The sequence below is a fragment of the Symphalangus syndactylus genome, chromosome 22 (assembly GCF_028878055.3).
Source record: "Symphalangus syndactylus isolate Jambi chromosome 22, NHGRI_mSymSyn1-v2.1_pri, whole genome shotgun sequence".
NCBI classification, from domain to species: domain Eukaryota; kingdom Metazoa; phylum Chordata; class Mammalia; order Primates; family Hylobatidae; genus Symphalangus; species Symphalangus syndactylus.
This window is the reverse complement of record NC_072444.2, coordinates 3,552,319-3,624,407: the sequence shown is the minus strand read 5'-3', so window position 1 is coordinate 3,624,407 and position 72,089 is coordinate 3,552,319.

Genomic DNA, 72,089 nt, shown 5'->3' with positions numbered 1-72,089 from the left:
AAAAATTACACAGAAGCATTGTGTGAAACTTATTTCTGACATGTTCATTAAGCTAACAGAGTTAAACCATACTTTTGATTGCGCAGTTCTGAACACTCTTTCTGTAGAAAATACAAGTGGACATTCGGAGCGCTAAGTGGGTAATAGTGGAAAAAGGAATATATTCAAATATAAACTACACAGTAGCATTCTGTGAAAATTCTTTCTGTTCTGTGCATTCAACTAACAGTGTTGAACCTTACTTTTGATTGAGCCTTTCTGAAACACTGTTTCTGTAGAAACTGCAATTGGACATGCTAAGCGCTAAGAGGCCTACATTGGGAAAAAGAATGTCTTCCAATAAAAACTACACAGATGCATTCTGTGAAACTTATTTCTGATCTGTAAATTCAGTTAACAGAGATAAAACATATTTTTGATTGAGCAGTTTTGAAACACTCTTTTTGTAGAAAATGCAAGTGGAGCTTCGGAGCGCTAAGGGGGTAATAGTTGAAAAAGAATGTCTTCAAATATAAACTACACAGAATCATTCGGTGAAACTTCTTTCTGATCTCTGCATTCAGCTAACAGAGTTAAACCATACATTTGATTGACCAGATCTGAACACTCTTTCTGTTGAAAATGCAACTGGACATTTGGAGCGCTAAGAGCGTAGTAGTGGAAAAAGGAATATATTCAAATATAAACTACACAGAAGCATTCTGTGAAACTTCTTTCTGATCTGAGCATACAGCTAACAGAGTTAAACCATACTTTTGATTGAGCAGTTTTGAAACACTCTGTCTGTAGAAAATGCAACTGGACATTCGTAGCGCTAAGTGGGTAATAGTGGAAAAGAGAATATGTTCAAATATAAACTACACAGAAGCATTGTATGAAACTTCTTTCTGTTCTGTGCATTCTACTAACAGAGTTGAACCTTACTTTTGATTGAGTCGTTCTGAAACACTCTTTCTGTAGAAACTGCAATTGGACATTCTGAGCGCTAAGAGGCCTATATTGGGAAAAAGAATATCTACAAATAAAAACTACACAGAAGAATTGTGTGAAACTACTTTCTGTTCTGTTTGTTCAACAAAAGGAGTTGAACCTTAGTTTTGATTGAGTCGTTCTGAAACACTCTTTCTGTAGAAAATGCAAGTGGAGATTCGGAGCGCTAAGAGGGTAATAGTGGAAGAAGGAATGTCTACAATTATAAACTACACAGAATCATTCTGTGAAACTTCTTTCTGATCTGTGCATTCAGCTAACAGAGTTAAACCATACTTTTGATTGAGCAGATCTGAACACTCTTTCTGTAGAAAATTCAACTGGACATTTGGAGCGCTAAGAGAGTAGTAGTGGAAAAAGGAATATATTCAAATATAAACTACACAGAAGCATTCTGTGAAACTTCTTTCTGAACTGAGCATTCAGCTAACAGAGTTAAATCATACTTTTGATTGAGCAGTTTTGAAACACTCTGTCTGTGGAAAATGCAACTGGACATTCGTAGCGCTAAGGGGGTAATAGTGGAAAAAAGAATATGTTCAAATATAAACTACACAGAAGCATTGTATGAAACTTCTTTCTGTTCTGTGCATTCAACTAACAGAGTTGAACCTTACTTTTGATTGAGCCTTTCTGAAACACTCTTTCTGTAGAAACTGCAATTGGACATTCTGAGCGCTAAGAGGCCTCTATTGGGAAAAATAATATCTTCAAATAAAAATTACACAGAAGCATTTTGTGAAACTTATTTCTGATATGTTCATTAAGCTAACAGAGTTAAACCATACTTTTGATTGCGCAGTTCTGAACACTCTTTCTGTAGAAAATGCAAGTGGACATTCGGAGCGCTAAGAGGGTAATAGTGGAAAAAGGAATATATTCAAATATAAACTACACAGTAGCATTCTGTGAAAATTCTTTGTGTTCTGTGCATTCAACTAACAGTGTTGAACCTTACTTTTGATTGAGCCGTTCTGAAACTCTCTTTCTGTAGAAACTGCAATTGGACATGCTAAGCGCTAAGAGGCCTACATTGGGAAAAAGAATATCTTCAAATAAAAACTACACAGATGCATTCTGTGAAACTTATTTCTGATCTGTAAATTCAGTTAACAGAGATAAAACATATTTTTGATTCAGCAGTTATGAAACACTCTTTTTGTAGAAAATGCAAGTGGAGATTCGGAGCGCTAAGAGGGTAATAGTGGAAAAAGGAATGTCTTCAAATATAAACTACACAGAATCATTCGGTGAAACTTCTTTCTGATCTGTGCATTCAGCTAACAGAGTTAAAACATACTTTTGATTGAGCAGATCTGAACACTCTTTCTGTTGAAAATGCAACTGGACATTTGGAGCGCTAAGAGCGTAGTAGTGGAAAAAGGAATATATTCAAATATAAACTACACAGAAGCATTCTGTGAAACTTCTTTCTGATCTGAGCATTCAGCTAACAGAGTTAAACCATACTTTTGATTGAGCAGTTTTCAAACACTCTGTCTGTAGAAAATGCAACTGGACATTCGTAGCGCTAAGTGGGTAATAGTGGAAACAAGAATATGTTCAAATATAAACTACACAGAAGCATTGTATGAAACTTCTTTCTGTTCTGTGCATTCAACTAACAGAGTTGAACCTTACTTTTGATAGAGCCGTTCTGAAACACTCTTTCTGTAGAAACTGCAATTGGACATTCTGAGCGCTAAGAGGCCTATATTGGGAAAAAGAATGTCTACAAATAAAAACTACACAGAAGAATTGTGTGAAACTTCTTTCTGTTCTGTTTGTTCAACTAAAAGAGTTGAACCTTAGTTTTGATTGAGCCGTTCTGAAACACTCTTTCTGTAGAAAATGCAAGTGGAGATTCCGAGCGCTAAGAGGGTAATAGTGGAAAAAGGAATGTCTCCAAATATAAACTACACAGAATCATTCTGTGAAACTTCTTTCTGATCTGTGCATTCAGCTAACAGAGTTAAACCATACTTTTGATTGAGCAGATCTGAATACTCTTTCTGTAGAAAATGCAACTGGACATTTGGAGCGCTAAGAGAGTAGTAGTGGAAAAAGGAATATATTCAAATATAAACTACACAGAAGCATTCTGTGAAACTTCTTTCTGAACTGAGCATTCAGCTAACAGAGTTAAACCATACTTTTGATTGAGCAGTTTTGAAACACTCTGTCTGTGGAAAATGCAACTGGACATTCGTAGCGCTAAGTGGGTAATAGTGGAAAAAAGAATATTTTCAAATATAAACTACACAGAAGCATTGTATGAAACTTCTTTCTGTTCTGTGCATTCAACTAACAGAGTTGAACCTTACTTTTGATTGAGCCTTTCTGAAACACTCTTTCTGTAGAAACTGCAGTTGGACATTCTGAGCGCTAAGAGGCCTCTATTGGGAAAAATAATATCTTCAAATAAAAATTACACAGAAGCATTGTGTGAAACTTATTTCTGATATGTTCATTAAGCTAACAGAGTTAAACCATACTTTTGATTGCGCAGTTCTGAACACTCTTTCTGTAGAAAATGCAAGTGGACATTCGGAGCGCTAAGAGGGTAATAGTGGAAAAAGGAATATATTCAAATATAAACTACACAGTAGCATTCTGTGAAAAGTCTTTCTGTTCTGTGCATTCAACTAACAGTGTTGAACCTTACTTTTGATTGAGCCTTTCTGAAACACTGTTTCTGTAGAAACTGCAATTGGACATGCTAAGCGCTAAGAGGCCTACATTGGGAAAAAGAATGTCTTCCAATAAAAACTACACAGATGCATTCTGTGAAACTTATTTCTGATCTGTAAATTCAGTTAACAGAGATAAAACATATTTTTGATTGAGCAGTTATGAAACACTCTTTTTGTAGAAAATGCAAGTGGAGTTTCGGAGCGCTAAGGGGGTAATAGTTGAAAAAGGAATGTCTTCAAATATAAACTACACAGAATCATTCGGTGAAACTTCTTTCTGATCTGTGCATTCAGCTAACAGAGTTAAACCATACATTTGATTGAGCATATCTGAACACTCTTTCTGTTGAAAATGCAACTGGACATTTGGAGCGCTAAGAGCGTAGTAGTGGAAAAAGGAATATATTCAAATATAAACTACACAGAAGAATTCTGTGAAACTTCTTTCTGATCTGAGCATACAGCTAACAGAGTTAAACCATACTTTTGATTGAGCAGTTTTGAAACACTCTGTCTGTAGAAAATGCAACTGGACATTCGTAGCGCTAAGTGGGTAATAGTGGAAAAGAGAATATGTTCAAATATAAACTACACAGAAGCATTGTATGAAACTTCTTTCTGTTCTGTGCATTCTACTAACAGAGTTGAACCTTACTTTTGATTGAGCCGTTCTGAAACACTCTTTCTGTAGAAACTGCAATTGGACATTCTGAGCGCTAAGAGGCCTATATTGGGAAAAAGAATATCTACAAATAAAAACTACACAGAACAATTGTGTGAAACTTCTTTCTGTTCTGTTTGTTCAACAAAAGGAATTGAACCTTAGTTTTGATTGAGTCGTTCTGAAACACTCTTTCTGTAGAAAATGCAAGTGGAGATTCGGAGCGCTAAGAGGGTAATAGTGGAAGAAGGAATGTCTACAAATATAAACTACACAGAATCATTCTGTGAAACTTCTTTCTGATCTGTGCATTCAGCTAACAGAGTTAAACCATACTTTTGATTGAGCAGATCTGAACACACTTTCTGTAGAAAATGCAACTGGACATTTGGAGCGCTAAGAGAGTAGTAGTGGAAAAAGGAATATATTCAAATATAGACTACACAGAAGCATTCTGTGAAACTTCTTTCTGATCTGAGCATTCAGCTAACAGAGTTAAACCATACTTTTGATTGAGCAGTTTTGAAACACTCTGTCTGTAGAAAATGCAACTGGACATTCGTAGCTCTAAGAGGGTAATAGTGGAAAAAAGAATATGTTCAAATATAAACTACACAGAAGCATTGTATGAAACTTCTTTCTGTTCTGTGCATTCAACTAACAGAGTTGAACCTTACTTTTGATTGAGCCTTTCTGAAACACTCTTTCTGTAGAAACTGCAATTGGACATTCTGAGCGCTAAGAGGCCTCTATTGGGAAAAATAATATCTTCAAATAAAAACTACACAGAAGCATTGTGTGAAACATATTTCTGATATGTTCATTAAGCTAACAGAGTTAAACCATACTTTTGATTGCGCAGTTCTGAACACTCTTTCTGTAGAAAATGCAAGTGGACATTCGGATCGCTAAGAGGGTAATAGTGGAAAAAGGAATATATTCAAATATAAACTACACAGTAGCATTCTGTGAAAACTCTTTCTGTTCTGTGCATTCAGCTAACAGAGTTGAACCTTACTTTTGATTGAGCCGTTCTGAAACTCTCTTTCTGTAGAAACTGCAATTGGACATGCTAAGCGCTAAGAGGCCTACATTGGGAAAAAGAATATCTTCAAATAAAAACTACACAGATGCATTCTGTGAAACTTATTTCTGATCTGTAAATTCAGTTAACAGAGATAAAACATATTTTTGATTGAGCAGTTATGAAACACTCTTTTTGTAGAAAATGCAAGTGGAGATTCGGAGCGCTAAGAGGGTAATAGTCTAAAAAGGAATGTCTTCAAATATAAACTACACAGAATCATTCGGTGAATCTTCTTTCTGATCTGTGCATTCAGCTAACAGAGTTAAACTATACTTTTGATTGAGCAGATCTGAACACTCTTTCTGTTGAAAATGCAACTGGACATTTGGAGCGCTAAGAGCGTAGTAGTGGAAAAAGGAATATATTCAAATAAACTACACAGAAGCATTCTGTGAAACTTCTTTCTGATCTGAGCATTCAGCTAACAGAGTTAAACCATACTTTTGATTGAGCAGTTTTGAAACACTCTGTCTGTAGAAAATGCAACTGGACATTCGTAGCGCTAAGTGGGTAATAGTGGAAAAAAGAATATGTTCAAATATAAACTACACAGAAGCATTGTATGAAACTTCTTTCTGTTCTGTGCATTCAACTAACAGAGTTGAACCTTACTTTTGATAGAGCCGTTCTGAAACACTCTTTCTGTAGAAACTGCAATTGGACATTCTGAGCGCTAAGAGGCCTATATTGGGAAAAAGAATGTCTACAAATAAAAACTACACAGAAGAATTTTGTGAAACTTCTTTCTGTTCTGTTTGTTCAACTAAAAGAGTTGAACCTTAGTTTTGATTGAGCCGTTCTGAAACACTCTTTCTGTAGAAAATGCAAGTGGAGATTCCGAGCGCTAAGAGGGTAATAGTGGAAAAAGGAATGTCTCCAAATATAAACTACACAGAATCATTCTGTGAAACTTCTTTCTGATCTGTGCATTCAGCAAACAGAGTTAAACCATACTTTTGATTGAGCAGATCTGAACACTCTTTCTGTAGAAAATGCAACTGGACATTTGGAGCGCTAAGAGAGTAGTAGTGGAAAAAGGAATATATTCAAATATAAACTACACAGAAGCATTCTGTGAAACTTCTTTCTGAACTGAGCATTCAGCTAACAGTGTTAAACCATACTTTTGATTGAGCAGTTTTGAAACACTCTGTCTGTGGAAAATGCAACTGGACATTCGTAGCGCTAAGTGGGTAATAGTGGAAAAAAGAATATGTTCAAATATAAACTACACAGAAGCATTGTATGAAACTTCTTTCTGTTCTGTGCATTCAACTAACAGAGTTGAACCTTACTTTTGATTGAGCCTTTCTGAAACACTCTTTCTGTAGAAACTGCAGTTGGACATTCTGAGCGCTAAGAGGCCTCTATTGGGAAAAATAATATCTTCAAATAAAAATTACACAGAAGCATTGTGTGAAACTTATTTCTGATATGTTCATTACGCTAACAGAGTTAAACCATACTTTTGATTGCGCAGTTCTGAACACTCTTTCTGTAGAAAATGCAAGTGGACATTCGGAGCGCTAAGAGGGTAATAGTGGAAAAAGGAATATATTCAAATATAAACTACACAGTAGCATTCTGTGAAAATTCTTTCTGTTCTGTGCATTCAACTAACAGTGTTGAACCTTACTTTTGATTGAGCCGTTCTGAAACACTGTTTCTGTAGAAACTGCAATTGGACATGCTAAGCGCTAAGAGGCCTACATTGGGAAAAAGAATGTCTTCCAATAAAAACTACACAGATGCATTCTGTGAAACATATTTCTGATCTGTAAATTCAGTTAACAGAGATAAAACATATTTTTGATTGAGCAGTTATGAAACACTCTTTTTGTAGAAAATGCAAGTGGAGCTTCGGAGCGCTAAGGGGGTAATAGTGGAAAAAGGAATGTCTTCAAATATAAACTACACAGAATCATTCAGTGAAACTTCTTTCTGATCTGTGCATTCAGCTAACAGAGTTAAACCATACATTTGATTGAGCAGATCTGAACACTCTTTCTGTTGAAAATGCAACTGGACATTTGGAGCGCTAAGAGCGTAGTAGTGGAAAAAGGAATATATTCAAATATAAACTACACAGAAGCATTCTGTGAAACTTCTTTCTGATCTGAGCATACAGCTAACAGAGTTAAACCATACTTTTGATTGAGCAGTTTTGAAACACTCTGTCTGTAGAAAATGCAACTGGACATTCGTAGCGCTAAGTGGGTAATAGTGGAAAAGAGAATATGTTCAAATATAAACTACACAGAAGCATTGTATGAAACTTCTTTCTGTTCTGTGCATTCTACTAACAGAGTTGAACCTTACTTTTGATTGAGCCGTTCTGAAACACTCTTTCTGTAGAAACTGCAATTGGACATTCTGAGCGCTAAGAGGCCTATATTGGGAAAAAGAATATCTACAAATAAAAACTACACAGAAGAATTGTGTGAAACTTCTTTCTGTTCTGTTTGTTCAACAAAAGGAGTTGAACCTTAGTTTTGATTGAGTCGTTCTGAAACACTCTTTCTGTAGAAAATGCAAGTGGAGATTCGGAGCGCTAAGAGGGTAATAGTGGAAGAAGGAATGTCTACAAATATAAACTACACAGAATCATTCTGTGAAACTTCTTTCTGATCTGTGCATTCAGCTAACAGAGTTAAACCATACTTTTGATTGAGCAGATCTGAACACTCTTTCTGTAGAAAATGCAACTGGACATTTGGAGCGCTAAGAGAGTAGTAGTGGAAAAAGGAATATATTCAAATATAAACTACACAGAAGCATTCTGTGAAACTTCTTTCTGATCTGAGCATTCAGCTAACAGAGTTAAACCATACTTTTGATTGAGCAGTTTTGAAACACTCTGTCTGTAGAAAATGCAACTGGACATTCGTAGCGCTAAGTGGGTAATAGTGGAAAAAAGAATATGTTCAAATATAAACTACACAGAAGCATTGTATGAAACTTCTTTCTGTTCTGAGCATTCAACTAACAGAGTTGATCCTTACTTTTGATTGAGCCTTTCTGAAACACTCTTTCTGTAGAAACTGCAATTGGACATTCTGAGCGCTAAGAGGCCTCTATTGGGAAAAATAATATCTTCAAATAAAAACTACACAGAAGCATTGTGTGAAACTTATTTCTGATATGTTCATTAAGCTAACAGATTTAAACCATACTTTTGATTGCGCAGTTCTGAACACTCTTTCTGTAGAAAATGCAAGTGGACATTCGGAGCGCTAAGAGGGTAATAGTGGAAAAAGGAATATATTCAAATATAAACTACACAGTAGCATTATGTGAAAACTCTTTCTGTTCTGTGCATTCAGCTAACAGAGTTGAACCTTACTTTTGATTGAGCCGTTCTGAAACTCTCTTTCTGTAGAAACTGCAATTGGACATGCTAAGCGCTAAGAGGCCTACATTGGGAAAAAGAATATCTTCAAATAAAAACTACACAGATGCATTCTGTGAAACTTATTTCTGATCTCTAAATTCAGTTAACAGAAATAAAACATATTTTTGATTGAGCAGTTATGAAACACTCTTTTTGTAGAAAATGCAAGTGGAGATTCGGAGCGCTAAGAGGGTAATAGTGTAAAAAGGAATGTCTTCAAATATAAACTACACAGAATCATTCGGTGAAACTTCTTTCTGATCTGTGCATTCAGCTAACAGAGTTAAACCATACTTTTGATTGAGCAGATCTGAACACTCTTTCTGTAGAAAATGCAACTGGACATTTGGAGCGCTAAGAGCGTAGTAGTGGAAAAAGGAATATATTCAAATATAAAATACACAGAAGCATTCTGTGAAACTTCTTTCTGATCTGAGCATTCAGCTAACAGAGTTAAACCATACTTTGATTGAGGAGTTTTGAAACACTCTGTCTGTAGAAAATGCAACTGGTCATTCGTAGCGCTAAGTGGGTAATAGTGGAAAAAAGAATATGTTCAAATATAAACTACACAGAAGCATTGTATGAAACTACTTTCTGTTCTGTGCATTCAACTAACAGAGTTGAACCTTACTTTTGATTGAGCCGTTCTGAGACACTCTTTCTGTAGAAACTGCTATTGGACATTCTGAGCGCTAAGAGGCCTATATTGGGAAAAAGAATGTCTACAAATAAAAACTACACAAAAGAATTGTGTGAAACTTCTTTCTGTTCTGTTTGTTCAACTAAAAGAGTTGAACCTTAGTTTTGATTGAGCCGTTCTGAAACACTCTTTCTGTAGAAAATGCAAGTGGAGATTCGGAGCGCTAAGAGGGTAATAGTGGAAAAAGGAATGTCTCCAAATATAAACTACACAGAATCATTCTGTGAAACTTCTTTCTGATCTGTGCATTCAGCTAACAGAGTTAAACCATACTTTTGATTCAGCAGATCTGAACACTCTTTCTGTAGAAAATGCAACTGGACATTTGGAGCGCTAAGAGAGTAGTAGTGGAAAAAGGAATATATTCAAATATAAACTACACAGAAGCATTCTGTGAAACTTCTTTCTGATCTGAGCATTCAGCTAACAGAGTTAAACCATACTTTTGATTGAGCAGTTTTGAAACACTCTGTCTGTAGAAAATGCAACTGGACATTCGTAGCGCTAAGTGGGTAATAGTGGAAAAAAGAATATGTTCAAATATAAACTACAAAGAAGCATTGTATGAAACTTCTTTCTGTTCTGTGCATTCAACTAACAGAGTTGAACCTTACTTTTGATTGAGCCTTTCTGAAACACTCTTTCTGTAGAAACTGCAATTGGACATTCTGAGCGCTAAGAGGCCTCTATTGGGAAAAATAATATCTTCAAATAAATACTACACAGAAGCATCGTGTGAAACTTATTTCTGATATGTTCATTAAGCTAACAGAGTTAAACCATACTTTTGATTGCGCAGTTCTGAACACTCTTTCTGTAGAAAATGCAAGTGGACATTCGGAGCGCTAAGAGGGTAATAGTGGAAAAAGGAATATATTCAAATATAAACTACACAGTAGCATTCTGTGAAAATTCTTTCTGTTCTGTGCATTCAACTAACAGAGTTGAACCTTACTTTTGATTGAGCCGTTCTTAAACACTCTTTCTGTAGAAACTGCAATTGGACATGCTAAGCGCTAAGAGGCCTACATTGGGAAAAAGAATATCTTCAAATAAAAACTACACAGATGCATTCTGTGAAACTTATTTCTGATCTGTAAATTCAGTTAGCAGAGATAAAACATATTTTTGATTGAGCAGTTATGAAACACTCTTTTTGTAGAAAATGCAAGTGGAGATTCGGAGCGCTAAGAGGGTAATAGTGGAAAAAGGAATGTCTTCAAATATAAACTACACAGAATCATTCGGTGAAACTTCTTTCTGATCTGTGCATTCAGCTAACAGAGTTAAACCATACTTTTGATTGAGCAGATCTGAACACTCTTTCTGTTGAAAATGCAACTGGACATTTTCAGCGCTAAGAGCGTAGTAGTGGAAAAAGGAATATATTCAAATACAAACTACACAGAAGCATTCTGTGAAACTTCTTTCTTATCTGAGCATTCAGCTAACAGAGTTAAACCATACTTTTGATTGAGCAGTTTTGAAACTCTCTGTCTGTAGAAAATGCAACTGGACATTCGTAGCGCTAAGTGGGTAATAGAGGAAAAAAGAATATGTTCAAATATAAACTATACAGAAGCATTTTATGAAACTTCTTTCTGTTCTGTGCATTCAACTAACAGAGTTGAACCTTACTTTTGATTGAGCCTTTCTGAAACACTCCTTCTGTAGAAACTGCAATTGGACATTCTGAGCGCTAAGAGGCCTATATTGGGAAAAAGAATGTCTACAAATAAAAACTACACAGAAGAATTTTGTGAAACTTCTTTCTGTTCTGTTTGTTCAACTAAAAGAGTTGAACCTTAGTTTTGATTGAGCCGTTCTGAAACACTCTTTCTGTAGAAAATGCAAGTGGAGATTCGGAGCGCTAAGAGGGTAGTAGTGGAAAAAGGAATATATTCAAATATAAGCTACACAGAAGCATTCTGTGAAACTTCTTTCTGATCTGAGCATTCAGCTAACAGAGTTAAACCATACTTTTGATTGAGCAGTTTTGAAACACTCTGTCTGTAGAAAATGCAACTGGACATTCGTAGCACTAAGTGGGTAATAGTGGAAAAAAGAATATGTTCAAATATAAACTACACAGAAGCATTGTATGAAACTTCTTTCTGTTCTGTGCATTCAACTAACAGAGTTGAACCTTACTTTTGATTGAGCCGTTCTGAAACACTCTTTCTGTAGAAACTGCAATTGGACATTCTGAGCGCTAAGAGGCCTATATTGGGAAAATGAATGTCTACAAATAAAAACTACACAGAAGAATTGTGTGAAACTTCTTTCTGTTCTGTTTGTTCAACTAAAAGAGTTGAACCTTAGTTTTGTTTGAGCCGTTCTGACACACTCTTTCTGTAGAAAATGCAAGTGGACATTCGGAGCGCTAAGAGGGTAATAGTGGAAAAAGGAATGTCTCCAAATATAAACTACACAGAATCATTCTGTGAAACTTCTTTCTGGTCTGTGCATTCAGCTAACAGAGTTAAACCATACTTTTGATTGAGCAGATCTGAACACTCTTTCTGTAGAAAATGCAACTGGACATTTGGAGCGCTAAGAGAGTAGTAGTGGAAAAAGGAATATATTCAAATATAAACTACACAGAAGCATTCTGTGAAACATCTTTCTGATCTGAGCATTCAGCTAACAGAGTTAAACCATACTTATGATTGAGCAGTTTTGAAACACTCTGTCTGTAGAAAATGCAACTGGACATTCGTAGCGCTAAGTGGGTAATAGTGGAAAAAAGAATATGTTCAAATATAAACTACACAGAAGCATTGTATGAAACTTCTTTCTGTTCTGTGCATTCAACTAACAGAGTTGAACCTTACTTTTGATTGAGCCTTTCTGAAACACTCTTTCTGTAGAAACTGCAATTGGACATTCTGAGCGCTAAGAGGCCTCTATTGGGAAAAATAATATCTTCAAATAAATACTACACAGAAGCATCGTGTGAAACTTATTTCTGATATGTTCATTAAGCTAACAGAGTTAAACCATACTTTTGATTGCGCAGTTCTGAACACTCTTTCTGTAGAAAATGCAAGTGGACATTCGGAGCGCTAAGAGGGTAATAGTGGAAAAAGGAATATATTCAAATATAAACTACACAGTAGCATTCTGTGAAAATTCTTTCTGTTCTGTGCATTCAACTAACAGAGTTGAACCTTACTTTTGATTGAGCCGTTCTGAAACACTCTTTCTGTAGAAACTGCAATTGGACATGCTAAGCGCTAAGAGGCCTACATTGGGAAAAAGAATATCTTCAAATAAAAACTACACAGATGCATTCTGTGAAACTTATTTCTGATCTGTAAATTCAGTTAACAGATATAAAACATATTTTTGATTGAGCAGTTATGAAACACTCTTTTTGTAGAAAATGCAAGTGGAGATTCGGAGCGCTAAGAGGGTAACAGTGGAAAAAGGAATGTCTTCAAATATAAACTACACAGAATCATTCGGTGAAACATCTTTCTGATCTGAGCATTCAGCTAACAGAGTTAAACCATACTTTTGATTGAGCAGTTTTGAAACACTCTGTCTGTAGAAAATGCAACTGGACATTCGTAGCGCTAAGTGGGTAATAGTGGAAAAAAGAATATGTTCAAATATAAACTACACAGAAGCATTGTATGAAACTTCTTTCTGTTCTGTGCATTCAACTAACAGAGTTGAACCTTACTTTTGATTGAGCCGTTCTGAAACACTCTTTCTGTAGAAACTGCAATTGGACATGCTAAGCGCTAAGAGGCCTACATTGGGAAAAAAATATCTTGAAATAAAAACTACACAGATGCACTCTGTGAAACTTATTTCTGATCTGTAAATTCAGTTAACAGAGATAAAACATATTTTTGATTGAGCAGTTATGAAACACTCTTTTTGTAGAAAATGCAAGTGGAGATTCGGAGCGCTAAGAGGGTAATAGTGGAAAAAGGAATGTCTTCAAATATAAACTACACAGAATCATTCGGTGAAACTTCTTTCTGATCTGCGCATTCAGCTAACAGAGTTAAACCATACTTTTGATTGAGCAGATCTGAACACTCTTTCTGTTGAAAATGCAACTGGACATTTGGAGCGGTAAGAGCGTAGTAGTGGAAAAAGGAATATATTCAAATATAAACTACACAGAAGCATTCTGTGAAACTTCTTTCTGATCTGAGCATTCAGCTAACAGAGTTAAACCATACTTTTGATTGAGCAGTTTTGAAACACTCTGTCTGTAGAAAATGCAACTGGACATTCGTAGCGCTAAGTGGGTAATAGTGGAAAAAAGAATATGTTCAAATATAAACTACACAGAAGCATTGTATGAAACTTCTTTCTGTTCTGTGCATTCAACTAACAGAGTTGAACCTTACGTTTGATTGAGCCGTTCTGAAACACTCTTTCTGTAGAAACTGCAATTGGACATTCTGAGCGCTAAGAGGCCTATACTGGGAAAAAGAATGTCTACAAATAAAAACTACACAGAAGAATTGTGTGAAACTTCTTTCTGTTCTGTTTGTTCAACTAAAAGAGTTGAACCTTAGTTTTGATTGAGCCGTTCTGAAACACTCTTTCTGTAGAAAATGCAAGTGGAGATTCGGAGCGCTAAGAGGGTAATAGTGGAAAAAGGAATGTCTCCAAATATAAACTACACAGAATCATTCTGTGAAACTTCTTTCTGAGCTGTGCATTCAGCTAACAGAGTTAAACCATACTTTTGATTGAGCAGATCTGAACACTCTTTCTGTAGAAAATGCAACTGGACATTTGGAGCGCTAAGAGAGTAGTAGTGGAAAAAGGAATATATTCAAATATAAACTACACAGAAGCATTCTGTGAAACTTATTTCTGATCTGAGCATTCAGCTAACAGAGTTAAACCATACTTTTGATTGAGCAGTTTTGAAACACTCTGTCTGTAGAAAATGCAACTGGACATTCGTAGCGCTAAGTGGGTAATACTGGAAAAAAGAATATGTTCAAATATAAACTACACAGAAGCATTGTATGAAACTTCTTTCTGTTCTGTGCATTCAATTAACAGAGTTGAACCTTACTTTTGATTGAGCCTTTCTGAAACACTCTTTCTGTAGAAACTGCAATTGGACATTCTGAGCGCTAAGAGGCCTCTATTGGGAAAAATAATATCTTCAAATAAAAACTACACAGAAGCATTGTGTGAAACTTATTTCTGATATGTTCATTAAGCTAACAGAGTTAAACCATACTTTTGATTGCGCAGTTCTGAACACTCTTTCTGTAGAAAATGCAAGTGGACATTCGGAGCGCTAAGAGGGTAATAGTGGAAAAAGCAATATATTCAAATATAAACTACACAGTAGCATTCTGTGAAAATTCTTTCTGTTCTGTGCATTCAACTAACAGAGTTGAACCTTACTTTTGATTGAGCCGTTCTGAAACACTCTTTCTGTAGTAACTGCAATTGGACATGCTAAGCGCTAAGAGGCCTACATTGGGAAAAAGAATATCTTCAAATAAAAACTACACAGATGCATTCTGTGAAACTTATTTCTGATCTGTAAATTCAGTTAACAGATATAAAACATATTTTTGATTGAGCAGTTATGAAACACTCTTTTTGTAGAAAATGCAAGTGGAGATTCGGAGCGCTAAGTGGGTAACAGTTTAAAAAGGAATGTCTTCAAATATAAACTAAACAGAATCATTCGGTGAAACTTCTTTCTGATCTGTGCATTCAGCTAACAGAGTTAAACCATACTTTTCTTTGAGCAGATCTGAACACTCTTTCTGTAGAAAATGCAACTGGACATTTTGAGCGCTAAGAGCGTAGTAGTGGAAAAAGGAATATATTCAAATATAAACTACACAGAAGCATTCTGTGAAACTTCTTTCTTATCTGAGCATTCAGCTAACAGAGTTAAACCATATTTTGATTGAGCAGTTTTGAAACTCTCTGTCTGTAGAAAATGCAACTGGACATTCGTAGCGCTAAGTGGGTAATAGTGGAAAAAAGAATATGTTCAAATATAAACTATACAGAAGCATTTTATGAAACTTCTTTCTGTTCTCTGCATTCAACTAACAGAGTTGAACCTTACTTTTGATTGAGCCGTTCTGAAACACTCCTTCTGTAGAAACTGCAATTGGACATTCTGAGCGCTAAGAGGCCTATATTGGGAAAAAGAATGTCTACAAATAAAAACTACACAGAAGAATTGTGTGAAACTTCTTTCTGTTCTGTTTGTTCAACTAAAAGAGTTGAACCTTAGTTTTGATTGAGCCGTTCTGAAACACTCTTTCTGTAGAAAATGCAAGTGGAGATTCGGAGCGCTAAGAGGGTAGTAGTGGAAAAAGGAATATATTCAAATATAAGCTACACAGAAGCATTCTGTGAAACTTCTTTCTGATCTGAGCATTCAGCTAACAGAGTTAAACCATACTTTTGATTGAGCAGTTTTGAAACACTCTGTCTGTAGAAAATGCAACTGGACATTCGTAGCACTCAGTGGGTAATAGTGGAAAAAAGAATATGTTCAAATATAAACTACACAGAAGCATTGTATGAAACTTCTTTCTGTTCTGTGCATTCAACTAACAGAGTTGAACCTTACTTTTGATTGAGCCGTTCTGAAACACTCTTTCTGTAGAAACTGCAATTGGACATTCTGAGCGCTAAGAGGCCTATATTGGGAAAATGAATGTCTACAAATAAAAACTACACAGAAGAATTGTGTGAAACTTCTTTCTGTTCTGTTTGTTCAACTAAAAGAGGTGAACCTTAGTTTTGTTTGAGCCGTTCTGACACACTCTTTCTGTAGAAAATGCAAGTGGACATTCGGAGCGCTAAGAGGGTAATAGTGGAAAAAGGAATGTCTCCAAATATAAACTACACAGAATCATTCTGTGAAACTTCTTTCTGGTCTGTGCATTCAGCTAACAGAGTTAAACCATACTTTTGATTGAGCAGATCTGAACACTCTTTCTGTAGAAAATGCAACTGGACATTTGGAGCGCTAAGAGAGTAGTAGTGGAAAAAGGAATATATTCAAATATAAACTACACAGAAGCATTCTGTGAAACTTCTTTCTGATCTGAGCATTCAGCTAACAGAGTTAAACCATACTTATGATTGAGCAGTTTTGAAACACTCTGTCTGTAGAAAATGCAACTGGACATTCGTAGCGCTAAGTGGGTAATAGTGGAAAAAAGAATATGTTCAAATATAAACTACACAGAAGCATTGTATGAAACTTCTTTCTGTTCTGTGCATTCAACTAACAGAGTTGAACCTTACTTTTGATTGAGCCTTTCTGAAACACTCTTTCTGTAGAAACTGCAATTGGACATTCTGAGCGCTAAGAGGCCTCTATTGGGAAAAATAATATCTTCAAATAAAAACTACACAGAAGCATTTTGTGAAACTTATTTCTGATATGTTCATGAAGCTAACAGAGTTAAACCATACTTTTGATTGCGCAGTTCTGAACACTCTTTCTGTAGAAAATGCAAGTGGATATTCGGAGCGCTAAGAGGGTAATAGTGGAAAAAGGAATATATTCAAATATAAACTACACAGTAGCATTCTGTGAAAATTCTTTCTGTTCTGTGCATTCAACTAACAGAGTTGAACCTTACTTTTGATTGAGCCGTTCTGAAACACTCTTTGTGTAGAAACTGCAATTGGACATGCTAAGCGCTAAGAGGCCTACATTGGGAAAAAGAATATCTTCAAATAAAAACTACACAGATGCATTCTGTGAAACTTATTTCTGATCTGTAAATTCACTTAACAGAGATAAAACATATTTTTGATTGAGCAGTTATGAAACACTCTTTTTGTAGAAAATGCAAGTGGAGATTCGGAGCGCTAAGAGGGTAATAGTGGAAAAAGGAATGTCTTCAAATATAAACTACACAGAATCATTCAGTGAAACTTCTTTCTGATCTGTGCATTCAGCTAACAGAGTTAAACCATACTTTTGATTGAGCAGATCTGAACACTCTTTCTGTTGAAAATGCAACTGGACATTTGGAGCGGTAAGAGCGTAGTAGTGGATAAAGGAATATATTCAAATATAAACTACACAGAAGCATTCTGTGAAACTTCTTTCTGATCTGAGCATTCAGCTAACAGAGTTAAACCATACTTTTGATTGAGCAGTTTTGAAACACTCTGTCTGTAGAAAATGCAAGTGGACATTCGGAGCGCTAAGAGGGTAATAGTGGAAAAAGCAATATATTCAAATATAAACTACACAGTAGCATTCTGTGAAAATTCTTTCTGTTCTGTGCATTCAACTAACAGAGTTGAACCTTACTTTTGATTGAGCCGTTCTGAAACACTCTTTCTGTAGTAACTGCAATTGGACATGCTAAGCGCTAAGAGGCCTACATTGGGAAAAAGAATATCTTCAAATAAAAACTACACAGATGCATTCTGTGAAACTTATTTCTGATCTGTAAATTCAGTTAACAGATATAAAACATATTTTTGATTGAGCAGTTATGAAACACTCTTTTTGTAGAAAATGCAAGTGGAGATTCGGAGCGCTAAGTGGGTAACAGTTTAAAAAGGAATGTCTTCAAATATAAACTAAACAGAATCATTCGGTGAAACTTCTTTCTGATCTGTGCATTCAGCTAACAGAGTTAAACCATACTTTTCTTTGAGCAGATCTGAACACTCTTTCTGTAGAAAATGCAACTGGACATTTTGAGCGCTAAGAGCGTAGTAGTGGAAAAAGGAATATATTCAAATATAAACTACACAGAAGCATTCTGTGAAACTTCTTTCTTATCTGAGCATTCAGCTAACAGAGTTAAACCATATTTTGATTGAGCAGTTTTGAAACTCTCTGTCTGTAGAAAATGCAACTGGACATTCGTAGCGCTAAGTGGGTAATAGTGGAAAAAAGAATATGTTCAAATATAAACTATACAGAAGCATTTTATGAAACTTCTTTCTGTTCTGTGCATTCAACTAACAGAGTTGAACCTTACTTTTGATTGAGCCGTTCTGAAACACTCCTTCTGTAGAAACTGCAATTGGACATTCTGAGCGCTAAGAGGCCTATATTGGGAAAAAGAATGTCTACAAATAAAAACTACACAGAAGAATTGTGTGAAACTTCTTTCTGTTCTGTTTGTTCAACTAAAAGAGTTGAACCTTAGTTTTGATTGAGCCGTTCTGAAACACTCTTTCTGTAGAAAATGCAAGTGGAGATTCGGAGCGCTAAGAGGGTAGTAGTGGAAAAAGGAATATATTCAAATATAAGCTACACAGAAGCATTCTGTGAAACTTCTTTCTGATCTGAGCATTCAGCTAACAGAGTTAAACCATACTTTTGATTGAGCAGTTTTGAAACACTCTGTCTGTAGAAAATGCAACTGGACATTCGTAGCACTCAGTGGGTAATAGTGGAAAAAAGAATATGTTCAAATATAAACTACACAGAAGCATTGTATGAAACTTCTTTCTGTTCTGTGCATTCAACTAACAGAGTTGAACCTTACTTTTGATTGAGCCGTTCTGAAACACTCTTTCTGTAGAAACTGCAATTGGACATTCTGAGCGCTAAGAGGCCTATATTGGGAAAATGAATGTCTACAAATAAAAACTACACAGAAGAATTGTGTGAAACTTCTTTCTGTTCTGTTTGTTCAACTAAAAGAGGTGAACCTTAGTTTTGTTTGAGCCGTTCTGACACACTCTTTCTGTAGAAAATGCAAGTGGACATTCGGAGCGCTAAGAGGGTAATAGTGGAAAAAGGAATGTCTCCAAATATAAACTACACAGAATCATTCTGTGAAACTTCTTTCTGGTCTGTGCATTCAGCTAACAGAGTTAAACCATACTTTTGATTGAGCAGATCTGAACACTCTTTCTGTAGAAAATGCAACTGGACATTTGGAGCGCTAAGAGAGTAGTAGTGGAAAAAGGAATATATTCAAATATAAACTACACAGAAGCATTCTGTGAAACTTCTTTCTGATCTGAGCATTCAGCTAACAGAGTTAAACCATACTTATGATTGAGCAGTTTTGAAACACTCTGTCTGTAGAAAATGCAACTGGACATTCGTAGCGCTAAGTGGGTAATAGTGGAAAAAAGAATATGTTCAAATATAAACTACACAGAAGCATTGTATGAAACTTCTTTCTGTTCTGTGCATTCAACTAACAGAGTTGAACCTTACTTTTGATTGAGCCTTTCTGAAACACTCTTTCTGTAGAAACTGCAATTGGACATTCTGAGCGCTAAGAGGCCTCTATTGGGAAAAATAATATCTTCAAATAAAAACTACACAGAAGCATTTTGTGAAACTTATTTCTGATATGTTCATGAAGCTAACAGAGTTAAACCATACTTTTGATTGCGCAGTTCTGAACACTCTTTCTGTAGAAAATGCAAGTGGATATTCGGAGCGCTAAGAGGGTAATAGTGGAAAAAGGAATATATTCAAATATAAACTACACAGTAGCATTCTGTGAAAATTCTTTCTGTTCTGTGCATTCAACTAACAGAGTTGAACCTTACTTTTGATTGAGCCGTTCTGAAACACTCTTTGTGTAGAAACTGCAATTGGACATGCTAAGCGCTAAGAGGCCTACATTGGGAAAAAGAATATCTTCAAATAAAAACTACACAGATGCATTCTGTGAAACTTATTTCTGATCTGTAAATTCACTTAACAGAGATAAAACATATTTTTGATTGAGCAGTTATGAAACACTCTTTTTGTAGAAAATGCAAGTGGAGATTCGGAGCGCTAAGAGGGTAATAGTGGAAAAAGGAATGTCTTCAAATATAAACTACACAGAATCATTCGGTGAAACTTCTTTCTGATCTGTGCATTCAGCTAACAGAGTTAAACCATACTTTTGATTGAGCAGATCTGAACACTCTTTCTGTTGAAAATGCAACTGGACATTTGGAGCGGTAAGAGCGTAGTAGTGGATAAAGGAATATATTCAAATATAAACTACACAGAAGCATTCTGTGAAACTTCTTTCTGATCTGAGCATTCAGCTAACAGAGTTAAACCATACTTTTGATTGAGCAGTTTTGAAACACTCTGTCTGTAGAAAATGCAACTGGACATTCGTAGAGCTAAGTGGGTAATAGTGGAAAAAAGAATATGTTCAAATATAAACTACACAGAAGCATTGTATGAAACTTCTTTCTGTTCTGTGCATTCAACTAACAGAGTTGAACCTTACTTTTGATTGAGCCGTTCTGAAACACTCTTTCTGTAGAAACTGCAATTGGACATTCTGAGCGCTAAGAGGCCTATATTGGGAAAAAGAATGTCTACAAATAAAAACTACACAGAAGAATTGTGTGAAACTTCTTTCTGTTCTGTTTGTTCAACTAAAATAGTTGAACCTTAGTTTTGATTGAGCCGTTCTGAAACACTCTTTCTGTAGAAAATGCAAGTGGAGATTCGGAGCGCTAAGAGGGTAATAGTGGAAAAAGGAATGTCTCCAAATATAAACTACACAGAATCATTCTGTGAAACTTCTTTCTGATCTGTGCATTCAGCTAACAGAGTTAAACCATACTTTTGATTGAGCAGATCTGAACACTCTTTCTGTAGAAAATGCAACTGGACATTTGGAGCGCTAAGAGAGTAGTAGTGGAAAAAGGAATATATTCAAATATAAACTACACAGAAGCATTCTGTGAAACTTATTTCTGATCTGAGCATTCAGCTAACAGAGTTAAACCATACTTTTGATTGAGCAGTTTTGAAACACTCTGTCTGTAGAAAATGCAACTGGACATTCGTAGCGCTAAGTGGGTAATAGTGGAAAAAAGAATATGTTCAAATATAAACTACACAGAAACATTGTATGAAACTTCTTTCTGTTCTGTGCATTCAACTAACAGAGTTGAACCTTACTTTTGATTGAGCCGTTCTGAAACACTCTTTCTGTAGAAACTGCAATTGGACATTCTGAGCGCTAAGAGGCCTATATTGGGAAAATGAATGTCTACAAATAAAAACTACACAGAAGAATTGTGTGAAACTTCTTTCTGTTCTGTTTGTTCAACTAAAAGAGGTGAACCTTAGTTTTGTTTGAGCCGTTCTGACACACTCTTTCTGTAGAAAATGCAAGTGGACATTCGGAGCGCTAAGAGGGTAATAGTGGAAAAAGGAATGTCTCCAAATATAAACTACACAGAATCATTCTGTGAAACTTCTTTCTGGTCTGTGCATTCAGCTAACAGAGTTAAACCATACTTTTGATTGAGCAGATCTGAACACTCTTTCTGTAGAAAATGCAACTGGACATTTGGAGCGCTAAGAGAGTAGTAGTGGAAAAAGGAATATATTCAAATATAAACTACACAGAAGCATTCTGTGAAACTTCTTTCTGATCTGAGCATTCAGCTAACAGAGTTAAACCATACTTATGATTGAGCAGTTTTGAAACACTCTGTCTGTAGAAAATGCAACTGGACATTCGTAGCGCTAAGTGGGTAATAGTGGAAAAAAGAATATGTTCAAATATAAACTACACAGAAGCATTGTATGAAACTTCTTTCTGTTCTGTGCATTCAACTAACAGAGTTGAACCTTACTTTTGATTGAGCCTTTCTGAAACACTCTTTCTGTAGAAACTGCAATTGGACATTCTGAGCGCTAAGAGGCCTCTATTGGGAAAAATAATATCTTCAAATAAAAACTACACAGAAGCATTTTGTGAAACTTATTTCTGATATGTTCATGAAGCTAACAGAGTTAAACCATACTTTTGATTGCGCAGTTCTGAACACTCTTTCTGTAGAAAATGCAAGTGGATATTCGGAGCGCTAAGAGGGTAATAGTGGAAAAAGGAATATATTCAAATATAAACTACACAGTAGCATTCTGTGAAAATTCTTTCTGTTCTGTGCATTCAACTAACAGAGTTGAACCTTACTTTTGATTGAGCCGTTCTGAAACACTCTTTGTGTAGAAACTGCAATTGGACATGCTAAGCGCTAAGAGGCCTACATTGGGAAAGAGAATATCTTCAAATAAAAACTACACAGATGCATTCTGTGAAACTTATTTCTGATCTGTAAATTCACTTAACAGAGATAAAACATATTTTTGATTGAGCAGTTATGAAACACTCTTTTTGTAGAAAATGCAAGTGGAGATTCGGAGCGCTAAGAGGGTAATAGTGGAAAAAGGAATGTCTTCAAATATAAACTACACAGAATCATTCGGTGAAACTTCTTTCTGATCTGTGCATTCAGCTAACAGAGTTAAACCATACTTTTGATTGAGCAGATCTGAACACTCTTTCTGTTGAAAATGCAACTGGGCATTTGGAGCGGTAAGAGCGTAGTAGTGGAAAAAGGAATATATTCAAATATAAACTACACAGAAGCATTCTGTGAAACTTCTTTCTGATCTGAGCATTCAGCTAACAGAGTTAAACCATACTTTTGATTGAGCAGTTTTGAAACACTCTGTCTGTAGAAAATGCAACTGGACATTCGTAGAGCTAAGTGGGTAATAGTGGAAAAAAGAATATGTTCAAATATAAACTACACAGAAGCATTGTATGAAACTTCTTTCTGTTCTGTGCATTCAACTAACAGAGTTGAACCTTACTTTTGATTGAGCCGTTCTGAAACACTCTTTCTGTAGAAACTGCAATTGGACATTCTGAGCGCTAAGAGGCCTATATTGGGAAAAAGAATGTCTACAAATAAAAACTACACAGAAGAATTGTGTGAAACTTCTTTCTGTTCTGTTTGTTCAACTAAAATAGTTGAACCTTAGTTTTGATTGAGCCGTTCTGAAACACTCTTTCTGTAGAAAATGCAAGTGGAGATTCGGAGCGCTAAGAGGGTAATAGTGGAAAAAGGAATGTCTCCAAATATAAACTACACAGAATCATTCTGTGAAACTTCTTTCTGATCTGTGCATTCAGCTAACAGAGTTAAACCATACTTTTGATTGAGCAGATCTGAACACTCTTTCTGTAGAAAATGCAACTGGACATTTGGAGCGCTAAGAGAGTAGTAGTGGAAAAAGGAATATATTCAAATATAAACTACACAGAAGCATTCTGTGAAACTTATTTCTGATCTGAGCATTCAGCTAACAGAGTTAAACCATACTTTTGATTGAGCAGTTTTGAAACACTCTGTCTGTAGAAAATGCAACTGGACATTCGTAGCGCTAAGTGGGTAATAGTGGAAAAAAGAATATGTTCAAATATAAACTACACAGAAACATTGTATGAAACTTCTTTCTGTTCTGTGCATTCAACTAACAGAGTTGAACCTTACTTTTGATTGAGCCTTTCTGAAACACTCTTTCTGTAGAAACTGCAATTGGACATTCTGAGCGCTAAGAGGCCTCTATTGGGAAAAATAATATCTTCAAATAAAAACTACACAGAAGCATTGTGTGAAACTTATTTCTGATATGTTCATTAAGCTAACAGAGTTAAACCATACTTTTGATTGCGCAGTTCTGAACACTCTTTCTGTAGAAAATGCAAGTGGACATTCGGAGCGCTAAGAGGGTAATAGTGGAAAAAGGAATATATTCAAATATAAACTACACAGTAGCATTCTATGAAAATTCTTTCTGTTCTGTGCATTCAACTAACAGAATTGAACCTTACTTTTGATTGAGCAGTTCTGAAACACTCTTTCTGTAGTAACTGCTATTGGACATGCTAAGCGCTAAGAGGCCTACATTGGGAAAAAGAATATCTTCAAATAAAAACTACACAGATGCATTCTGTGAAACTTATTTCTGATCTGTAAATTCAGTTAACAGATATAAAACATATTTTTGATTGAGCAGTTATGAAACACTCTTTTTGTAGAAAATGCAAGTGGAGATTCGGAGCGCTAAGAGGGTAACAGTGGAAAAAGGAATGTCTTCAAATATAAACTACACAGAATCATTCGGTGAAACTTCTTTCTGATCTGAGCATTCAGCTAACAGAGTTAAACCATACTTTTGATTGAGCAGTTTTGAAACACTCTGTCTGTAGAAAATGCAACTGGACATTCGTAGCGCTAAGTGGGTAATAGTGGAAAAAAGAATATGTTCAAATATGAACTACACAGAAGCATTGTATGAAACTTCTTTCTGTTCTGTGCATTCAACTAACAGAGTTGAACCTTACTTTTGATTGAGCCGTTCTGAAACACTCTTTCTGTAGAAACTGCAATTGGACATTCTGAGCGCTAAGAGGCCTATATTGGGAAAAAGAATGTCTACAAATAAAAACTACACAGAAGAATTGTGTGAAAATTCTTTCTGTTCTGTCTGTTCAACTAAAAGAGTTGAACCTTAGTTTTGATTGAGCCGTTCTGAAACACTCTTTCTGTAGAAAATGCAAGTGGAGATTCGGAGCGCTAAGAGGGTAATAGTGGAAAAAGGAATGTCTCCAAATATAAACTACACAGAATCATTCTGTGAAACTTCTTTCTGATCTGTGCATTCAGCTAACAGAGTTAAACCATACTTTTGATTGCGCAGTTCTGAACACTCTTTCTGTAGAAAATGCAAGTGGACATTCGGAGCGCTAAGAGGGTAATAGTGGAAAAAGGAATATATTCAAATATAAACTACACAGTAGCATTCTGTGAAAATTCTTTCTGTTCTGTGCATTCAACTAACAGAGTTGAACCTTACTTTTGATTGAGCCGTTCTGAAACACTCTTTCTGTAGTAACTGCAATTGGACATGCTAAGCGCTAAGAGGCCTACATTGGGAAAAAGAATATCTTCAAATAAAAACTACACAGATGCATTCTGTGAAACTTATTTCTGATCTGTAAATTCAGTTAACAGATATAAAACATATTTTTGATTGAGCAGTTATGAAACACTCTTTTTGTAGAAAATGCAAGTGGAGATTCGGAGCGCTAAGAGGGTAACAGTGGAAAAAGGAATGTCTTCAAATATAAACTACACAGAATCATTCGGTGAAACTTCTTTCTGATGTGAGCATTCAGCTAACAGAGTTAAACCATACTTTTGATTGAGCAGTTTAGAAACACTCTGTCTGTAGAAAATGCAACTGGACATTCGTAGCGCTAAGTGGGTAATAGTGGAAAAAAGAATATGTTCAAATATGAACTACACAGAAGCATTGTATGAAACTTCTTTCTGTTCTGTGCATTCAACTAACAGAGTTGAACCTTACTTTTGATTGAGCCGTTCTGAAACACTCTTTCTGTAGAAACTGCAATTGGACATTCTGAGCGCTAAGAGGCCTATATTGGGAAAAAGAATGTCTACAAATAAAAACTACACAGAAGAATTGTGTGAAAATTCTTTCTGTTCTGTCTGTTCAACTAAAAGAGTTGAACCTTAGTTTTGATTGAGCCGTTCTGAAACACTCTTTCTGTAGAAAATGCAAGTGGAGATTCGGAGCGCTAAGAGGGTAATAGTGGAAAAAGGAATGTCTCCAAATATAAACTACACAGAATCATTCTGTGAAACTTCTTTCTGATCTGTGCATTCAGCTAACAGAGTTAAACCATACTTTTGATTGAGCAGATCTGAACACTCTTTCTGTAGAAAATGCAACTGGACATTTGGAGCGCTAAGAGAGTAGTAGTGGAAAAAGGAATATATTCAAATATAAACTACACAGAAGCATTCTGTGAAACTTCTTTCTGATCTGAGCATTCAGCTAACAGAGTTAAACCATACTTTTGATTGAGCAGTTTTGAAACACTCTGTCTGTAGAAAATGCAACTGGACATTCGTAGCGCTAAGTGGGTAATAGTGGAAAAAAGAATATGTTCAAATATTAACTACACAGAAGCATTGTATGAAACTTCTTTCTGTTCTGTGCATTCAACTAACAGAGTTGAACCTTACTTTTGATTGAGCCGTTCTGAAACACTCTATCTGTAGAAATTGCAATTGGACATTCTGAGCGCTAAGAGGCCTATATTGGGAAAAAAATGTCTACAAATAAAAACTACACAGAAGAATTGTGTGAAACTTCTTTCTGTTCTGTTTGTTCAACTAAAAGAGTTGAACCTTATTTTTGATTGAGCCGTTCTGAAACACTCTTTCTGTAGAAAATGTAAGTGGAGATTCGGAGCGCTAAGAGGGTAATAGTGGAAAAAGGAATGTCTTCAAATATAAACTACACAGAATCATTCGGTGAAACTTCTTTCTGATCTGTGCATTCAGCTAACAGAGTTAAACCATACTTTTGATTGAGCACATCTGAACACTCTTTCTGTTGAAAATGCAACTGGACATTTGGAGCGCTAAGAGTGTAGTAGTGGAAAAAGGAATATATGCAAATATGAACTACACAGAAGCATTCTGTGAAACTTCTTTCTGATCTGAGCATACAGCTAACAGAGTTAAACCATACTTTTGATTGAGCAGTTTTGAAACTCTCTGTCTGTAGAAAATGCAACTGGACATTCGTAGCGCTAAGTGGGTAATAGTGGAAAAAAGAATATGTTCAAATATAAACTACACAGAAGCATTGTATGAAACTTCTTTCTGTTCTGTGCATTCAACTAACAGAGTTGAACCTTACTTTTGATTGAGCCGTTCTGAAACACTCTTTCTGTAGAAACTGCAATTGGACATTCTGAGCGCTAACAGGCCTATATTGGGAAAAAGAATGTCTACAAATAAAAACTACACAGAAGAATTGTGTGAAACTACTTTCTGTTCTGTTTGTTCAACTAAAAGAGTTGAACCTTAGTTTTGATTGAGCCGTTCTGAAACACTCTTTCTGTAGAAAATGCAAGTGGAGATTCGGAGCGCTAAGAGGGTAATAGTGGAAAAAGGAATGTCTCCAAATATAAACTACACAGAATCATTCTGTCAAACTTCTTTCTGATCTGTGCATTCAGCTAACAGAGTTAAACCATACTTTTGATTGAGCAGATCTGAACACTCTTTCTGTAGAAAATGCAACTGGACATTTGGAGCGCTAAGAGAGTAGTAGTGGAAAAAGGAATATATTCAAATATAAACTACACAGAAGCATTCTGTGAAACTTCTTTCTGATCTGAGCATTCAGCTAACAGAGTTAAACCATACTTATGATTGAGCAGTTTTGAAACACTCTGTCTGTAGAAAATGCAATTGGACATTCGTAGCGCTAAGTGGGTAATAGTGGAAAAAAGAATATGTTCAAATATAAACTACACAGAAGCATTGTATGAAACTTCTTTCTGTTCTGTGCATTCAACTAACAGATTTGAACCTTAATTTTGATTGAGCCTTTCGGAAACACTCTTTCTGTAGAAACTGCAATTGGACATTCTGAGCGCTAAGAGGACTCTATTGGGAAAAATAATATCTTCAAATAAAAACTACACAGAAGCATTGTGTGAAACTTATTTCTGATATGTTCATTAAGCTAACAGAGTTAAACCATACTTTTGATTGCGCAGTTCTCAACACTCTTTCTGTAGAAAATGCAAGTGGACATTCGGAGCGCTAAGAGGGTAATAGTGGAAAAAGGAATATATTCAAATATAAACTACACAGTAGCATTCTGTGAAAATTCTTTCTGTTCTGTGCATTCAACTAACAGAGTTGAACCTTACTTTTGATTGAGCCGTTCTGAAATACTCTTTGTGTAGAAACTGCAATTGGACATGCTAAGCGCTAAGAGGCCTACATTAGGAAAAAGAATATCTTCAAATAAAAACTACACAGATGCATTCTGTGAAACTTATTTCTGATCTGTAAATTCAGTTAACAGAGATAAAACATATTTTTGATTGAGCAGTTATGAAACACTCTTTTTGTAGAAAATGCAAGTGGAGATTCGGAGCGCTAAGTGGGTAATAGTGGAAAAAGGAATGTCTTCAAATATAAACTACACAGAATCATTCGGTGAAACTTCTTTCTGATCTGTGCATTCAGCTAACAGAGATAAACCATACTTTTGATTGAGCACATCTGAACACTCTTTCTGTTGAAAATGCAACTGGACATTTGGAGCGCTAAGAGCGTAGTAGTGGAAAAGGGAATATATGCAAATATAAACTACACAGAAGCATTCTGTGAAACTTCTTTCTGATCTGAGCATACAGCTAACAGAGTTAAACCATACTTTTGATTGAGCAGTTTTGAAACTCTCTGTCTGTAGAAAATGCAACTGGACATTCGTAGCGCTAAGTGGGTAATAGTGGAAAAAAGAATATGTTCAAATATAAACTACACAGAAGCATTGTATGAAACTTCTTTCTGTTCTGTGCATTCAACTAACAGATTTGAACCTTACTTTTGATTGAGCCGTTCTGAAACACTCTTTCTGTTGAAACTGCAATTGGACATTCTGAGCGCTAAGAGGCCTATATTGGGAAAAAGAATGTCTACAAATAAAAACTACACAGAAGAATTGTGTGAAACTACTTTCCGTTCTGTTTGTTCAACTAAAAGAGTTGAACCTTAGTTTTGATTGAGCCGTTCTGAAACACTCTTTCTGTAGAAAATGCAAGTGGAGATTCGGAGCGCTAAGAGGTTAATAGTGGAAAAAGGAATGTCTCCAAATATAAACTACACAGAATCATTCTGTGAAACTTCTTTCTGATCTGTGCATTCAGCTAACAGAGTTAAAACATACTTTTGATTGAGCAGATCTGAACACTCTTTCTGTAGAAAATGCAACTGGACATTTGGAGCGCTAAGAGAGTATTAGTGGAAAAAGGAATATATTCAAATATAAACTACACAGAAGCATTCTGTGAAACTTATTTCTGATCTGAGCATTCAGCTAACAGAGTTAAACCATACTTTTGATTGAGCAGTTTTGAAACACTCTGTCTGTAGAAAATGCAACTGGACATTCGTAGCGCTAAGTGGGTAATAGTGGAAAAAAGAATATGTTCAAATATAAACTACACAGAAACATTGTATGAAACTTCTTTCTGTTCTGTGCATTCAACTAACAGAGTTGAACCTTACTTTTGATTGAGCCGTTCTGAAACACTCTTTCTGTAGAAACTGCAATTGGACATTCTGAGCGCTAAGAGGCCTATATTGGGAAAATGAATGTCTACAAATAAAAACTACACAGAAGAATTGTGTGAAACTTCTTTCTGTTCTGTTTGTTCAACTAAAAGAGGTGAACCTTAGTTTTGTTTGAGCCGTTCTGACACACTCTTTCTGTAGAAAATGCAAGTGGACATTCGGAGCGCTAAGAGGGTAATAGTGGAAAAAGGAATGTCTCCAAATATAAACTACACAGAATCATTCTGTGAAACTTCTTTCTGGTCTGTGCATTCAGCTAACAGAGTTAAACCATACTTTTGATTGAGCAGATCTGAACACTCTTTCTGTAGAAAATGCAACTGGACATTTGGAGCGCTAAGAGAGTAGTAGTGGAAAAAGGAATATATTCAAATATAAACTACACAGAAGCATTCTGTGAAACTTCTTTCTGATCTGAGCATTCAGCTAACAGAGTTAAACCATACTTATGATTGAGCAGTTTTGAAACACTCTGTCTGTAGAAAATGCAACTGGACATTCGTAGCGCTAAGTGGGTAATAGTGGAAAAAAGAATATGTTCAAATATAAACTACACAGAAGCATTGTATGAAACTTCTTTCTGTTCTGTGCATTCAACTAACAGAGTTGAACCTTAGTTTTGATTGAGCCTTTCTGAAACACTCTTTCTGTAGAAACTGCAATTGGACATTCTGAGCGCTAAGAGGCCTCTATTGGGAAAAATAATATCTTCAAATAAAAACTACACAGAAGCATTTTGTGAAACTTATTTCTGATATGTTCATGAAGCTAACAGAGTTAAACCATACTTTTGATTGCGCAGTTCTGAACACTCTTTCTGTAGAAAATGCAAGTGGATATTCGGAGCGCTAAGAGGGTAATAGTGGAAAAAGGAATATATTCAAATATAAACTACACAGTAGCATTCTGTGAAAATTCTTTCTGTTCTGTGCATTCAACTAACAGAGTTGAACCTTACTTTTGATTGAGCCGTTCTGAAACACTCTTTGTGTAGAAACTGCAATTGGACATGCTAAGCGCTAAGAGGCCTACATTGGGAAAGAGAATATCTTCAAATAAAAACTACACAGATGCATTCTGTGAAACTTATTTCTGATCTGTAAATTCACTTAACAGAGATAAAACATATTTTTGATTGAGCAGTTATGAAACACTCTTTTTGTAGAAAATGCAAGTGGAGATTCGGAGCGCTAAGAGGGTAATAGTGGAAAAAGGAATGTCTTCAAATATAAACTACACAGAATCATTCGGTGAAACTTCTTTCTGATCTGTGCATTCAGCTAACAGAGTTAAACCATACTTTTGATTGAGCAGATCTGAACACTCTTTCTGTTGAAAATGCAACTGGGCATTTGGAGCGGTAAGAGCGTAGTAGTGGAAAAAGGAATATATTCAAATATAAACTACACAGAAGCATTCTGTGAAACTTCTTTCTGATCTGAGCATTCAGCTAACAGAGTTAAACCATACTTTTGATTGAGCAGTTTTGAAACACTCTGTCTGTAGAAAATGCAACTGGACATTCGTAGAGCTAAGTGGGTAATAGTGGAAAAAAGAATATGTTCAAATATAAACTACACAGAAGCATTGTATGAAACTTCTTTCTGTTCTGTGCATTCAACTAACAGAGTTGAACCTTACTTTTGATTGAGCCGTTCTGAAACACTCTTTCTGTAGAAACTGCAATTGGACATTCTGAGCGCTAAGAGGCCTATATTGGGAAAAAGAATGTCTACAAATAAAAACTACACAGAAGAATTGTGTGAAACTTCTTTCTGTTCTGTTTGTTCAACTAAAATATTTGAACCTTAGTTTTGATTGAGCCGTTCTGAAACACTCTTTCTGTAGAAAATGCAAGTGGAGATTCGGAGCGCTAAGAGGGTAATAGTGGAAAAAGGAATGTCTCCAAATATAAACTACACAGAATCATTCTGTGAAACTTCTTTCTGATCTGTGCATTCAGCTAACAGAGTTAAACCATACTTTTGATTGAGCAGATCTGAACACTCTTTCTGTAGAAAATGCAACTGGACATTTGGAGCGCTAAGAGAGTAGTAGTGGAAAAAGGAATATATTCAAATATAAACTACACAGAAGCATTCTGTGAAACTTATTTCTGATCTGAGCATTCAGCTAACAGAGTTAAACCATACTTTTGATTGAGCAGTTTTGAAACACTCTGTCTGTAGAAAATGCAACTGGACATTCGTAGCGCTAAGTGGGTAATAGTGGAAAAAAGAATATGTTCAAATATAAACTACACAGAAACATTGTATGAAACTTCTTTCTGTTCTGTGCATTCAACTAACAGAGTTGAACCTTACTTTTGATTGAGCCTTTCTGAAACACTCTTTCTGTAGAAACTGCAATTGGACATTCTGAGCGCTAAGAGGCCTCTATTGGGAAAAATAATATCTTCAAATAAAAACTACACAGAAGCATTGTGTGAAACTTATTTCTGATATGTTCATTAAGCTAACAGAGTTAAACCATACTTTTGATTGCGCAGTTCTGAACACTCTTTCTGTAGAAAATGCAAGTGGACATTCGGAGCGCTAAGAGGGTAATAGTGGAAAAAGGAATATATTCAAATATAAACTACACAGTAGCATTCTATGAAAATTCTTTCTGTTCTGTGCATTCAACTAACAGAATTGAACCTTACTTTTGATTGAGCAGTTCTGAAACACTCTTTCTGTAGTAACTGCTATTGGACATGCTAAGCGCTAAGAGGCCTACATTGGGAAAAAGAATATCTTCAAATAAAAACTACACAGATGCATTCTGTGAAACTTATTTCTGATCTGTAAATTCAGTTAACAGATATAAAACATATTTTTGATTGAGCAGTTATGAAACACTCTTTTTGTAGAAAATGCAAGTGGAGATTCGGAGCGCTAAGAGGGTAACAGTGGAAAAAGGAATGTCTTCAAATATAAACTACACAGAATCATTCGGTGAAACTTCTTTCTGATCTGAGCATTCAGCTAACAGAGTTAAACCATACTTTTGATTGAGCAGTTTTGAAACACTCTGTCTGTAGAAAATGCAACTGGACATTCGTAGCGCTAAGTGGGTAATAGTGGAAAAAAGAATATGTTCAAATATGAACTACACAGAAGCATTGTATGAAACTTCTTTCTGTTCTGTGCATTCAACTAACAGAGTTGAACCTTACTTTTGATTGAGCCGTTCTGAAACACTCTTTCTGTAGAAACTGCAATTGGACATTCTGAGCGCTAAGAGGCCTATATTGGGAAAAAGAATGTCTACAAATAAAAACTACACAGAAGAATTGTGTGAAAATTCTTTCTGTTCTGTCTGTTCAACTAAAAGAGTTGAACCTTAGTTTTGATTGAGCCGTTCTGAAACACTCTTTCTGTAGAAAATGCAAGTGGAGATTCGGAGCGCTAAGAGGGTAATAGTGGAAAAAGGAATGTCTCCAAATATAAACTACACAGAATCATTCTGTGAAACTTCTTTCTGATCTGTGCATTCAGCTAACAGAGTTAAACCATACTTTTGATTGCGCAGTTCTGAACACTCTTTCTGTAGAAAATGCAAGTGGACATTCGGAGCGCTAAGAGGGTAATAGTGGAAAAAGGAATATATTCAAATATAAACTACACAGTAGCATTCTGTGAAAATTCTTTCTGTTCTGTGCATTCAACTAACAGAGTTGAACCTTACTTTTGATTGAGCCGTTCTGAAACACTCTTTCTGTAGTAACTGCAATTGGACATGCTAAGCGCTAAGAGGCCTACATTGGGAAAAAGAATATCTTCAAATAAAAACTACACAGATGCATTCTGTGAAACTTATTTCTGATCTGTAAATTCAGTTAACAGATATAAAACATATTTTTGATTGAGCAGTTATGAAACACTCTTTTTGTAGAAAATGCAAGTGGAGATTCGGAGCGCTAAGAGGGTAACAGTGGAAAAAGGAATGTCTTCAAATATAAACTACACAGAATCATTCGGTGAAACTTCTTTCTGATGTGAGCATTCAGCTAACAGAGTTAAACCATACTTTTGATTGAGCAGTTTAGAAACACTCTGTCTGTAGAAAATGCAACTGGACATTCGTAGCGCTAAGTGGGTAATAGTGGAAAAAAGAATATGTTCAAATATGAACTACACAGAAGCATTGTATGAAACTTCTTTCTGTTCTGTGCATTCAACTAACAGAGTTGAACCTTACTTTTGATTGAGCCGTTCTGAAACACTCTTTCTGTAGAAACTGCAATTGGACATTCTGAGCGCTAAGAGGCCTATATTGGGAAAAAGAATGTCTACAAATAAAAACTACACAGAAGAATTGTGTGAAAATTCTTTCTGTTCTGTCTGTTCAACTAAAAGAGTTGAACCTTAGTTTTGATTGAGCCGTTCTGAAACACTCTTTCTGTAGAAAATGCAAGTGGAGATTCGGAGCGCTAAGAGGGTAATAGTGGAAAAAGGAATGTCTCCAAATATAAACTACACAGAATCATTCTGTGAAACTTCTTTCTGATCTGTGCATTCAGCTAACAGAGTTAAACCATACTTTTGATTGAGCAGATCTGAACACTCTTTCTGTAGAAAATGCAACTGGACATTTGGAGCGCTAAGAGAGTAGTAGTGGAAAAAGGAATATATTCAAATATAAACTACACAGAAGCATTCTGTGAAACTTCTTTCTGATCTGAGCATTCAGCTAACAGAGTTAAACCATACTTTTGATTGAGCAGTTTTGAAACACTCTGTCTGTAGAAAATGCAACTGGACATTCGTAGCGCTAAGTGGGTAATAGTGGAAAAAAGAATATGTTCAAATATTAACTACACAGAAGCATTGTATGAAACTACTTTCTGTTCTGTGCATTCAACTAACAGAGTTGAACCTTACTTTTGATTGAGCCGTTCTGAAACACTCTATCTGTAGAAATTGCAATTGGACATTCTGAGCGCTAAGAGGCCTATATTGGGAAAAAGAATGTCTACAAATAAAAACTACACAGAAGAATTGTGTGAAACTTCTTTCTGTTCTGTTTGTTCAACTAAAAGAGTTGAACCTTATTTTTGATTGAGCCGTTCTGAAACACTCTTTCTGTAGAAAATGTAAGTGGAGATTCGGAGCGCTAAGAGGGTAATAGTGGAAAAAGGAATGTCTTCAAATATAAACTACACAGAATCATTCGGTGAAACTTCTTTCTGATCTGTGCATTCAGCTAACAGAGTTAAACCATACTTTTGATTGAGCACATCTGAACACTCTTTCTGTTGAAAATGCAACTGGACATTTGGAGCGCTAAGAGCGTAGTAGTGGAAAAAGGAATATATGCAAATATGAACTACACAGAAGCATTCTGTGAAACTTCTTTCTGATCTGAGCATACAGCTAACAGAGTTAAACCATACTTTTGATTGAGCAGTTTTGAAACTCTCTGTCTGTAGAAAATGCAACTGGACATTCGTAGCGCTAAGTGGGTAATAGTGGAAAAAAGAATATGTTCAAATATAAACTACACAGAAGCATTGTATGAAACTTCTTTCTGTTCTGTGCATTCAACTAACAGAGTTGAACCTTACTTTTGATTGAGCCGTTCTGAAACACTCTTTCTGTAGAAACTGCAATTGGACATTCTGAGCGCTAACAGGCCTATATTGGGAAAAAGAATGTCTACAAATAAAAACTACACAGAAGAATTGTGTGAAACTACTTTCTGTTCTGTTTGTTCAACTAAAAGAGTTGAACCTTAGTTTTGATTGAGCCGTTCTGAAACACTCTTTCTGTAGAAAATGCAAGTGGAGATTCGGAGCGCTAAGAGGGTAATAGTGGAAAAAGGAATGTCTCCAAATATAAACTACACAGAATCATTCTGTCAAACTTCTTTCTGATCTGTGCATTCAGCTAACAGAGTTAAACCATACTTTTGATTGAGCAGATCTGAACACTCTTTCTGTAGAAAATGCAACTGGACATTTGGAGCGCTAAGAGAGTAGTAGTGGAAAAAGGAATATATTCAAATATAAACTACACAGAAGCATTCTGTGAAACTTCTTTCTGATCTGAGCATTCAGCTAACAGAGTTAAACCATACTTATGATTGAGCAGTTTTGAAACACTCTGTCTGTAGAAAATGCAATTGGACATTCGTAGCGCTAAGTGGGTAATAGTGGAAAAAAGAATATGTTCAAATATAAACTACACAGAAGCATTGTATGAAACTTCTTTCTGTTCTGTGCATTCAACTAACAGATTTGAACCTTAATTTTGATTGAGCCTTTCGGAAACACTCTTTCTGTAGAAACTGCAATTGGACATTCTGAGCGCTAAGAGGACTCTATTGGGAAAAATAATATCTTCAAATAAAAACTACACAGAAGCATTGTGTGAAACTTATTTCTGATATGTTCATTAAGCTAACAGAGTTAAACCATACTTTTGATTGCGCAGTTCTCAACACTCTTTCTGTAGAAAATGCAAGTGGACATTCGGAGCGCTAAGAGGGTAATAGTGGAAAAAGGAATATATTCAAATATAAACTACACAGTAGCATTCTGTGAAAATTCTTTCTGTTCTGTGCATTCAACTAACAGAGTTGAACCTTACTTTTGATTGAGCCGTTCTGAAATACTCTTTGTGTAGAAACTGCAATTGGACATGCTAAGCGCTAAGAGGCCTACATTAGGAAAAAGAATATCTTCAAATAAAAACTACACAGATGCATTCTGTGAAACTTATTTCTGATCTGTAAATTCAGTTAACAGAGATAAAACATATTTTTGATTGAGCAGTTATGAAACACTCTTTTTGTAGAAAATGCAAGTGGAGATTCGGAGCGCTAAGTGGGTAATAGTGGAAAAAGGAATGTCTTCAAATATAAACTACACAGAATCATTCGGTGAAACTTCTTTCTGATCTGTGCATTCAGCTAACAGAGATAAACCATACTTTTGATTGAGCACATCTGAACACTCTTTCTGTTGAAAATGCAACTGGACATTTGGAGCGCTAAGAGCGTAGTAGTGGAAAAGGGAATATATGCAAATATAAACTACACAGAAGCATTCTGTGAAACTTCTTTCTGATCTGAGCATACAGCTAACAGAGTTAAACCATACTTTTGATTGAGCAGTTTTGAAACTCTCTGTCTGTAGAAAATGCAACTGGACATTCGTAGCGCTAAGTGGGTAATAGTGGAAAAAAGAATATGTTCAAATATAAACTACACAGAAGCATTGTATGAAACTTCTTTCTGTTCTGTGCATTCAACTAACAGATTTGAACCTTACTTTTGATTGAGCCGTTCTGAAACACTCTTTCTGTTGAAACTGCAATTGGACATTCTGAGCGCTAAGAGGCCTATATTGGGAAAAAGAATGTCTACAAATAAAAACTACACAGAAGAATTGTGTGAAACTACTTTCCGTTCTGTTTGTTCAACTAAAAGAGTTGAACCTTAGTTTTGATTGAGCCGTTCTGAAACACTCTTTCTGTAGAAAATGCAAGTGGAGATTCGGAGCGCTAAGAGGTTAATAGTGGAAAAAGGAATGTCTCCAAATATAAACTACACAGAATCATTCTGTGAAACTTCTTTCTGATCTGTGCATTCAGCTAACAGAGTTAAAACATACTTTTGATTGAGCAGATCTGAACACTCTTTCTGTAGAAAATGCAACTGGACATTTGGAGCGCTAAGAGAGTATTAGTGGAAAAAGGAATATATTCAAATATAAACTACACAGAAGCATTCTGTGAAACTTCTTTCTGATCTGAGCATTCAGCTAACAGAGTTAAACCATACTTATGATTGAGCAGTTTTGAAACACTCTGTCTGTAGAAAATGCAACTGGACATTCGTAGCGCTAAGTGGGTAATAGTGGAAAAAAGAATATTTTCAAATATAAACTACACAGAAGCATTGTATGAAACTTCTTTCTGTTCTGTGCATTCAACTAACAGAGTTGAACCTTACATTTGATTGAGCCTTTCTGAAACACTCTTTCTGTAGAAACTGCAATTGGACATTCTGAGCGCTAAGAGGCCTATATTGGGAAAATTAATATCTTCAAATAAAAACTACACAGAAGCATTGTGTGAAACTTATTTCTGATATGTTCATTAAGCTAATAGAGTTAAACCATACTTTTGATTGCGCAGTTCTGAACACTCTTTCTGTAGAAAATGCAAGTGGACATTCGGAGCGCTAAGAGGGTAATAGTGGAAAAAGGAATATATTCAAATATAAACTACACAGTAGCATTCTGTGAAAATTCTTTCTGTTCTGTGCATTCAACTAACAGAGTTGAACCTTACTTTTGATTGAGCCGTTCTGAAACACTCTTTCTGTAGAAACTGCAATTGGACATGCTAAGCGCTAAGAGGCCTACATTAGGAAAAAGAATATCTTCAAATAAAAACTACACAGATGCATTCTGTGAAACTTATTTCTGATCTGTAAATTCAGTTAACAGAGGTAAAACATATTTTTGATTGAGCAGTTATGAAACACTCTTTTTGTAGAAAATGCAAGTGGAGATTCGGAGCGCTAAGAGGGTAATAGTGGAAAAAGGAATGTCTTCAAATATAAACTACACAGAATCATTCGGTGAAACTTCTTTCTGATCTGTGCATTCAGCTAACAGAGTTAAACCATACTTTTGATTGAGCACATCTGAACACTCTTTCTGTTGAAAATGCAACTGGACATTTGGAGCGCTAAGAGCGTAGTAGTGGAAAAAGGAATATATGCAAATATAAACTACACAGAAGCATTCTGTGAAACTTCTTTCTGATCTGAGCATACAGCTAACAGAGTTAAACCATACTTTTGATTGAGCAGTTTTGAAACTCTCTGTCTGTAGAAAATGCAACTGGACATTCGTAGCGCTAAGTGGGTAATAGTGGAAAAACGAATATGTTCAAATATAAACTACACAGAAGCATTGTATGAAACTTCTTTCTGTTCTGTGCATTCAACTAACAGAGTTGAACCTTACTTTTGATTGAGCCGTTCTGAAACACTCTTTCTGTAGAAAATGCAATTGGACATTCTGAGCGCTAAGAGGCCTATATTGGGAAAAAGAATGTCTACAAATAAAAACTACACAGAAGAATTGTGTGAAACTACTTTCTGTTCTGTTTGTTCAACTAAAAGAGTTGAACCTTAGTTTTGATAGAGCCGTTCTGAAACACTCTTTCTGTAGAAAAATCAAGTGGAGATTCGGAGCGCTAAGAGGGTAATAGTGGAAAAAGGAATGTCTCCAAATATAAACTACACAGAATCATTCTGTGAAACTTCTTTCTGATCTGTGCATTCAGCTAACAGAGTTAAACCATACTTTTGATTGAGCAGATCTGAACACTCTTTCTGTAGAAAATGCAACTGGACATTTGGAGCGCTATGAGAGTAGTAGTGGAAAAAGGAATATATTCAAATATAAACTACACAGAAGCATTCTGTGAAACTTCTTTCTGATCTGAGCATTCAGCTAACAGAGTTAAACCATACTTATGATTGAGCAGTTTTGAAACACTCTGTCTGTAGAAAATGCAATTGGACATTCGTAGCGCTAAGTTGGTAATAGTGGAAAAAAGAATATGTTCAAATATAAACTACACAGAAGCATTGTATGAAACTACTTTCTGTTCTGTGCATTCAACTAACAGAGTTGAACCTTACTTTTGATTGAGCCTTTCTGAAACACTCTTTCTGTAGAAACTGCAATTGGACATTCTGAGCGCTAAGAGGACTCTATTGGGAAAAATAATATCTTCAAATAAAAACTACACAGAAGCATTGTGTGAAACTTATTTCTGATATGTTCATTAAGCTAACAGAGTTAAACCATACTTTTGATTGCGCAGTTCTGAACACTCTTTCTGTAGAAAATGCAAGTGGACATTCGGAGCGCTAAGAGGGTAATAGTGGAAAAAGGAATATATTCAAATATAAACTACACAGTAGCATTCTGTGAAAATTCTTTCTGTTCTGTGCATTCAACTAACAGAGTTGAACCTTACATTTGATTGAGCCGTTCTGAAACACTCTTTGTGTAGAAACTGCAATTGGACATGCTAAGCGCTAAGAGGCCTACATTAGGAAAAAGAATATCTTCAAATAAAAACTACACAGATGCATTCTGTGAAACTTATTTCTGATCTGTAAATTCAGTTAACAGAGATAAAACATATTTTTGATTGAGCAGTTATGAAACACTCTTTTTGTAGAAAATGCAAGTGGAGATTCGGAGCGCTAAGAGGGTAATAGTGGAAAAAGGAATGTCTTCAAATATAAACTACACAGAATCATTCGGTGAAACTTCTTTCTAATCTGTGCATTCAGCTAACAGAGTTAAACCATACTTTTGATTGAGCACATCTGAACACTCTTTCTGTTGAAAATGCAACTGGACATTTGGAGTGCTAAGAGCGTAGTAGTGGAAAAACGAATATATGCAAATATAAACTACACAGAAGCATTCTGTGAAACTTCTTTCTGATCTGAGCATACAGCTAACAGAGTTAAACCATACTTTTGATTGAGCAGTTTTGAAACTCTCTGTCTGTAGAAAATGCAACTGGACATTCGTAGCGCTAAGTGGGTAATAGTGGAAAAAAGAATATGTTCAAATATAAACTACACAGAAGCATTGTATGAAACTCCTTTCTGTTCTGTGCATTCAACTAACAGAGTTGAACCTTACTTTTGATTGAGCCGTTCTGAAACACTCTTTCTGTAGAAACTGCAATTGGACATTCTGTGCGCTAAGAGGCCTATATTGGGAAAAAGAATGTCTACAAATAAAAACTACACAGAAGAATTGTGTGAAACTACTTTCTGTTCTGTTTGTTCAACAAAAAGAATTGAACCTTAGTTTTGATTGAGCCGTTCTGAAACACTCTTTCTGTAGAAAATGCAAGTGGAGATTCAGAGCGCTAAGAGGGTAATAGTGGAAAAAGGAATGTCTCCAAATATAAACTACACAGAGTCATTCTGTGAAACTTCTTTCTGATCTGTGCATTCAGCTAACAGAGTTAAACCATACTTTTGATTGAGCAGATCTGAACACTCTTTCTGTAGAAAATGCAACTGGACATTTGGAGCGCTAAGAGAGTAGTAGTGGAAAAAGGAATATATTCAAATATAAACTACACAGAAGCATTCTGTGAAACTTCTTTCTGATCTGAGCATTCAGCTAACAGAGTTAAACCATACTTATGATTGAGCAGTTTTGAAACACTCTGTCTGTAGAAAATGCAACTGGACATTCGTAGCGCTAAGTGGGTAATAGTGGAAAAAAGAATATGTTCAAATATAAACTACACAGAAGCATTGTATGAAACTTCTTTCTGTTCTGTGCATTCAACTAACAGAGTTGAACCTTACTTTTGATTGAGACTTTCTGAAACACTCTTTCTGTAGAAACTGCAATTGGACATTCTGAGCGCTAAGAGGCCTATATTGGGAAAAATAATATCTTCAAATAAAAACTACACAGAAGCATTGTGTGAAACTTATTTCTGATATGTTCATTAAGCTAACAGAGTTAAACCATACTTTTGATTGCGCAGTTCTGAACACTCTTTCTGTAGAAAATGCAAGTGGACATTCGGAGCGCTCAGAGGGTAATAGTGGAAAAAGAAATATATTCAAATATAAACTACACAGTAGCATTCTGTGAAAATTCTTTCTGTTCTGTGCATTCAACTAACAGAGTTGAACCTTACTTTTGATTGAGCCGTTCTGACACATTCTTTGTGTAGAAACTGCAATTGGACATGCTAAGCGCTAAAAGGCCTACATTAGGAAAAAGAATATCTTCAAATAAAAACTACACAGATGCATTCTGTGAAACTTATTTCTGATCTGTAAATTCAGTTAACAGAGATAAAACATATTTTTGATTGAGCAGTTATGAAACACTCTTTTTGTAGAAAATGCAATTGGAGATTCGGAGCGCTAAGAGGGTAATAGTGGAAAAAGGAATGTCTTCAAATATAAACTACACAGAATCATTCGGTGAAACTTCTTTCTGATCTGTGCATTCAGCTAACAGAGTTAAACCATACTTTTGATTGAGCACATCTGAACTCTCTTTCTGTAGAAAATGCAACTGGACATTCGTAGCGCTAAGTGGGTAATAGTGGAAAAAAGAATATGTTCAAATATAAACTACACAGAAGCATTGTATGAAACTTCTTTCTGTTCAGTGCATTCAACTAACAGAGTTGAACCTTACTTTTGATTGAGCCGTTCTGAAACACTCTTTCTGTAGAAACTGCAATTGGACATTCTGAGCGCTAAGAGGCCTATATTGGGAAAAAGAATGTCTACAAATAAAAACTACACAGAAGAATTGTGTGAAACTACTTTCTGTTCTGTTTGTTCAACTAAAAGAGTTGAACCTTAGTTTTCATTGAGCCGTTCTGAAACACTCTTTCTGTAGAAAATGCAAGTGGAGATTCGTAGCGCTAAGAGGGTAATAGTGGAAAAAGGAATGTCTCCAAATATAAACTACACAGAATCATTCTGTGAAACTTCTTTCTGATCTGTGCATTCAGCTAACAGAGTTAAACCATACTTTTGATTGAGCAGATCTGAACACTCTTTCTGTAGAAAATGCAACTGGACATTTGGAGCGCTAAGAGAGTAGTAGTGGAAAAAGGAATATATTCAAATATAAACTACACAGAAGCATTCTGTGAAACTTCTTTCTGATCTGAGCATTCAGCTAACAGAGTTAAACCATACTTATGATTGAGCAGTTTTGAAACACTCTGTCTGTAGAAAATGCAATTGGACATTCGTAGCGCTAAGTGGGTAATAGTGGAAAAAAGAATATGTTCAAATATAAACTACACAGAAGCATTGTATGAAACTTCTTTCTGTTCTGTGCATTCAACTAACAGAGTTGAACCTTACTTTTGATTGAGCCTTTCTGAAACACTCTTTCTGTAGAAACTGCAATTGGACATTCTGAGCGCTAAGAGGACTCTATTGGGAAAAATAATATCTTCAAATAAAAACTACACAGAAGCATTGTGTGAAACTTATTTCTGATATGTTCATTAAGCTAACAGAGTTAAACCATACTTTTGATTGCGCAGTTCTGAACACTCTTTCTGTAGAAAAGGCAAGTGGACATTCGGAGCGCTACGAGGGTAATAGTGGAAAAAGGAATATATTCAAATATAAACTACACAGTAGCATTCTGTGAAAATTCTTTCTGTTCTGTGCATTCAACTAACAGAGTTGAACCTTACTTTTGATTGAGCCGTTCTGAAACACTCTTTGTGTAGAAACTGCAATTGGACATGCTAAGCGCTAAGAGGCCTACATTAGGAAAAAGAATATCTTCAAATAAAAACTACACAGATGCATTCTGTGAAACTTATTTCTGATCTGTAAATTCAGTTAACAGAGATAAAACATATTTTTGATTGAGCAGTTATGAAACACACTTTTTGTAGAAAATGCAAGTGGAGATTCGGAGCGCTAAGAGGGTAATAGTGGAAAAAGGAATGTCTTCAAATATAAACTACACAGAATCATTCGGTGAAACTTCTTTCTGATCTGTGCATTCAGCTAACAGAGTTAAACCATACTTTTGATTGAGCACATCTGAACACTCTTTCTGTTGAAAATGCAACTGGACATTTGGAGCGCTAAGAGCGTAGTAGTGGAAAAAGGAATATATGCAAATATAAACTACACAGAAGCATTCTGTGAAACTTCTTTCTGATCTGAGCATACAGCTAACAGATTTAAACCATACTTTTGATTGAGCAGTTTTGAAACTCTCTGTCTGTAGAAAATGCAACTGGACATTCGTAGCGCTAAGTGGGTAATAGTGGAAAAAAGAATATGTTCAAATATAAACTACACAGAAGCATTGTATGAAACTTCTTTCTGTTCTGTGCATTCAACTAACAGAGTTGAACCTTACTTTTGATTGAGCCGTTCTGAAACACTCTTTCTGTAGAAACTGCAATTGGACATTCTGAGCGCTAAGAGGCCTATATTGGGAAAAAGAATGTCTACAAATAAAAACTACACAGAAGAATTTTGTGAAACTACTTTCTGTTCTGTTTGTTCAACTAAAAGAGTTGAACCTTAGTTTTGATTGAGCCGTTCTGAAACACTCTTTCTGTAGAAAATGCAAGTGGAGATTCGGAGCGCTAAGAGGTTAATAGTGGAAAAAGGAATGTCTCCAAATATAAACTACACAGAATCATTCTGTGAAACTTCTTTCTGATCTGTGCATTCAGCTAACAGAGTTAAAACATACTTTTGATTGAGCAGATCTGAACACTCTTTCTGTAGAAAATGCAACTGGACATTTGGAGCGCTAAGAGAGTATTAGTGGAAAAAGGAATATATTCAAATATAAACTACACAGAAGCATTCTGTGAAACTTCTTTCTGATCTGAGCATTCAGCTAACAGAGTTAAACCATACTTATGATTGAGCAGTTTTGAAACACTCTGTCTGTAGAAAATGCAACTGGACATTCGTAGCGCTAAGTGGGTAATAGTGGAAAAAAGAATATTTTCAAATATAAACTACACAGAAGCATTGTATGAAACTTCTTTCTGTTCTGTGCATTCAACTAACAGAGTTGAACCTTACATTTGATTGAGCCTTTCTGAAACACTCTTTCTGTAGAAACTGCAATTGGACATTCTGAGCGCTAAGAGGCCTATATTGGGAAAATTAATATCTTCAAATAAAAACTACACAGAAGCATTGTGTGAAACTTATTTCTGATATGTTCATTAAGCTAACAGAGTTAAACCATACTTTTGATTGCGCAGTTCTGAACACTCTTTCTGTAGAAAAGGCAAGTGGACATTCGGAGCGCTACGAGGGTAATAGTGGAAAAAGGAATATATTCAAATATAAACTACACAGTAGCATTCTGTGAAAATTCTTTCTGTTCTGTGCATTCAACTAACAGAGTTGAACCTTACTTTTGATTGAGCCGTTCTGAAACACTCTTTGTGTAGAAACTGCAATTGGACATGCTAAGCGCTAAGAGGCCTACATTAGGAAAAAGAATATCTTCAAATAAAAACTACACAGATGCATTCTGTGAAACTTATTTCTGATCTGTAAATTCAGTTAACAGAGATAAAACATATTTTTGATTGAGCAGTTATGAAACACACTTTTTGTAGAAAATGCAAGTGGAGATTCGGAGCGCTAAGAGGGTAATAGTGGAAAAAGGAATGTCTTCAAATATAAACTACACAGAATCATTCGGTGAAACTTCTTTCTGATCTGTGCATTCAGCTAACAGAGTTAAACCATACTTTTGATTGAGCACATCTGAACACTCTTTCTGTTGAAAATGCAACTGGACATTTGGAGCGCTAAGAGCGTAGTAGTGGAAAAAGGAATATATGCAAATATAAACTACACAGAAGCATTCTGTGAAACTTCTTTCTGATCTGAGCATACAGCTAACAGAGTTAAACCATACTTTTGATTGAGCAGTTTTGAAACTCTCTGTCTGTAGAAAATGCAACTGGACATTCGTAGCGCTAAGTGGGTAATAGTGGAAAAAAGAATATGTTCAAATATAAACTACACAGAAGCATTGTATGAAACTTCTTTCTGTTCTGTGCATTCAACTAACAGAGTTGAACCTTACTTTTGATTGAGCCTTTCTGAAACACTCTTTCTGTAGAAACTGCAATTGGACATTCTGAGCGCTAAGAGGCCTATATTGGGAAAAAGAATGTCTACAAATAAAAACTACACAGAAGAATTGTGTGAAACTACTTTCTGTTCTGTTTGTTCAACTAAAAGTGTTGAACCTTAGTTTTGATTGAGCCGTTCTGAAACACTCTTTCTGTAGAAAATGCAAGTGGAGATTCGGAGCGCTAAGAGGGTAATAGTGGAAAAATTAATGTCTCCAAATATAAACTACACAGAATCATTCTGTGAAACTTCTTTCTGATCTGTGCATTCAGCTAACAGAGTTAAACCATACTTTTGATTGAGCAGATCTGAACACTGTTTCTGTAGAAAATGCAACTGGACATTTGGAGCGCTAAGAGAGTAGTAGTGGAAAAAGGAATATATTCAAATATAAACTACACAGAAGCATTCTGTGAAACTTCTTTCTGATCTGAGCATTCAGCTAACAGAGTTAAACCATACTTATGATTGAGCAGTTTTGAAACACTCTGTCTGTAGAAAATGCAACTGGACATTCGTAGCGCTAAGTGGGTAATAGTGGAAAAAAGAATATTTTCAAATATAAACTACACAGAAGCATTGTATGAAACTTCTTTCTGTTCTGTGCATTCAACTAACAGCGTTGAACCTTACTTTTGATTGAGCCTTTCTGAAACACTCTTTCTGTAGAAACTGCAATTGGACATTCTGAGCGCTAAGAGGCCTATATTGGGAAAAATAATATCTTCAAATAAAAACTACACAGAAGCATTGTGTGAAACTTATTTCTGATATGTTCATTAAGCTAACAGAGTTAAACCATACTTTTGATTGCGCAGTTCTGAACACTCTTTCTGTAGAAAATGCAAGTGGACATTCGGAGCGCTAAGAGGGTAATAGTGGAAAAAGGAATATATTCAAATATAAACTACACAGTAGCATTCTGTGAAAATTCTTTCTGTTCTGTGCATTCAACTAACAGAGTTGAACCTTACTTTTGATTGAGCCGTTCTGACACATTCTTTGTGTAGAAACTGCAATTGGACATGCTAAGCGCTAAGAGGCCTATATTAGGAAAAAGAATATCTTCAAATAAAAACTACACAGATGCATTCTGTGAAACTTATTTCTGATCAGTAAATTCAGTTAACAGAGATAAAACATATTTTTGATTGAGCAGTTATGAAACACTCTTTTTGTAGAAAATGCAAGTGGAGATTCGGAGCGCTAAGAGGGTAATAGTGGAAAAAGGAATGTCTTCAAATATAAACTACACAGAATCATTCGGTGAAACTTCTTTCTGATCTGTGCATTCAGCTAACAGAGTTAAACCATACTTTTGATTGAGCACATCTGAACACTCTTTCTGTTGAAAATGCAACTGGACATTTGGAGCGCTAAGAGCGTAGTAGTGGAAAAAGGAATATATGCAAATATAAACTACACAGAAGCATTCTGTGAAACTTCTTTCTGATCTGAGCATACAGCTAACAGAGTTAAACCATACTTTTGATTGAGCAGTTTTGAAACTCTCTGTCTGTAGAAAATGCAACTGGACATTCGTAGCGCTAAGTGGGTAATAGTTGAAAAAAGAATATGTTCAAATATAAACTACACAGAAGCATTGTATGAAACTTCTTTCTGTTCTGTGCATTCAACTAACAGAGTTGAACCTTACTTTTGATTGAGCCGTTCTGAAACACTCTTTCTGTAGAAACTGCAATTGGACATTCTGAGCGCTAAGAGGCCTATATTGGGAAAAAGAATGTCTACAAATAAAAACTACACAGAAGAATTGTGTGAAACTACTTTCTGTTGTGTTTGTTCAACTAAAAGAGTTGAACCTTAGTTTTGATTGAGCCGTTCTGAAACACTCTTTCTGTAGAAAATGCAAGTGGAGATTCGGAGCGCTAAGAGGGTAATAGTGGAAAAAGGAATGTCTCCAAATATAAACTACACAGAATCATTCTGTGAAACTTCTTTCTGATCTGTGCATTCAGCTAACAGAGTTAAACCATACTTTTGATTGAGCAGATCTGAACACTCTTTCTGTAGAAAATGCAACTGGACATTTGGAGCGCTAAGAGAGTAGTAGTGGAAAAAGGAATATATTCAAATATAAACTACACAGAAGCATTCTGTGAAACTTCTTTCTGATCTGAGCATTCAGCTAACAGAGTTAAACCATACTTTTGATTGAGCAGTTTTGAAACACTCTGTCTGTAGAAAATGCAACTGGACATTCGTAGCGCTATGTGGGTAATAGTGGAAAAAAGAATATGTTCAAATATAAACTACACAGAAGCATTGTATGAAATTTCTTTCTGTTATGTGCATTCAACTAACAGAGTTGAACCTTACTTTTGATTGACCCGTCCTGAAACACTCTTTCTGTAGAAACTGCAATTGGACATTCTGAGCGCTAGGAGGCCTATATTGGGGAAAAGGAATGTCTACAAATAAAAACTACACAGAAGAATTGTGTGAAACTTCTTTCTGTTCTGTTTGTTCAACTAAAAGAGTTGAACCTTAGTTTTGATTGAGCCGTTCTGAAACACTCTTTCTGTAGAAAATGCAAGTGGAGATTCGGAGCGCTAAGAGGGTAATAGTGGAAAAAGGAATGTCTCCAAATATAAACTACACAGAATCATTCTGTGAAACTATTTTCTGATCTGTGCATTCAGCTAACAGTGTTAAACCATACTTTTGATTGAGCAGATCTGAACACTCTTTCTGTAGAAAATGCAACTGGACATTTGGAGCGCTAAGAGAGTAGTAGTGGAAAAAGGAATATATTCAAATATAAACTACACAGAAGCATTCTGTGAAACTTCTTTCTGATCTGAGCATTCAGCTAACAGAGTTAAACCATTCTTATGATTGAGCAGTTTTGAAACACTCTGTCTGTAGAAAATGCAACTGGACATTCGTAGCGCTAAGTGGGTAATAGTGGAAAAAAGAATATTTTCAAATATAAACTACACAGAAGCATTGTATGAAACTTCTTTCTGTTCTGTGCATTCAACTAACAGAGTTGAATCTTACTTTTGATTGAGCCTTTCTGAAACACTCTTTCTGTAGAAACTGCAATTGGACATTCTGAGCGCTAAGAGGCCTATATTGGGAAAAATAATATCTTCAAATAAAAACTACACAGAAGCATTGTGTGAAACTTATTTCTGATATGTTCATTAAGCTAACAGAGTTAAACCATACTTTTGATTGCGCAGTTCTGAACACTCTTTCTGTAGAAAATGCAAGTGGACATTCGGAGCGCTAAGAGGGTAATAGTGGAAAAAGGAATATATTCAAATATAAACTACACAGTAGCATTCTGTGAAAATTCTTTCTGTTCTGTGCATTCAACTAACAGAGTTGAACCTTACTTTTGATTGAGCCGTTCTGACACATTCTTTGTGTAGAAACTGCAATTGGACATGCTAAGCGCTAAGAGGCCTACATTAGGAAAAAGAATATCTTCAAATAAAAACTACACAGATGCATTCTGTGAAACTTATTTCTGATCTGTAAATTCAGTTAACAGAGATAAAACATATTTTTGATTGAGCAGTTATGAAACACTCTTTTTGTAGAAAATGCAAGTGGAGATTCGGAGCGCTAAGAGGGTAATAGTGGAAAAAGGAATGTCTTCAAATATAAACTACACAGAATCATTCGGTGAAACTTCTTTCTGATCTGTGCATTCAGCTAACAGAGTTAAACCATACTTTTGATTGAGCACATCTGAACTCTCATTCTGTAGAAAATGCAACTGGACATTCGTAGCGCTAAGTGGGTAATAGTGGAAAAAAGAATATGTTAAAATATAAACTACACAGAAGCATTGTATGAAACTTCTTTCTGTTCAGTGCATTCAACTAACAGAGTTGAACCTTACTTTTGATTGAGCCGTTCTGAAACACTCTTTCTGTAGAAACTGCAATTGGACATTCTGAGCGCTAAGAGGCCTATATTGGGAAAAAGAATGTCTACAAATAAAAACTACACAGAAGAATTGTGTGAAACTACTTTCTGTTCTGTTTGTTCAACTAAAAGAGTTGAACCTTAGTTTTGATTGAGCCGTTCTGAAACACTCTTTCTGTAGAAAATGCAAGTGGAGATTCGTAGCGCTAAGAGGGTAATAGTGGAAAAAGGAATGTCTCCAAATATAAACTACACAGAATCATTCTGTGAAACTTCTTTCTGATCTGTGCATTCAGCTAACAGAGTTAAACCATACTTTTGATTGAGCAGATCTGAACACTCTTTCTGTAGAAAATGCAACTGGACATTTGGAGCGCTAAGAGAGTAGTAGTGGAAAAAGGAATATATTCAAATATAAACTACACAGAAGCATTCTGTGAAACTTCTTTCTGATCTGAGCATTCAGCTAACAGAGTTAAACCATACTTATGATTGAGCAGTTTTGAAACACTCTGTCTGTAGAAAATGCAATTGGACATTCGTAGCGCTAAGTGGGTAATAGTGGAAAAAAGAATATGTTCAAATATAAACTACACAGAAGCATTGTATGAAACTTCTTTCTGTTCTGTGCATTCAACTAACAGAGTTGAACCTTACTTTTGATTGAGCCTTTCTGAAACACTCTTTCTGTAGAAACTGCAATTGGACATTCTGAGCGCTAAGAGGACTCTATTGGGAAAAATAATATCTTCAAATAAAAACTACACAGAAGCATTGTGTGAAAATTATTTCTGATATGTTCATTAAGCTAACAGAGTTAAACCATACTTTTGATTGCGCAGTTCTGAACACTCTTTCTGTAGAAAAGGCAAGTGGACATTCGGAGCGCTACGAGGGTAATAGTGGAAAAAGGAATATATTCAAATATAAACTACACAGTAGCATTCTGTGAAAATTCTTTCTGTTCTGTGCATTCAACTAACAGAGTTGAACCTTACTTTTGATTGAGCCGTTCTGAAACACTCTTTGTGTAGAAACTGCAATTGGACATGCTAAGCGCTAAGAGGCCTACATTAGGAAAAAGAATATCTTCAAATAAAAACTACACAGATGCATTCTGTGAAACTTATTTCTGATCTGTAAATTCAGTTAACAGAGATAAAACATATTTTTGATTGAGCAGTTATGAAACACACTTTTTGTAGAAAATGCAAGTGGAGATTCGGAGCGCTAAGAGGGTAATAGTGGAAAAAGGAATGTCTTCAAATATAAACTACACAGAATCATTCGGTGAAACTTCTTTCTGATCTGTGCATTCAGCTAACAGAGTTAAACCATACTTTTGATTGAGCACATCTGAACACTCTTTCTGTTGAAAATGCAACTGGACATTTGGAGCGCTAAGAGCGTAGTAGTGGAAAAAGGAATATATGCAAATATAAACTACACAGAAGCATTCTGTGAAACTTCTTTCTGATCTGAGCATACAGCTAACAGAGTTAAACCATACTTTTGATTGAGCAGTTTTGAAACTCTCTGTCTGTAGAAAATGCAACTGGACATTCGTAGCGCTAAGTGGGTAATAGTGGAAAAAAGAATATGTTCAAATATAAACTACACAGAAGCATTGTATGAAACTTCTTTCTGTTCTCTGCATTCAACTAACAGAGTTGAACCTTACTTTTGATTGAGCCGTTCTGAAACACTCTTTCTGTAGAAACTGCAATTGGACATTCTGAGCGCTAAGAGGCCTATATTGGGAAAAAGAATGTCTACAAATAAAAACTACACAGAAGAATTGTGTGAAACTACTTTCTGTTCTGTTTGTTCAACTAAAAGAGTTGAACCTTGGTTTTGATTGAGCCGTTCTGAAACACTCTTTCTGTAGAAAATGCAAGTGGAGATTCGGAGCGCTAAGAGGGTAATAGTGGAAAAAGGAATGTCTCCAAATATAAACTACACAGTATCATTCTGTGAAACTTCTTTCTGATCTGTGCATTCAGCTAACAGAGTTAAACCATACTTTTGATTGAGCAGATCTGAACACTCTTTCTGTAGAAAATGCAACTGGACATTTGGAGCGCTAAGAGAGTAGTAGTGGAAAAAGGAATATATTCAAATATAAACTACACAGAAGCATTCTGTGAAACTTCTTTCTGATCTGAGCATTCAGCTAACAGAGTTACACCATACTTATGATTGAGCAGTTTTGAAACACTCTGTCTGTAGAAAATGCAATTGGACATTCGTAGCGCTAAGTGGGTAATAGTGGAAAAAAGAATATGTTCAAATATAAACTACACAGAAGCATTGTATGAAACTTCTTTCTGTTCTGTGCATTCAACTAACAGAGTTGAACCTTAATTTTGATTGAGCCTTTCTGAAACACTCTTTCTGTAGAAACTGCAATTGGACATTCTGAGCGCTAAGAGGACTCTATTGGGAAAAATAATATCTTCAAATAAAAACTACACAGAAGCATTGTGTGAAACTTATTTCTGATATGTTCATTAAGCTAACAGAGTTAAACCATACTTTTGATTGCGCAGTTCTGAACACTCTTTCTGTAGAAAAGGCAAGTGGACATTCGGAGCGCTACGAGGGTAATAGTGGAAAAAGGAATATATTCAAATATAAACTACACAGTAGCATTCTGTGAAAATTCTTTCTGTTCTGTGCATTCAACTAACAGAGTTGAACCTTACTTTTGATTGAGCCGTTCTGAAACACTCTTTGTGTAGAAACTGCAATTGGACATGCTAAGCGCTAAGAGGCCTACATTAGGAAAAAGAATATCTTCAAAGAGAAACTACACAGATGCATTCTGTGAAACGTATTTCTGATCTGTAAATTCAGTTAACAGAGATAAAACATATTTTTGATTGAGCAGTTATGAAACACACTTTTTGTAGAAAATGCAAGTGGAGATTCGGAGCGCTAAGAGGGTAATAGTGGAAAAAGGAATGTCTTCAAATATAAACTACACAGAATCATTCGGTGAAACTTCTTTCTGATCTGTGCATTCAGCTAACAGAGTTAAACCATACTTTTGATTGAGCACATCTGAACACTCTTTCTGTTGAAAATGCAACTGGACATTTGGAACGCTAAGAGCGTAGTAGTGGAAAAAGGAATATATGCAAATATAAACTACACAGAAGCATTCTGTGAAACTTCTTTCTGATCTGAGCATACAGCTAACAGAGTTAAACCATACTTTTGATTGAGCAGTTTTGAAACTCTCTGTCTGTAGAAAATGCAACTGGACATTCGTAGCGCTAAGTGGGTAATAGTGGAAAAAAGAATATGTTCAAATATAAACTACACAGAAGCATTGTATGAAACTTCTTTCTGTTCTGTGCATTCAACTAACAGAGTTGAACCTTACTTTTGATTGAGCCTTTCTGAAACACTCTTTCTGTAGAAACTGCAATTGGACATTCTGAGCGCTAAGAGGCCTATATTGGGAAAAAGAATGTCTACAAATAAAAACTACACAGAAGAATTGTGTGAAACTACTTTCTGTTCTGTTTGTTCAACTAAAAGAGTTGAACCTTAGTTTTGATTGAGCCGTTCTGAAACACTCTTTCTGTAGAAAATGCAAGTGGAGATTCGGAGCGCTAAGAGGGTAATAGTGGAAAAATTAATGTCTCCAAATATAAACTACACAGAATCATTCTGTGAAACTTCTTTCTGATCTGTGCATTCAGCTAACAGAGTTAAACCATACTTTTGATTGAGCAGATCTGAACACTGTTTCTGTAGAAAATGCAACTGGACATTTGGAGCGCTAAGAGAGTAGTAGTGGAAAAAGGAATATATTCAAATATAAACTACACAGAAGCATTCTGTGAAACTTCTTTCTGATCTGAGCATTCAGCTAACAGAGTTAAACCATACTTATGATTGAGCAGTTTTGAAACACTCTGTCTGTAGAAAATGCAACTGGACATTCGTAGCGCTAAGTGGGTAATAGTGGAAAAAAGAATATTTTCAAATATAAACAACACAGAAGCATTGTATGAAACTTCTTTCTGTTCTGTGCATTCAACTAACAGAGTTGAACCTTACTTTTGATTGAGCCTTTCTGAAACACTCTTTCTGTAGAAACTGCAATTGGACATTCTGAGCGCTAAGAGGCCTATATTGGGAAAAATAATATCTTCAAATAAAAACTACACAGAAGCATTGTGTGAAACTTATTTCTGATATGTTCATTAAGCTAACAGAGTTAAACCATACTTTTGATTGCGCAGTTCTGAACACTCTTTCTGTAGAAAATGCAAGTGGACATTCGGAGCGCTAAGAGGGTAATAGTGGAAAAAGGAATATATTCAAATATAAACTACACAGTAGCATTCTGTGAAAATTCTTTCCGTTCTGTGCATTCAAGTAACAGAGTTGAACCTTACTTTTGATTGAGCCGTTCTGACACATTCTTTGTGTAGAAACTGCAATTGGACATGCTAAGCGCTAAGAGGCCTATATTAGGAAAAAGAATATCTTCAAATAAAAACTACACAGATGCATTCTGTGAAACTTATTTCTGATCAGTAAATTCAGTTAACAGAGATAAAACATATTTTTGATTGAGCAGTTATGAAACACTCTTTTTGTAGAAAATGCAAGTGGAGATTCGGAGCGCTAAGAGGGTAATAGTGGAAAAAGGAATGTCTTCAAATATAAACTACACAGAATCATTCGGTGAAACTTCTTTCTGATCTGTGCATTCAGCTAACAGAGTTAAACCATACTTTGATTGAGCACATCTGAACACTCTTTCTGTTGAAAATGCAACTGGACATTTGGAGCGCTAAGAGCGTAGTAGTGGAAAAAGGAATATATGCAAATATAAACTACACAGAAGCATTCTGTGAAACTTCTTTATGATCTGAGCATACAGCTAACAGAGTTAAACCATACTTTTGATTGAGCAGTTTTGAAACTCTCTGTCTGTAGAAAATGCAACTGGACATTCGTAGCGCTAAGTGGGTAATAGTGGAAAAAAGAATATGTTCAAATATAAACTACACAGAAGCATTGTATGAAACTTCTTTCTGTTCTGTGCATTCAACTAACAGAGTTGAACCTTACTTTTGATTGAGCCGTTCTGAAACACTCTTTCTGTAGAAACTGCAATTGGACATTCTGAGCGCTAAGAGGCCTATATTGGGAAAAAGAATGTCTACAAATAAAAACTACACAGAAGAATTGTGTGAAACTACTTTCTGTTCTGTTTGTTCAACTAAAAGAGTTGAACCTTAGTTTTGATTGAGCCGTTCTGAAACACTCTTTCTGTAGAAAATGCAAGTGGAGATTCGGAGCGCTAAGAGGGTAATAGTGGAAAAAGGAATGTCTCCAAATATAAACTACACAGAATCATTCTGTGAAACTTCTTTCTGATCTGTGCATTCAGCTAACAGAGTTAAACCATACTTTTGATTGAGCAGATCTGAACACTCTTTCTGTAGAAAATGCAACTGGACATTTGGAGCGCTAAGAGAGTAGTAGTGGAAAAAGGAATATATTCAAATATAAACTACACAGAAGCATTCTGTGAAACTTCTTTCTGATCTGAGCATTCAGCTAACAGAGTTAAACCATACTTATGATTGAGCAGTTTTGAAACACTCTGTCTGTAGAAAATGCAACTGGACATTCGTAGCACTAAGTGGGTAATAGTGGAAAAAAGAATATTTTCAAATATAAACTACACAGAAGCATTGTATGAAACTTCTTTCTGTTCTATGCATTCAACTAACAGAGTTGAACCTTACTTTTGATTGAGCCTTTCTGAAACACTCTTTCTGTAGAAACTGCAATTGGACATTCTGAGCGCTAAGAGGCCTATATTGGGAAAAATAATATCTTCAAATAAAAACTACACAGAAGCATTGTGTGAAACTTATTTCTGATATGTTCTTTAAGCTAACAGAGTTAAACCATACTTTTGATTGCGCAGTTCTGAACACTCTTTCTGTAGAAAATGCAAGTGGACATTCGGAGCGCTAAGAGGGTAATAGTGGAAAAAGGAATATATTCAAATATAAACTACACAGTAGCATTCTGTGAAAATTCTTTCTGTTCTGTGCATTCAACTAACAGAGTTGAACCTTACTTTTGATTGAGCCGTTCTGAAACACTCTTTCTGTAGAAACTGCAATTGGACATGCTAAGCGCTAAGAGGCCTACATTGGGAAAAAGAATATCTTCAAATAAAAACTACACAGATGCATTCTGTGAAACTTATTTCTGATCTGTAAATTCAGTTAACAGAGATAAAACATATTTTTGATTGAGCAGTTATGAAACACTCTTTTTGTAGAAAATGCAAGTGGAGATTCGGAGCGCTAAGAGGGTAATAGTGGAAAAAGGAATGTCTTCAAATATAAACTACACAGAATCATTCGGTGAAACTTCTTTCTGATCTGTGCATTTAGCTAACAGAGTTAAACCATACTTTTGATTGAGCAGATCTGAACACTCTTTCTGTAGAAAATGCAACTGGACATTTGGAGCGCTAAGAGCATAGTAGTGGAAAAAGGAATATATTCAAATATAAACTACACAGAAGCATTCTGTGAAACTTCTTTCTGATCTGAGCATTCAGCTAACAGAGTTAAACCATACTTTTGATTGAGCAGTTTTGAAACACTCTGTCTGTAGAAAATGCAACTGGACATTCGTAGCGCTAAGTGGGTAATAGTGGAAAAAAGAATATGTTCAAATATAAACTACACAGAAGCATTGTATGAAACTTCTTTCTGTTCTGTGCATTCAACTAACAGAGTTGAACCTTACTTTTGATTGAGCCTTTCTGAAACACTCTTTCTGTAGAAACTGCAATTGGACATTCTGAGCGCTAAGAGGCCTATAATGGGAAAAATAATATCTTCAAATAAAAACTACACAGAAGCATTGTGTGAAACTTATTTCTGATATGTTCATTAAGCTAACAGAGTTAAACCATACTTTTGATTGCGCAGTTCTGAACACTCTTTCTGTAGAAAATGCAAGTGGACATTCGGAGCGCTAAGAGGGTAATAGTGGAAAAAGGAATATATTCAAATATAAACTACACAGTAGCATTCTGTGAAAATTCTTTCTGTTCCGTGCATTCAACTAACAGAGTTGAACCTTACTTTTGATTGAGCCGTTCTGAAACACTCTTTCTGTAGAAACTGCAATTGGACATTCTGAGTGCTAAGAGGCCTATATTGGGAAAAAGAATATCTACAAATAAAAACTACACAGAAGAATTGTGTGAAACTTCTTTCTGTTCTGTTTGTTCAACTAAAAGAGTTGAACCTTAGTTTTGATTGAGCCGTTCTGAAACACTCTTTCTTTAGAAAATGCAATGGAGATTCGGAGCGCTAAGAGGGTAATAGTGGAAAAAGGAATATATTCAAATATAAACTACACAGTAGCATTCCGTGAAAATTCTTTCTGTTCTGTGCATTCAACTAACAGATTTGAACCTTACTTTTGATTGAGCCGTTCTGAAACACTCTTTCTGTAGAAACTGCAATTGGACATGCTAAGCGCTAAGAGGCCTACATTGGGAAAAAGAATATCTTCAAATAAAAACTACAAAGATGCATTCTGTGAAACTTATTTCTGATCTGTAAATTCAGTTAACAGAGATAAAACATATTTTTGATTGAGCAGTTATGAAACACTCTTTTTGTTGAAAATGCAAGTGGAGATTCGGAGCGCTAAGGGGGTAATAGTGGAAAAAGGAATGTCTTCAAATATAAACTACACAAAATCATTCGGTGAAACTTCTTTCTGATCTGTGCATTCAGCTAACAGAGTTAAACCATACTTTTGATTGAGCAGATCTGAACACTCTTTCTGTAGAAAATGCAACTGGACATTTGGAGCGCTAAGAGTGTAGTAGTGGAAAAAGGAATATATTCAAATATAAACTACACAGAAGCATTCTGTGAAACTTCTTTCTGATCTGAGCATTCAGCTAACAGAGTTAAACCATACTTTGATTGAGCAGTTTTGAAACACTCTGTCTGTAGAAAATGCAACTGGACATTCGTAGCGCTAAGTGGGTAATAGTGGAAAAAAGAATATGTTCAAATATAAACTACACAGAAGCATTGTATGAAACTTCTTTCTGTTCTGTGCATTCAACTAACAGAGTTGAACCTTACTTTTGATTGAGCCGTTCTGAAACACTCTTTCTGTAGAAACTGCAATTGGACATTCTGAGCGCTAAGAGGCCTATATTGGGAAAAAGAATGTCTACAAATAAAAACGACACAGAAGAATTGTGTGAAAATTCTTTCTGTTCTGCTTGTTCAACTAAAAGATTTGAACCTTCGTTTTGATTGAGCCGTTCTGAAACACTCTTTCTGTAGAAAATGCAATGGAGATTCGGAGCGCTAAGAGGGTAATAGTGGAAAAAGGAATATATTCAAATATAAACTACACAGTAGCATTCTGTGAAAATTCTTTCTGTTCTGTGCATTCAAGTAACAGAGTTGAACCTTAGTTTTGATTGAGCCGTTCTGAAACACTCTTTCTGTAGAAACTGCAATTGGACATGCTAAGCGCTAAGAGGCCTACATTGGGAAAAAGAATATCTTCAAATAAAAACTACACAGATGGATTCTGTGAAACTTATTTCTGATCTGTAAATTCAGTTAACAGAGATAAACATATTTTTGATTGAGCAGTTATGAAACACTCTTTTTGTAGAAAATGCAAGTGGAGATTCGGAGCGCTAAGAGGGTAATAGTGGAAAAAGGAATGTCTTCAAATATAAACTACACAGAATCATTCGGTGAAACTTCTTTCTGATCTGTGCATTCAGCTAACAGAGTTAAACCATACTTTTGATTGAGCAGATCTGAACACTCTTTCTGTAGAAAATGCAACTGGACATATGGAGCGCTAAGAGCGTAGTAGTGGAAAAAGAATATATTCAAATATAAACTACACAGAAGCATTCTGTGAAACTTCTTTCTGATCTGAGCATTCAGCTAACAGAGTTAAACCATACTTTTGCTTGAGCAGTTTTGAAACTCTCTGTCTGTAGTAAATGCAACTGGACATTCGTAGCGCTAAGTGGGTAATAGTGGAAAAAAGAATATGTTCAAATATAAACTACACAGAAGCATTGTATGAAACTTCTTTCTGTTCTGTGCATTGAACTAACAGAGTTGAACCTTACTTTTGATTGAGCCGTTCTGAAACACTCTTTCTGTAGAAACTGCAATTGGACATTCTGAGTGCTAAAAGGCCTATATTGGGAAAAAGAATATCTACAAATAAAAACTACACAGAAGAATTGTGTGAAACTTCTTTCTGTTCTGTTTGTTCAACTAAAAGAGTTGAACCTTAGTTTTGATTGAGCCGTTCTGAAACACTCTTTCTTTAGAAAATGCAATGGAGATTCGGAGCGCTAAGAGGGTAATAGTGGAAAAAGGAATATATTCAAATATAAACTACACAGTAGCATTCCGTGAAAATTCTTTCTGTTCTGTGCATTCAACTAACAGAGTTGAACCTTACTTTTGATTGAGCCGTTCTGAAACACTCTTTCTGTAGAAACTGCAATTGGACATGCTAAGCGCTAAGAGGCCTACATTGGGAAAAAGAATATCTTCAAATAAAAACTACACAGATGCATTCTGTGAAACTTATTTCTGATCTGTAAATTCAGTTAACAGAGATAAAACATATTTTTGATTGAGCAGTTATGAAACACTCTTTTTGTTGAAAATGCAAGTGGAGATTCGGAGCGCTAAGGGGGTAATAGTGGAAAAAGGAATGTCTTCAAATATAAACTACACAGAATCATTCGGTGAAACTTCTTTCTGATCTGTGCATTCAGCTAACAGAGTTAAACCATACTTTTGATTGAGCAGATCTGAACACTCTTTCTGTAGAAAATGCAACTGGACATTTGGAGCGCTAAGAGTGTAGTAGTGGAAAAAGGAATATATTCAAATATAAACTACACAGAAGCATTCTGTGAAACTTCTTTCTGATCTGAGCATTCAGCTAACAGAGTTAAACCATATTTTTGATTGAGCAGTTTTGAAACACTCTGTCTGTAGAAAATGCAACTGGACATTCGTAGCGCTAAGTGGGTAATAGTGGAAAAAAGAATATGTTCAAATATAAACTACACAGAAGCATTGTATGAAACTTCTTTCTGTTCTGTGCATTCAACTAACAGAGTTGAACCTTACTTTTGATTGAGCCGTTCTGAAACACTCTTTCTGTAGAAACTGCAATTGGACATTCTGAGCGCTAAGAGGCCTATATTGGGAAAAATAATATCTTCAAATAAAAACTACACAGAAGAATTGTGTGAAACTTCTTTCTGTTCTGTTTGTTCAACTAAAAGAGTTGAACCTTAGTTTTGATTGAGCCGTTCTGAAACACACTTTCTGTAGAAAATGCAAGTGGAGATTCGGAGCGCTAAGAGGGTAATAGTGGAAAAAGGAATGTCTCCAAATATAAACTACACAGAATCATTCTGTGAAACTTCTTTCTGATCTGTGCATTCAGCTAACAGAGTTAAACCATACTTTTGATTGAGCAGTACTGAACACTCTTTCTGTAGAAAATGCAACTGGACATTTGGAGCGCTAAGAGAGTAGTAGTGGAAAAAGGAATATATTCAAATATAAACTACACAGAATCATTCTGTGAAACTTCTTTCTGATCTGAGCATTCAGCTAACAGAGTTAAACCATGCTTTTGATTGAGCAGTTTTGAAACACTCTGTCTGTAGAAAATGCAACTGGACATTCGTAGCGCTAAGTGGGTAATAGTGGAAAAAAGAATATGTTCAAATATAAACTACACAGAAGCATTGTATGAAACTTCTTTCTGTTCTCTGCATTCAACTAACAGAGTTGAACCTTACTTTTGATTGAGCCGTTCTGAAACACTCTTTCTGTAGAAACTGCAATTGGACATGCTAAGCGCTAAGAGGCCTACATTGGGAAAAAGAATATCTTCAAATAAAAACTACACAGATGCATTCTGTGAAACTTATTTCTGATCTGTAAATTCAGTTAACAGAGATAAAACATATTTTTGATTGAGCAGTTATGAAACACTCTTTTTGTAGAAAATGCAAGTGGAGATTCGGAGCGCTAAGAGGGTAATAGTGGAAAAAGGAATGTCTTCAAATATAAACTACACAGAATCATTCGGTGAAACTTCTTTCTGATCTGTGCATTCAGCTAACAGAGTTAAACCATACTTTTGATTGAGCAGATCTGAACACTCTTTCTGTAGAAAATGCAACTGGACATTTGGAGCGCTAAGAGCATAGTAGTGGAAAAAGGAATATATTCAAATATAAACTACACAGAAGCATTCTGTGAAACTTCTTTCTGATCTGAGCATTCAGCTAACAGAGTTAAACCATACTTTTGATTGAGCAGTTTTGAAACTCTCTGTCTGTAGAAAATGCAACTGGACATTCGTAGCGCTAAGTGGGTAATAGTGGAAAAAATAATATGTTCAAATATAAACTACACAGAAGCATTGTATGAAACTTCTTCCTTTTCTGTGCATTCAACTAACAGAGTTGAACCTTACTTTTGATTGAGCCTTTCTGAAACACTCTTTCTGTAGAAACTGCAATTGGACATTCTGAGCGCTAAGAGGCCTATAATGGGAAAAATAATATCTTCAAATAAAAACTACACAGAAGCATTGTGTGAAACTTATTTCTGATATGTTCATTAAGCTAACAGAGTTAAACCATACTTTTGATTGCGCAGTTCTGAACACTCTTTCTGTAGAAAATGCAAGTGGACATTCGGAGCGCTAAGAGGGTAATAGTGGAAAAAGGAATATATTCAAATATAAACTACACAGTAGCATTCTGTGAAAATTCTTTCTGTTCCGTGCATTCAACTAACAGAGTTGAACCTTACTTTTGATTGAGCCGTTCTGAAACACTCTTTCTGTAGAAACTGCAATTGGACATTCTGAGCGCTAAGAGGCCTATATTGGGAAAAAGAATGTCTACAAATAAAAACGACACAGAAGAATTTTGTGAAAATTCTTTCTGTTCTGCTTGTTCAACTAAAAGATTTGAACCTTCGTTTTGATTGAGCCGTTCTGAAACACTCTTTCTGTAGAAAATGCAATGGAGATTCGGAGCGCTAAGAGGGTAATAGTGGAAAAAGGAATATATTCAAATATAAACTACACAGTAGCATTCTGTGAAAATTCTTTCTGTTCTGTGCATTCAACTAACAGAGTTGAACCTTAGTTTTGATTGAGCCGTTCTGAAACACTCTTTCTGTAGAAACTGCAATTGGACATGCTAAGCGCTAAGAGGCCTACATTGGGAAAAAGAATATCTTCAAATAAAAACTACACAGATGGATTCTGTGAAACTTATTTCTGATCTGTAAATTCAGTTAACAGAGATAAACATATTTTTGATTGAGCAGTTATGAAACACTCTTTTTGTAGAAAATGCAAGTGGAGATTCGGAGCGCTAAGAGGGTAAGAGTGGAAAAAGGAATGTCTTCAAATATAAACTACACAGAATCATTCGGTGAAACTTCTTTCTGATCTGTGCATTCAGCTAACAGAGTTAAACCATACTTTTGATTGAGCAGATCTGAACACTCTTTCTGTAGAAAATGCAACTGGACATATGGAGCGCTAAGAGCGTAGTAGTGGAAAAAGGAATATATTCAAATATAAACTACACAGAAGCATTCTGTGAAACTTCTTTCTGATCTGAGCATTCAGCTAACAGAGTTAAACCATACTTTTGCTTGAGCAGTTTTGAAACTCTCTGTCTGTAGTAAATGCAACTGGACATTCGTAGCGCTAAGTGGGTAATAGTGGAAAAAAGAATATGTTCAAATATAAACTACACAGAAGCATTGTATGAAACTTCTTTCTGTTCTGTGCATTGAACTAACAGAGTTGAACCTTACTTTTGATTGAGCCGTTCTGAAACACTCTTTCTGTAGAAACTGCAATTGGACATTCTGAGTGCTAAGAGGCCTATATTGGGAAAAAGAATATCTACAAATAAAAACTACACAGAAGAATTGTGTGAAACTTCTTTCTGTTCTGTTTGTTCAACTAAAAGAGTTGAACCTTAGTTTTGATTGAGCCGTTCTGAAACACTCTTTCTTTAGAAAATGCAATGGAGATTCGGAGCGCTAAGAGGGTAATAGTGGAAAAAGGAATATATTCAAATATAAACTACACAGTAGCATTCCGTGAAAATTCTTTCTGTTCTGTGCATTCAACTAACAGAGTTGAACCTTACTTTTGATTGAGCCGTTCTGAAACACGCTTTCTGTAGAAACTGCAATTGGACATGCTAAGCGCTGAGAGGCCTACATTGGGAAAAAGAATATCTTCAAATGAAAACTACACAGATGCATTCTGTGAAACTTATTTCTGATCTGTAAATTCAGTTAACAGAGATAAAACATATTTTTGATTGAGCAGTTATGAAACACTCTTTTTGTTGAAAATGCAAGTGGAGATTCGGAGCGCTGAGGGGGTAATAGTGGAAAAAGGAATGTCTTCAAATATAAACTACACAGAATCATTCGGTGAAACTTCTTTCTGATCTGTGCATTCAGCTAACAGAGTTAAACCATACTTTTGATTGAGCAGATCTGAACACTCTTTCTGTAGAAAATGCAACTGGACATTTGGAGCGCTAAGAGTGTAGTAGTGGAAAAAGGAATATATTCAAATATAAACTACACAGAAGCATTCTGTGAAACTTCTTTCTGATCTGAGCATTCAGCTAACAGAGTTAAACCATACTTTTGATTGAGCAGTTTTGAAACACTCTGTCTGTAGAAAATGCAACTGGACATTCGTAGCGCTAAGTGGGTAATAGTGGAAAAAAGAATATGTTCAAATATAAACTACACAGAAGCATTGTATGAAACTTCTTTCTGTTCTGTGCATTCAACTAACAGAGTTGAACCTTACTTTTGATTGAGCCGTTCTGAAACACTCTTTCTGTAGAAACTGCAATTGGACATTCTGAGCGCTAAGAGGCCTATATTGGGAAAAATAATATCTTCAAATAAAAACTACACAGAAGAATTGTGTGAAACATCTTTCTGTTCTGTTTGTTCAACTAAAAGAGTTGAACCTTAGTTTTGATTGAGCCGTTCTGAAACACACTTTCTGTAGAAAATGCAAGTGGAGATTCGGAGCGCTAAGAGGGTAATAGTGGAAAAAGGAATGTCTCCAAATATAAACTACACAGAATCATTCTGTGAAACTTCTTTCTGATCTGTGCATTCAGCTAACAGAGTTAAAGCATACTTTTGATTGAGCAGATCTGAACACTCTTTCTGTAGAAAATGCAACTGGACATTTGGAGCGCTAAGAGAGTAATACTGGAAAAAGGAATATATTCAAATATAAACTACACAGAAGCATTCTGTGAAACTTCTTTCTGATCTGTGCATTCAGCTAACAGAGTTAAACCATACTTTTGATTGAGCAGTTTTGAAACACTCTGTCTGTAGAAAATGCAACTGGACATTCTTAGCGCTAAGTGGGTAATAGTGGAAAAAAGAATATGTTCAAATATAAACTACACAGAAGCATTGTATGAAACTTCTTTCTGTTCTCTGCATTCAACTAACAGAGTTGAACCTTACTTTTGATTGAGCCTTTCTGAAACACTCTTTCTGTAGAAAATGCAATTGGACATTCTGAGCGCTAAGAGGCATATATTGGGAAAAATAATATCTTCAAATAAAAACTACACAGAAGCATTGTGTGAAACTTATTTCTGATATGTTCATTAAGCTAACAGAGTTAAACCATACTTTTGATTGCGCAGTTCTGAACACTCTTTCTGTAGAAAATGCAAGTGGACATTCGGAGCGCTAAGAGGGTAATAGTGGAAAAAGGAATATATTCAAATATAAACTACACAGTAGCATTCTGTGAAAATTCTTTCTGTTCTTTGCATTCAACTAACAGAGTTGAACCTTACTTTTGATTGAGCCGTTCTGAAACACTCTTTCTGTAGAAACTGCAATTGGACATGCTAAGCGCTAAGAGGCCTACATTGGGAAAAATGAATATCTTCAAATAAAAACTACACAGATGCATTCTGTGAAACTTATTCCTGATCTGTAAATTCAGTTAACAGAGATAAAACATATTTTTGATTGAGCAGTTATGAAACACTCTTGTTGTAGAAAATGCAAGTGGAGATTCGGAGCGCTAAGTGGGTAATAGTGGAAAAAGTAATGTCTTCAAATATAAACTACACAGAATCATTCGGTGAAACTTCTTTCTGATCTGTGCATTCAGCTAACAGAGTTAAACCATACTTTTGATTGAGCAGATCTGAACACTCTTTCTGTAGAAAATGCAACTGGACATTTGGAGCGCTAAGAGCGTAGTAGTGGAAAAAGGAATATATTCAAATATAAACTACACAGAAGCATTCTGTGAAACTTCTTTCTGATCTGAGCATTCAGCTAACAGAGTTAAACCATACTTTTGATTGAGCAGTTTTGAAACACTCTGTCTGTAGAAAATGCAACTGGACATTCGTAGCGCTAAGTGGGTAATAGTGGAAAAAAGAATATGTTCAAATATAAAGTACACAGAAGCATTGTATGAAACTTCTTTCTGTTCTGTGCATTCAAATAACAGAGTTGAACCTTACTTTTGATTGAGCCGTTCTGAAACACTCTTTCTGTAGAAACTGCAATTGGACATTCTGAGCGCTAAGAGGCCTATATTGGGAAAAAGAATGTCTACAAATAAAAGCTACACAGAAGAATTGTGTGAAACTTCTTACTGTTCTGTTTGTTCAACTAAAAGAGTTGAACCTTAGTTTTGATTGAGCCGTTCTGAAACACACTTTCTGTAGAAAATGGAAGTGGAGATTCGGAGCGCTAAGAGGGTAATAGTGGAAAAAGGAATGTCTCCAAATATAAACTACACAGAATCATTCTGTGAAACTTCTTTCTGATCTGTGCATTCAGCTAACAGAGTTAAAGCATACTTCTGATTGAGCAGATCTGAACACTCTTTCTGTAGAAAATGCAACTGGACATTTGGAGCGCTAAGAGAGTAATACTGGAAAAAGGAATATATTCAAATATAAACTACACAGAAGCATTCTGTGAAACTTCTTTCTGATCTGTGCATTCAGCTAACAGAGTTAAACCATACTTTTGATTGAGCAGTTTTGAAACACTCTGTCTGTAGAAAATGCAACTGGACATTCTTAGCGCTAAGTGGGTAATAGTGGAAAAAAGAATATGTTCAAATATAAACTCCACAGAAGCATTGTATGAAACTTCTTTCTGTTCTCTGCATTCAACTAACAGAGTTGAACCTTACTTTTGATTGAGCCTTTCTGAAACACTCTTTCTGTAGAAACTGCAATTGGACATTCTGAGCGCTAAGAGGCATATATTGGGAAAAATAATATCTTCAAATAAAAACTACACAGAAGCATTGTGTGAAACTTATTTCTGATATGTTCATTAAGCTAACAGAGTTAAACCATACTTTTAATTGCGCAGTTCTGAACACTCTTTCTGTAGAAAATGCAAGTGGACATTCAGAGCGCTAAGAGGGTAATAGTGGAAAAAGGAATATATTGAAATATAAACTACACAGTAGCATTCTGTGAAAATTCTTTCTGTTCTGTGCATTCAACTAACAGAGTTGAACCTTACTTTTGATTGAGCCGTTCTGAAACACTCTTTCTGTAGAAACTGCAATTGGACATGCTAAGCGCTAAGAGGCCTACATTGGGAAAAAGAATATCTTCAAATAAAAACTACACAGATGCATTCTGTGAAACTTATTTCTGATCTGTAAATTCAGTTAACAGAGATAAAACATATTTTTGATTGAGCAGTTATGAAACACTCTTTTTGTAGAAAATGCAAGTGGAGATTCGGAGCGCTAAGAGGGTAATAGTGGAAAAAGGAATGTCTTCAAATATAAACTACACAGAATCATTCGGTGAAACTTCTTTCTGATCTGTGCATTCAGCTAACAGAGTTAAACCATACTTTTGATTGAGCAGATCTGAACACTCTTTCTGTAGAAAATGCAACTGGACATTTGGAGCGCTAAGAGAGTAGTAGTGGAAAAAGGAATATATTCAAATATAAACTACACAGAATCATTCTGTGAAACTTCTTTCTGATCTGAGCATTCAGCTAACAGAGTTAAACCATACTTTTGATTGAGCAGTTTGAAACACTCTGTCTGTAGAAAATGCAACTGGACATTCGTAGCGCTAAGTGGGTAATAGTGGAAAAAAGAATATGTTCAAATATAAACTACACAGAAGCATTGTATGAAACTTCTTTCTGTTCTGTGCATTCAACTAACAGAGTTGAACCTTACTTTTGATTGAGCCGTTCTGAAACACTCTTTCTGTAGAAACTGCAATTGGACATTCTGAGCGCTAAGAGGCGTATATTGGGAAAAAAAATATCTTCAAATAAAAACTACACAGAAGAATTGTGTGAAACTTCTTTCTGTTCTGTTTGTTCAACTAAAAGAGTTGAACCTTAGTTTTGATTGAGCCGTTCTGAAACACACTTTCTGTAGAAAATGCAAGTGGAGATTCGGAGCGCTAAGAGGGTAATAGTGGAAAAAGGAATGTCTCCAAATATAAACTACACAGAATCATTCTGTGAAACTTCTTTCTGATCTGTGCATTCAGCTAACAGAGTTAAACCATACTTTTGATTGAGCAGATCTGAACACTCTTTCTGTAGAAAATTCAACTGGACATTTGGAGCGCTAAGAGAGTAGTAGTGGAAAAAGGAATATATTCAAATATAAACTACACAGAATCATTCTGTGAAACTTCTTTCTGATCTGAGCATTCAGCTAACAGAGTTAAACCATACTTTTGATTGAGCAGTTTTGAAACACTCTGTCTGTAGAAAATGCAACTGGACATTCGTAGCGCTAAGTGGGTAATAGTGGAAAAAAGAATATGTTCAAATATAAACTACACAGAAGCATTGTATGAAACTTCTTTCTGTTCTCTGCATTCAACTAACAGAGTTGAACCTTACTTTTGATTGAGCCTTTCTGAAACACTCTTTCTGTAGAAACTGCAATTGGACATTCTGAGCGCTAAGAGGCCTATATTGGGAAAAATAATATCTTCAAATAAAAACTACACAGAAGCATTGTGTGAAACTTATTTCTGATATGTTCATTAAGCTAACAGAGTTAAACCATACTTTTGATTGCGCAGTTCTGAACTCTCTTTCTGTAGAAAATGCAAGTGGACATTCGGAGCGCTAAGAGGGTAATAGTGGAAAAAGGAATATATTCAAATATAAACTACACAGTAGCATTCTGTGAAAATACTTTCTGTTCTGTGCATTCAACTAACAGAGTTGAACCTTACTTTTGATTGAGCCGTTCTGAAACACTCTTTCTGTAGAAACTGCAATTGGACATGCTAAGCACTAAGAGGCCTACATTTTGAAAAAGAATATCTTCAAATAAAAACTACACAGATGCATTCTGTGAAACTTATTTCTGATCTGTAAATTCAGTTAACAGAGATAAAACATATTTTTGATTGAGCAGTTATGAAACACTCTTTTTGTAGAAAATGCAAGTGGAGATTCGGAGCGCTAAGTGGGTAATAGTGGAAAAAGGAATGTCTTCAAATATAAACTACACAGAATCATTCGGTGAAACTTCTTTCTGATCTGTGCATTCACCTAACAGAGTTAAACCATACTTTTGATTGAGCAGATCTGAACACTCTTTCTGTAGAAAATGCAACTGGACATTTGGAGCGCTAAGAGCGTAGTAGTGGAAAAAGGAATATATTCAAATATAAACTACACAGAAGCATTCTGTGAAACTTCTTTCTGATCTGAGCATTCAGCTAACAGAGTTAAACCATACTTTTGATTGAGCAGTTTTGAAACACTCTGTCTGTAGAAAATGCAACTGGACATTCGTAGCGCTAAGTGGGTAATAGTGGAAAAAAGAATATGTTCAAATATAAACTACACAGAAGCATTGTATGAAACTTCTTTCTGTTCTGTGCATTCAACTAACAGAGTTGAACCTTACTTTTGATTGAGCCGTTCTGAAACACTCTTTCTGTAGAAACTGCAATTGGACATTCTGAGCGCTAAGAGGCCTATATTGGGAAAAAGAATGTCTACAAATAAAAGCTACACAGAAGAATTGTGTGAAACTTCTTTCTGTTCTGTATGTTCAACTAAAAGAGTTGAACCTTAGTTTTGATTGAGCCGTTCTGAAACACACTTTCTGTAGAAAATGGAAGTGGAGATTCGGAGCGCTAAGAGGGTAATAGTGGAAAAAGGAATGTCTCCAAATATAAACTACACAGAATCATTCTGTGAAACTTCTTTCTGATCTGTGCATTCAGCTAACAGAGTTAAAGCATACTTTTGATTGAGCAGATCTGAACACTCTTTCTGTAGAAAATGCAACTGGACATTTGGAGCGCTAAGAGAGTAATACTGGAAAAAGGAATATATTCAAATATAAACTACACAGAAGCATTCTGTGAAACTTCTTTCTGATCTGAGCATTCAGCTAACAGAGTTAAACCATACTTTTGATTGAGCAGTTTTGAAACACTCTGTCTGTAGAAAATGCAACTGGACATTCGTAGCGCTAAGTGGGTAATAGTGGAAAAAAGAATATGTTCAAATATAAACTACACAGAAGCATTGTATGAAACTTCTTTCTGTTCTGTGCATTCAACTAACAGAGTTGAACCTTACTTTTGATTGAGCCGTTCTGAAACACTCTTTCTGTAGAAACTGCAATTGGACATTCTGAGCGCTAAGAGGCCTATATTGGGAAAAAGAATGTCTACAAATAAAAGCTACACAGAAGAATTGTGTGAAACTTCTTTCTGTTCTGTTTGTTCAACTAAAAGAGTTGAACCTTAGTTTTGATTGAGCCGTTCTGAAACACACTTTCTGTAGAAAATGGAAGTGGAGATTCGGAGCGCTAAGAGGGTAATAGTGGAAAAAGGAATGTCTTCAAATATAAACTACACAGAATCATTCGGTGAAACTTCTTTCTGATCTGTGCATTCAGCTAACAGAGTTAAAGCATACTTTTGATTGAGCACATCTGAACACTCTTTCTGTAGAAAATGCAACTGGACATTTGGAGCGCTAAGAGAGTAATACTGGAAAAAGGAATATATTCAAATATAAACTACACAGAAGCATTCTGTGAAACTTCTTTCTGATCTGTGCATTCAGCTAACAGAGTTAAACCATACTTTTGATTGAGCAGTTTTGAAACACTCTGTCTGTAGAAAATGCAACTGGACATTCTTAGCGCTAAGTGGGTAATAGTGGAAAAAAGAGTATGTTCAAATATAAACTACACAGAAGCATTGTATGAAACTTCTTTCTGTTCTCTGCATTCAACTAACAGAGTTGAACCTTACTTTTGATTGAGCCTTTCTGAAACACTCTTTCTGTAGAAACTGCAATTGGACATTCTGAGCGCTAAGAGGCATATATTGGGAAAAATAATATCTTCAAATAAAAACTACACAGAAGCATTGTGTGAAACTTATTTCTGATATGTTCATTAAGCTAACAGAGTTAAACCATACTTTTGATTGCGCAGTTCTGAACACTCTTTCTGTAGAAAATGCAAGTGGACATTCGGAGCGCTAAGTGGGTAATAGTGGAAAAAGGAATATATTCAAATATAAACTACACAGTAGCATTCTGTGAAAATTCTTTCTGTTCTGTGCATTCAACTAACAGAGTTGAACCTTACTTTTGATTGAGCCGTTCTGAAACACTCTTTCTGTAGAAACTGCAATTGGACATGCTAAGCGCTAAGAGGCCTACATTGGGAAAAAAAATATCTTCAAATAAAAACTACACAGATGCATTCTGTGAAACTTATTTCTGATCTGTAAATTCAGTTAACAGAGATAAAACATATTTTTGATTGAGCAGTTATGAAACACTCTTTTTGTAGAAAATGCAAGCGGAGATTCGGAGCGCTAAGAGGGTAATAGTGGAAAAAGGAATGTCTTCAAATATAAACTACACAGAATCATTCGGTGAAACTTCTTTCTGATCTGTGCATTCAGCTAACAGAGTTAAACCATACTTTTGATTGAGCAGATCTGAACACTCTTTCTGTAGAAAATGCAACTGGACATTTGGAGCGCTAAGAGAGTAGTAGTGGAAAAAGGAATATATTCAAATATAAACTACACAGAATCATTCTGTGAAACTTCTTTCTGATCTGAGCATTCAGCTAACAGAGTTAAACCATACTTTTGATTGAGCAGTTTTGAAACACTCTGTCTGTAGAAAATGCAACTGGACATTCGTAGCGCTAATTGGGTAATAGTGGAAAAAAAATATGTTCAAATATAAACTACACAGAAGCATTGTATGAAACTTCTTTCTGTTCTGTGCATTCAACTAACAGAGTTGAACCTTACTTTTGATTGAGCCGTTCTGAAACACTCTTTCTGTAGAAACTGCAATTGGACATTCTGAGCGCTAAGAGGCCTATATTGGGAAAAAGAATGTCTACAAATAAAAGCTACACAGAAGAATTGTGTGAAACTTCTTTCTGTTCTGTTTGTTCAACTAAAAGAGTTGAACCTTAGTTTTGATTGAGCCGTTCTGAAACACACTTTCTGTAGAAAATGCAAGTGGAGATTCGGAGCGCTAAGAGGGTAATAGTGGAAAAAGGAATATATTCAAATATAAACTACACAGTAGCATTCTGTGAAAATTCTTTCTGTTCTGTACATTCAACTAACAGAGTTGAACCTTACTTTTGATTGAGCCGTTCTGAAACACTCTTTCTGTAGAAACTGCAATTGGACATGCTAAGCGCTAAGAGGCCTACATTGGGAAAAAGAATATCTTCAAATAAAAACTACACAGATGCATTCTGTGAAACTTATTTCTGATCTGTAAATTCAGTTAACAGAGATAAAACATATTTTTGATTGAGCAGTTATGAAACACTCTTTTTGTAGAAAATGCAAGTGGAGATTCGGAGCGCTAAGAGGGTAATAGTCTAAAAAGGAATGTCTTCAAATATAAACTACACAGAATCATTCGGTGAAACTTCTTTCTGATCTGTGCATTCAGCTAACAGAGTTAAACCATACTTTTGATTGAGCAGATCTGAACACTCTTTCTGTAGAAAATGCAACTGGACATTTGGAGCGCTAAGAGAGTAGTAGTGGAAAAAGGAATATATTCAAATATAAACTACACAGAATCATTCTGTGAAACTTCTTTCTGATCTGAGCATTCAGCTAACAGAGTTAAACCATACTTTTGATTGAGCAGTTTTGAAACACTCTGTCTGTAGAAAATGCAACTGGACATTCGTAGCGCTAAGTGGGTAATAGTGGAAAAAAGAATATGTTCAAATATAAACTACACAGAAGCATTGTATTAAACTTCTTTCTGTTCTCTGCATTCAACTAACAGAGTTGAACCTTACTTTTGATTGAGCCTTTCTGAAACACTCTTTCTGTAGAAACTGCAATTGGACATTCTGAGCGCTAAGAGGCCTATATTGGGAAAATTAATATCTTCAAATAAAAACTACACAGAAGCATTGTGTGAAACTTATTTCTGATATGTTCATTAAGCTAACAGAGTTAAACCATACTTTTGATTGCGCAGTTCTGAACTCTCTTTCTGTAGAAAATGCAAGTGTACATTCGGAGCGCTAAGACGGTAATAGTGGAAAAAGGAATATATTCAAATATAAACTACACAGTAGCATTCTGTGAAAATTCTTTCTGTTCTGTGCATTCAACTAACAGAGTTGAACCTTACTTTTGATTGAGCCGTTCTGAAACACTCTTTCTGTAGAAACTGCAATTGGACATGCTAAGCGCTAAGAGGCCTACATTTTGAAAAAGAATATCTTCAAATAAAAACTACACAGATGCATTCTGTGAAACTTATTTCTGATCTGTAAATTCAGTTAACAGA